The sequence below is a fragment of the Camellia sinensis genome, chromosome 9 (genome assembly GCF_055761805.1).
Source record: "Camellia sinensis isolate YWXY chromosome 9, ASM5576180v1, whole genome shotgun sequence".
Taxonomy (NCBI): domain Eukaryota; kingdom Viridiplantae; phylum Streptophyta; class Magnoliopsida; order Ericales; family Theaceae; genus Camellia; species Camellia sinensis.
The window spans coordinates 173,322,501-173,394,589 of record NC_138969.1 but is presented as its reverse complement, the minus strand read 5'-3'; the positions used below and the strand labels follow the sequence as shown (position 1 = coordinate 173,394,589).

The 72,089-nt window shown below is 36.0% G+C and overlaps 3 long non-coding RNA genes and 1 pseudogene across 3 annotated transcripts; 2 read left to right on the top strand and 2 right to left on the bottom strand.

The window, feature by feature from the left end:
* Positions 1 to 16,933: 16,933 nt before the first annotated feature.
* On the bottom strand, positions 16,934 to 21,260 carry LOC145799789 (uncharacterized). Its single transcript, XR_014341322.1, has 3 exons — positions 20,857 to 21,260; positions 20,457 to 20,614; positions 16,934 to 17,752 (listed from the first exon to the last, which is right to left on the bottom strand). It is a non-coding gene; the product is annotated as an uncharacterized LOC145799789 (long non-coding RNA).
* A 1,110-nt stretch (positions 21,261 to 22,370) lies between these two features.
* LOC145799788 (uncharacterized) lies at positions 22,371 to 25,116 on the bottom strand. Its single transcript, XR_014341321.1, has 3 exons — positions 24,515 to 25,116; positions 22,934 to 23,089; positions 22,371 to 22,785 (listed from the first exon to the last, which is right to left on the bottom strand). It is a non-coding gene; the product is annotated as an uncharacterized LOC145799788 (long non-coding RNA).
* A 5,986-nt stretch (positions 25,117 to 31,102) lies between these two features.
* On the top strand, positions 31,103 to 35,318 carry LOC145799916 (cysteine-rich receptor-like protein kinase 29; annotated as a pseudogene).
* A 9,448-nt stretch (positions 35,319 to 44,766) lies between these two features.
* On the top strand, positions 44,767 to 46,235 carry LOC145799785 (uncharacterized). Its single transcript, XR_014341320.1, has 3 exons — positions 44,767 to 44,833; positions 45,081 to 45,140; positions 45,654 to 46,235. It is a non-coding gene; the product is annotated as an uncharacterized LOC145799785 (long non-coding RNA).
* The last annotated feature ends 25,854 nt before the right edge of the window (positions 46,236 to 72,089 follow it).

Sequence of the window (72,089 nt, the reverse complement as noted above, 5' to 3'; positions counted from 1 at the left end):
GGATGATAATGCAATTCAAAATCATAATCCTCTATGAACTCCATCCACCTCCTCTGCCTCAAGTTCAAGTCTTTCTGTGTAAACAAATATTTCAGACTCTTATGATCCGAGAATACCTCAAATCTCTCACCATAAAGATAATGCCTCCAAATCTTCAAGGAAAATATCACAGCTGCTAACTCTAGATCATGCGTAGGGTAATTCTGCTCGTGAATTTTCAACTGACGTGAACCATAGGCAACTACTTTCCCTTCTTGCATTAATACACAACCCAGACCCTCTCGTGAGGCGTCACAATAGACTGCATAACCCAACCCTCTCTCTGGAATAATCAATACTGGAGCGGTAGTCAGTCTAACTTTCAACTCCTGAAACGACTTTTCACAAGTCTCACTCCATACAAATTTAACTCCCTTCCGAGTCAGTCTAGTCAACGGTGATGCTAACCTGGAGAAGTCTTTCACAAACCGACGGTAATACCCAGCTAACCCCAGGAAACTGCGGATCTCAAACACACTCTTAGGCTGTGCCCAATCTTGCACTGCCTCTACCTTGGATGTATCAACAGACACTCCTTCACCGGATACCACATGGCCTAAGAATTTGACTTCTCTCAGCCAGAACTCGCACTTCCCAAACTTGGCATACAGCCTATGGGCTCTAAGTAACTCAAGCACCACCCTCAAGTGTGCCTCGTGCTCCTCCTCAGAAGGCGAATAGATAAGGATGTCGTCCACAAAAACGACTACAAACTGATCCAAGAATTCCCGGAAGATCCGGTTCATCAAGTCCATAAAGACTGCCGGTGCATTGGTGAGCCCGAATGGCATTACCAAAAACTCATAATGGCCATACCGCGTACGGAATGCCGTCTTCGGAATATCCTCTTCCCTGACCCTCAACTGGTGGTAACCCGATCTCAAGTCTATCTTTGAGAAACAACGGGAACCCTTCAACTGGTCAAACAGGTCATCGATACGAGGCATAGGGTACTTATTCTTAACCGTAGCCCGATTCAATTTCCGATAATCTATGCAAAGTCTCAAAGCACCACCTTTCTTTTTAACAAAGAGGGCCGGTGCTCCCCACGGCGAAACACTAGGGCGTATAAAACCCTTGTCTAGTAACTCCTGGAGTTGGATCTTCAACTCAACCAACTCGGCTGGGGCAAAACGATAAGGTGCCATGGAAATCGGTGCCGTGTCGGGCACTAGGTCAATAGAGAACTCAATCTCCCGATGCGGTGGCAAACCTACAAGATCTTCGGGAAAGACATCCGAGTACTCACAAACCACCATTGGCAACACAATCTGAGTCTCATTATCCTCACTAATCAAAAGGTTAGCAAGTAGCCCACTAAGCTCACTCCTTCCTCGCCGAACATACCCCGGTGGCAACACATCACCAACCCGGTCCCCCAGAAAATGAAAATACTCTCCGCTCACGGTACAACAAGTGACCCTCTGGCGGTAGCAATCAATAACTGCCCGGTATGACGATAACCAGTCCATACCCAAAATAACATCGAAACCTCTCATAGGCATAACTACAAAGGAAAATGGGATTCTATGGTAATCAACCTCTATATCACAACTCCTAACACCGTGTTTCAAAATCAATTCACCCCCAAGAGGCGACACTACACAAATAGGAGATGCCAACTGTGCTAACTCCAACTCCAAAACAGATGCAAATGCAGCAGACACAAAGGAATGAGATGCACCCGTATCAATCAAAACATTAGCAACCGAGTTGCAAAACAAGAAAGTACCTCTCACAACAGATGGAGCCGGTACAAGATCCTGCGCGGTAACAGCATACACGCGCCCAGATGACCTCTGATCAACCTGCTCACCCCTAGGAGCATAAGATTGCTGCACCGACTGAGACGATGAAGCCCCCTGATTAGCCCTCGAGGCCTGGCCCGACTGAGCTGGCTGCTGACCCTGAATCTGCCTCAAACCAGATGCACCAGGTGTGCCACCCAACTGGGGGCAATACCTCTTCATATGCCCTGGCTGACCACACTGATAACACGAGAGTGGCTGACCTCTACCCTGACTCTGGCTCTGAGATCGAGCCGAAGAAGATGCTGCTCTCTGAACTCCTCCCCTCTGAGGACAAACTGGAGACTTGTGGCCCAACTGGCCACACTTGAAATAGGTAATGTCTCCCTGACTGCCTTTCCCCGAACTAGCACTCGGTACAGGAAAAGTCGATCTCGAAAAGCTACCATGAGACTGCTGGGGATTAAAACCCTTCTGTCTCCTACCATCACTCTGACTATCCTGACTCCTCTTGGAGCCCTTCTGCCCTTCCTCCTCCTCTTGCATCATGATCTCCATATGGGCTGCAGCATCAACCATACGCCCATAATCCCGAATCATAGTTTCCCCAACTCTCAGCTTGAGGCCACGCCTCAACTTCTTCTCAAACTCAATACAGCGGCGTTCCTCAGACGCCACTAACTCAGGTGCAAACCTGGACAAGCTAGTAAATGCAGCCTCAAACTCGGCCACAGAAGAACTCGACTGCTTAAGCTGACAAAACTGGTCTCGCAGCTTCTCCCTAACTGCCGGAGATAAAAATTTCTCCTGGAAAGCATTCACAAAAGCCTCCCACGTACCTCCTATACGCCCCTTAGTAAACTTCCACCACTGACCCGCATCCCCCTTCAACTGGAAAGATGCCAAGGTCACTTTCAACCCCTCGTCTTCGATGCCCAGCATCTCAAACGTCTTCGTTGTCTGTTCGAGCCATTCATCTGCCTTAAGCGGCTCTTTAGGATCACCCACAAATTCATCCGGATTAGACCGGAAGAACTCCCTCTTCAGAAAGGAAGGTCCTGCATCCGCAATAACAGCTTGAGCTTGATTCTCAGCTCTGAGAATGCCTACTGACTCCCTGAATGCCCCCGCTATCTCTCGAGCTAAAGCGCCCAAAGCCTGCTGGCCTACTGGCTCGGCCACATTGGCCTGGCCAATTCCCTCCTGAACTATCGGAATCTCCTCTGGCACAGGCACCTCCTGTCTACCCGGCCTACCACGCCTACCGCGTCCTCGTCCTCGTCCTGACATCCTAATAAAGGAAACAAAGACATTAGCACATTAATAAATGTGCCGAAGCTAAACACTCGCGTCCTAATACAATGGACAACAATAATTCATTCCACGTAAGCACATAATCACATAAGCACCTACGAATTTCATTCCCGGATAATGATAGTCCCAATGCGTTACTATAGTTCCGGTTGGAAGCAGCAGTGATCAAGTGCCTTTCCAACAAGACTACTAGAACTCAAGGGTCCAATCAACATCCTAGAAACTACATTCCATACCCACATAATCACATAAACATGTTATCACATAAGCATATAACGTTACACTAAGTCTCTATCAAACGAGACGAACCCATTGTGATACTAATCACTTCCCACGTACCCAAAGTATTCAAACCCGGTACGCTCTGATACCAAGTTGTAACACCCTCAAAATAAACCCATAATAGCCATAACATTAACATGCATTTATAAAAGAAAACGAATCATTTGAGTTAGTCATCAGAGTATTCTTATTGACAGACATTACTTGTAACATCCTGCAACATCAAAATCAATGCCCTAAGGGCTTACATCTTTCCAAGCTAACACTTGGACACAAAAAGGATGAGTACTAACTCATTTACAAGTTAAGCCCTAGGCTTGAATGTTTACATGAAATCCCAAAAATAACAAAATAAAACATATAACTAAAGACAAGTCTTCAAAATCCCAAACATCAAATCCTTCCAGGCTAAGTCCGTGGAGGTAGCTTATCACCTGAACCTGAAAATGATGTTCCCATAAAGGGTGAGCCACAGCCCAGTAGAAAAATACTAAACCAAATATAAGCATTGAATAAAGCTATAGCATTCAATAGATGGTTAATCAAGATAATCAATTTTATTATTAAACAGTCTCATGACACTAATGTCTAAGACACATTTCACTTTCCATTATTATCAACATGGCTCAGAACCTGGCCAAACTTACAACAGTGAATTATATATCATAATCACATTACTTCCAATATCAACAAAACAAATGAGACTCATGCTCATATCAAAACACTTCATACTTCCCATTTGATACACATTTTAGTGCTGTATCAATAATCATGTAAAAACACTTCAATATAATAAGCACACATAAAAATGGTGCTAATGGAGTCCATCCCCTATCTCCTCCCAAACAAAAATCCGGTTTAGAGGTCCATCCCCTATCTTCCCCTAAACCGTGGAGTACATCCCCTATCTCCTCCCACACAATATGCAAATGCAATGCTCAACCAATACACGTATTTTCAGTATTAATTCAATAGTCAAAATTAATGACTTAACCAATGTGATTAGTTTCAGTTATTCCTAATCCACATGCAATGTCTACAACAATCACGACCATCCTCCACCGATAGCCCAAAACAGTTATTTCTAGACTGGAAATAAATATATCAACAATTTAATAGGTGAGTGATTTAAATCATCCAACTACACCATTTAATCTATGAATTCATCAATTTCATGAATTTAACCAAATTCCCCAATTCCCTTAAATTAATTTTACAAATTAATTAATTAATACAACTAGGGTTTTTCCCAAAATTATCTAAGTGACCTCAACATCTTAAAATACCAAAACTTAGAACAAAGCTTATAGAATAGAGTAGGAAATCCCTACCTTGAAGATCACAACTAAAATAGAGAAGATGGAGATGATGACCCAAAATCCAAAGTGCTCCAAATCCTCTCTTTTTCAGATTAAAAGAAAGATCTCGTGAAGCTCTACCTTTCTTCCAAAGGAACTAGGGTAGAAGACCACAAGGAATAGATCAAATCTTAGAGAGAAGGTGAGAGTAGAGAGAGAAACTCTCAAATGGCGGTTTTTAAAGGTTAAGAAAGAAAAGGTAGGTCAAAAAGTGATCCAAAAAGTGAAATCACGGACTGATATAATCGACTCTACGCTCGAGCGTAGAAAGCCCCGCTCGAGCGTAAGACACAGAATCATGCTCGAGCGTGAAGAAAGCCGCTCGAGCGTCGATTGCACCCTTTCAGAAGTTTTGCAGGCGCTGGCACCCGCTCGAGCGTCAAACTCCCCGCTCGAGCGGAGGAGCAAAAACAAGGGATCACGCTCGAGCGTAAAAACTACCGTTCGAGCTGAAGAACTGCAGAGCAAAATACTGGGAGATGAAAAATCACGCTCGAGCGTCAAAATTCCTGCTCGAGCGGAGAAGCAACAACGAAGGGACCGCTCGAGCGTTAAAACTTACGCTCGAGCGTGAAGACCAAAATCTGGGCATCACCTATTGGCATCTAAAATCAACCAACCTGTAACAGACCCGCCCAACACAACCTATAATTCAAATACTAAGAGATTAAAGGACAACAACAACCAATAAGTAATGACAGGATCCACGGAACCTAAGTCCGGATACAATAATTTAAAGAGAAAAGACCGAGGTCGCTATATATCAATCATGTCCTTTACAATAGAAAATAGGGCAGTGAATCATACTTAGGAAATTCCAAAACAAATCCAACCTTTCCCGGAAATTTCGTTCAGAGGAAACTGTACAACGGGACTCATGTAAACGTAGGCTATACAAACACTGCTATTACCATTGCATGAAAATTTTGTCTGCGAGATTGGCACCCATGTACATGTGCGGTTTTCAGGACTGTCAACCTGGACACTCTGGCCAACTTATTTCAATGTACAACATTTAATTCTTGGATTCACCCATTTTTCTCAAAATGATTCACATTTCCAAAATATAAATATGAAACAATGCTCAATGCAAATGAATGAGAAGATAGTTTCAATTTCCCTAATCCTCATGTAATTTCTACAACAATCATAGCTATTATCTACCGATAGCCCAAAATAGATATTTCTAATAAATAGAAAAAAAAATTCAATAACAACATACATTATTATCATTCCCAAGATGTGAGTGATATAATATATCGAACTCCTCCATCATCATCAATATCTTTCATCACCATCATCAAGACGTGAGCGATATTACAAAACCAACATCATTCTTCAATATTTTTCCAACACATGTCAAACCCATGATTTTAGAGAAAAACTTCGTTTTCTTTCAAAATCATTTTTGAGTAGAGAAGGATATCATTTCAATTATATAAAACCCAACATCATTTCCATTATCTTTACAAGATCAACATTTGATATTTCTATGGCAAAATCCCCTTCTTCTTTATAACTCATTTCCAAAGGTAAAAACTCATTACTTCATTATAGGTCAATAATAAACACCTTTCTACAAGCATTTCCAACAAATCATTTGAAAACCCCTCCTTTTGATTTCCAACCAAAATCCTAGATTTGTCCAAAATCTCCGAAAATCACAATATTGTTCTAGAAACAACAAATGACTAATTTAAAAAAAAAAAATTGGGCAAATTACATATACCCCCCTCGAGGTTTGGCTAAATTACAAATGCACCCCTGAGGTTTGAGAAATTACAAATTCCCCCCTGAATACTATATTTGCATAACAAATTAGGGGGTAATTTGTTATGAAATTTAAACCTCAGGGGGTAAATTGTTATGAAAATACAAACCTTAGGAGACGGGATGTAATTTTCAAAACCTCAGGGGGGTATCTGTAATTTAGCCAAACCTCAAGGGAGGTATATGTAATTTGCCCTTTAAAATTCATAAGAGGGTGCGGAGAATCCCTACCTCAAACTTAGAAGAGGATGAAATAAGAAAGCCCAAAAAGTCGACGGGGACGAAATGACGATTTGTTCCGATCAAAATGAAGCCTTCGGCAAGCTCTACACTCAATATCAAAGAAGCAAGGTGAGGAGATGCTTCCAAGTGAGTAGATCTGAAGATCTTTGAGCGAAAAAATGAGTTTAGAGAGAGAAAAGAGGGATTCACGGTTTGGAGGGGGAATAGGGAAGAAAAAGTGAACAAAATGATAAGTGAGTGCCCTAATTATAGTATTTGGTTGAAGTGGAATAAAGTTCCAAAGTCAACCCAAAAGAACAAGTCAAAACCCCCAAGAAGTAAGGCCCAAAACCGAACTAAAATCTGGAAAAGGACTCACAGGGGTCGACCCTTGTGACGGTGGTATCGACCTTTCAAGAAGAATTGACAAAAGATAATGCTGGTAGCAAGCAAGGTGTTGACCCTTGGACCCAAGATGTCAACACTAAATTTCAGCAACCAAACCCAGATTCTGCTGTATACAAGGGTCGATCCTTTCCAGACTGGTATCAGCCCTTGCGGCCAACAACAAAAGATAAGTGTCAACACCACCAAGGCTGGTGTTGACCCTAAATTTCAGTAACTATTCCAAGAACATAGCAGCAAGATGGTGTTGACTCTTCCAACACTGGTGTTGACCCTTGGAGCTTAACAAAACAAAGATAAGAGGGCAATGTCGACCCCAACAAGGGCGATGTCGACCCTTGAAGCCAAAACCAAATATGAAGAGAAAAGAACGGCCATCACAAATATGGTTTCCCGGATTCAAAATCAATAAATGAATCGGGTCTAAGCCCAAATCGCTATAGAATGAAGCAGAGATGAAGAGCTTTCGTTGGCCATCAATGATGAGAGAGCGATGATCGTACATAACATTGTTGGCTGCAGAAGCAAATGTGATGAATGATGCAAACAAGAGAGAGAACAGAAGAGGGGTTTTGATAATGGATATGGAAATAGAACAGGGGTTCGCCATTGTGTAGTGTGAAGCTCTCATAGAGGGAGAGAGAGAGAGAGAGAGAGAGCCCTGCTTCAAAGTGAGAATGGTGAGAAGTAGGGCTAAAGTATGTAGCTGTAGATAGATACATATATATATATATATAGATAAGGATAGGGCGCGTTAAAGTCAGCATAAATGCAGTAGAGACAGAGGCCAGTCCAACAATGTTTCTGGGTTTGGGAGAGAGAGAGAGAGAACAAAGGGCCTAGTTACAACCAAGATAGACAACGACTCATTCTGGTATGTAATCTGCAACTGCAATTTTTTTTTTTTTTTTTTTTTTTTTTTTTTTTTTTTTTAAGTTTGATGTTTATCTAAGGACCATGGCTACTACTCGTCATTTTGTCTGTTAGTCGGACGACAGGGGAGACAACTGGCCGAACATCTGGCCAGTCGTTCGACAAGATCCACCCTCAACGTACAAGCATAGTAAATTGGTGAAATCTACCCTAGCTCCTTAGTTTGGTGAAAAATTTTGGGCGTTCTCAATTTGATATTGTTTTGATAAAACTGTTAGGAAAAAAAAAAAAAAAGGTATACTTTTTCACCAAATTCAAATTTGATGATGATTCTGGTGAATCGTTGGAGATGACTTAAGTTAAATTGTCTAAGTACATGGGTTCACATTTGTAATAGATGTTTGAGATTTTTTTTTTTTTTTTTTTTTTTAATGATTTCTTTGTTGGCTTATTTTTGTGAGTCTTTTTTAAAATTTTTGAATAGATTTTAGAATTCTAAATTCTACTCGACGAGACGAATAAAAAAAAATTTAAACAAATTTTTTAAAAATTCAAAAAAAAAAAAAGAAGCTAAATATAGTGGACTTTTTTGGTTTCTAAATTTTTTTTGAACATATCAATTTTTATAAAATTTGTCTACACAAGACAGGCTGAAATATCACTTTACATGCCTAGTAATATCGGTACAAGTGATTAATTTAAAATAAAATTATTTTATAGTACGAGTGTAAAACCCACTGTGACTATATGACTTGTTAAAAAATGTAATAAATTGATATCGGCCACATTTCGGTATTTAAAGTGATTGAAAATAAATTTTTTTTAAAAAAACTATATATTAAAGGGTTTAGAAAATAGAACCTTTTTTTTTTTTTTTTTTTTGAAGATCTTAGGTACATTATCAAACAAAGGCTCATACTAAAATAGAGTTTGGGAAGTTCAAAATAATCCATCTTTTTATCTTTTTATCTTTTTTCCATCACATCACCTCTCTACTTTTCTGCACATCTTTTCGTTAAAAGACAAAAAGTGCACTTATTTAGGTCATTCCAAACAACCCTTAAGTTTCTAAACCAAGGGAAACAATATGGTGTATACTCTTTAAAATTATGTATATATTTTATAATTAAAAAAAATATAATTTTATACTTTTTGAGTTATAATTAAAAAAATTATAACTAAATATAACATGAATTATAATTAAAAAAATTCGTGATTCGTAGCAATATATATATATATATATATATTATCATTAAAATAACTAAAAAAAATAATATAATTAAGTATAAATGGTACATCTTTTCAAACATGTGTGTATTTCAAACAATCAATGTCATCCATCTTTCTCAGTTTTTAGGTGAGATATATTAATTATTTTTTGTTCCCCGGGGACACACCAAAAAATTAAAAGGAGACTTCTTTCTCAGTTTGAAAGAGGTTATTTTAGTAATTTTTATACTTTTTAGCTAAAATATGAGATAAAAAAAATTAGTATGTTTGGAGTGATTTTTTGATTTTTTACGAAAAGATGTGTAAAAAGTAAAGAAAAAATGAAATTTTTAACTTTTTGGTATATGTTATAAGCTTTTTGATTTTTTAGTAATTTTTTGACTTTTAGGCTAAAATAACAACTTGCCAAACGAGGGCTCAAAGGAAAAATTATTAGTTGATTCTAGAGTATTACGTGGTCATATTTTAGGTTAATCATAAATTTTTATATTTTTTCATAATTTTTAATCATTTAACATAAAATTATGAACTATTCTCTATTTATTAATCATATTGCATATGGAGTATCATGTGATACTGTTTTTGACCAACCAATGGCTTCTCCAATCGGAGAGATAGAATCATTTTGCTAGCGTTTGGTTTGATTTTAGAATTGTGATTTAAGTGTGGAGTTGTATTTTGAGTTTGCGAGTTTTGGAATTATGATTTGAAAAGAGAAAATTTATTTGTTTATGAGTTTTGAAAAAAGATTTAAATTGAATTTTGAATAAAAAATGCTAAAGATCCCAAAAATTCTACCAAATGTCTCACATGGGCGTTGAACCCACATGAGACTCACATTGTATGGGTCTCACACCCATGTGAGATATTTGATAAAAACTTTGGTAGAATTTATGGAAGCTCTGGCATTACTCATTTTGAATTGAGTATTGAATTTTTGAAATGAGTGTTGAGTTTGTGAAAAGTTGTTTGGTCATGAGTTTTGATTAAAAAACCTACAACTCATAACCAAACGCATAACTCAAAATTTTATTAAAAGTTCTATTCAAATCTCAAAACCAAATTCTTTTCAAAATTTAATTCACAAAAAAAAAAATTTATTGAAAAAAAAATTTATTTTAAAAATTTTAAAAAATTCCGAAAAATAAATTTTTAATTTAAAATATTAAAAAAATATATTATTCTTTGTTAAAAAAAAATATTCAACTAGTGCTTTCAAATTACTTTTGATCGTATATTTGGTTGTAAATTTTTTTTAAATTGTTTTGTTTAATTTTTTTTTTAATTTTTTAAAAGTTAATGTGACAAATTAATTTTTATTGTTAATTTTAAATAAATGTCCAAATAATTTGTCATATTGGTCTAAAAAAATAATTTATATATTTAAAAAATATCATTAAAAAAAAGTACTGTTTCGATTAACCGGCCGTACATTTGAGAGGACGATCGAATAAACCCAAAAATTCAAAAACTAACTGAGAGGAGCTCTGCCAAACATGATGTGAAAAGTGTTTTGAAATAAGAGATTGTAATTAGTTTTTGAATACTCCATCCGAACAGAGACTTCGCGTAAGAGGGTGAAAACTTCCTTTTGACTAGCCTGAATAGTTATAGGAGCTCCGCAACGTTTTCCAAATCCAAATTATATTATTATGTATGAAATTCTTTTTTCTATTCAAATTATTATTCAAAAAATAATTTAACTTATTTTTTTAATTATATTAATTTTATACTTAAATTATTTAATTTTTGATCAATTTTTCCTCACCCTTAGCTGTTGTTTAAAATCAGACAGAATTTGCTGATGTGATACCAAATTTCATTTCAAATTTCATTTTGCCTCCTAAAGTATCCCTAAAAAATCAATTTGACCCCAAATATAAAAAAATTAAATTGAAATATTTAAAAACTTTATCTCAAAAATAAGGAAAGTAAATTTTAAATAGGGTTAAATTCATTTTGCCACCTTGTAGTTTGGGGTTGGAGCGCTCTTTACCTCCCTATCGTTCAAATATAATCAGAAATTCCCCATGTGATTTTGGACTAAAGTGCTACCGTTAGTTTTTCCATCTAAACTAACGGAAGATGTATTATACACCATTTTTTAGAGTGGGTTTCATTTTCCAAAAAAAATATAATGAAATTAATAAATAAAAAGGACAACTTTATCCCCATTTTCTTCAAATCTAAAATTAGATTAATATGTTAAATTAAAATAAAATAAAATGTAATATAATTAAGAATTTAATTAAATAAAATATAAAATAGATAATAATTAAGAATTGATCTAAAATTTAATTAAATTAACACGTTAGAGATTATAATAAATAATTAAGAATCTAAATTAGTATAAAAGTTTGTAATTACAATAAATCGTTAAATATTTAGGATTAATTGTGATATAAAATATAATTAAGTTAAAACTACAATAGAAATTTAAAAATTACAATTACTAAGTAAGAATTTATAATTAATTATGATTTAATTAAATCAATGACTAGGCATTATAAATTATATGAATGAGAGATGAGAGAGAAATAAAATAACAAAAAAATATAAAATTTAAGGGTATTGTAGTTATTTTACATCTATAGTTAATGGTATTAACGGTTACATTTTAGTCTAAAATTACATGAGAGACATATGACTATTTTTAAAAGGCAGGGGGGGTAAAGTGCTATCGAGCGATACCAGAGGAAGGTAAATTGGATTTTACCCTTTTAAATAATATACTTTACAAAATAATAATTGAAAAGATATAAAAATAAATAAATAAATAAATCTCATTACGCCTCAAATTACCTCGAGTCAATACTAGAGAAACTAATTGAGCCCAAAACTCGTTGGCTATTGTGTGTGTGCAAATTTGTAATTGTAGCTAGCTTATTCGCCAGATTAATTCTATAGGATTGATCGACTGGTAGTATTTTCAAAATTGGGTGGATAAAAATTTAGACCACACAAGAAACATCTTTTGGCATTTGGGAAACTATATTGAACGATGAAAATGAATATGTCGAGATATTTGCTCACAAAATCAAGATTAGTATCTACTCGGCCATATCATCGTTTGAATGACTCTTTAAAGAAAAAGTTAGCAACTACTCTCTAGAGAATATTCAACATCGCCAACACGAGAATATTTTTTATTTAAAATTTATTTTTCTCACTTTTTTAGATGAAAAATTATTATTAATATTTCAATTTAATTTTTGCTATATTTAGGGATGTAGTTGATTTTTGACGGATAGTTTGGAGGGTAAAATGATATTTGGTGTCACATCAGTAAGTTCCATTTGATTATAGACGACAACTGATGGTAGGGTCAAATTGATTTAAAATTGAATAGTTTATGTATAAAATTAATATAATTGAAAGGATATGATTGAATTGATTTTTAAATGATATAGTTTAAGAGGTAAAATGAAATTCTCTCAAAACAATATGACGAAGTACTTAAAGCGCTGAGAATTTGTTTTTTTATTTTTTATTTTTTTAACATTGATACTAGAAAAAATCAATATGTTTGTCAATAATCTTGTAATGGCAATAGCTAGTGTTCAAATGACATCATGACACAGAAGAGTGTTGAATTAGGTGGGTGCGGGTCAGTTGCGGTCGCGGAACTTTCAATCTGTCATCCGTCCGCCAAATTGGCGGATTGGAGAAATCAATCCGCATTCGTTTGCCAATCCGGTGGATGTAGATTGAGCGGATTGACAGATTGGCGGATGGATGCGAATCGATTTGGCAGTTTAAAATTTTATAAATTTTCAATATAATTCAACTTGTGCACTTTCTAAAAAAAAAATAAAAAATATTACAGTCAATGACTTAAAATGTATTACAATCATTGCATGTCTCATCTAAATAAAGAAAGTTTGAAACTTTAGAATATTACTATCACTGCATGCCTCATCTACATATTACAATCACAACATATCTCATCCACATAAAGTATTATAATCTATGGTTCTAAAAATATAAAAAACAATTCAAACCACCAAAACCATAAACAGAGCAGTAGTAGAGATTGTATGTCACTGTATTGTTACATTTATATTTGTTGTTGAAAACAAAAACTAACCAGCATATATCATCTTTTTTATTTATTATTTTTAGAGTTAGATTTAAAAACCAAAAAATATAGATAAATAATACATTTATTTTTTTCAATTCAAAAAATATATTCAAGTTGAAAACTCTTTTTCATCCAAAATTCTTTTTTAATTGAAAACACAAATAGAATATCTAAACAAATTAAAAATATAATGTTTTACAAATAACTAGGAGTGCTCGCGGTTTGGCAGTTCGGTTGCGGCCAAAAAAATCTCAAATTCACCATCCGTACAAAATTAGGTGGATTGAAAAAAATCATACAAGAGTTTACATGACAGAGAAGATAGGAAGTGGAAAGATAGAAATGAAAAGAAACTATAATGGAACGAAACTATAATGTCGTGTTTAGATCTACATTACTTGAGGGAAGAAAAAATGAAACATAAATAAATTTATTTAAAATAATTTGTATTTTATTGGTAGCTGAATAAAAACATAAATATTTTCTATAAATATCTATTGATTTCATTCTCATTTTCGTACAAAAAAAGGGTAATTGAATTTAACTTCTTTTTACTTTGTTTTCATTTTCTTTCCATCCCAAAATTTGAGACTTGGGTGCATTCTTACTTTTACTAGTTCAAATCGTTTGTTCTCTGCTTTCTTTATCACACGCAATTTCATGGTGACCATTTTTTTTTTTTTAAAAAAAAAAAAAAAAAACTATGTAATTGATAGTCAAAGGAAAATTAATTTTTTTAAAAATTGCACTTTAGTGTAAATTTTCAAGAAAAAGTTATAAATTAATCAATTTTAATAATTATAATTATAATTTTTTTTATAAATTTATAAATATTTTATAAAAAATACTACTGATTTGTAATTTTTACATATTAACTTAAAACTTTATGGTTTGTTATTAGGGTAATGATAGAGAACTCCAAAGGTGTAGAGCTCTACTGATGTGATAGTGGAATCAGGCCCGGCTCTGAGATTTTCGAGGCACAAAACTGATAATCAATTAATAAATTTCTGGGGTCCTTCACATTTTTTTTTCATTGAATGAAAAAAAAAATTTGAAAGTAAATGACAAAAGATTTGTGTCAAAATCATAAAAAATACTTAGCATTACATTACAATAACAAATAAGTATCGTTTGATCCTCACTCTTCTTGTATTTTTAGAAGCAAATAAATCAATCATACTTGAATAATCAAATTTTTTTGTAAAATCATTTTCAATGAATAACAATGCTAATTATTTTAAAAGGGCCTTTCAATTTTTTAATAGATTAATTTATTTTTAGTTAATTTGGGCCTTTCTAAATTTTTTTTGAACTTAAAATATACTTAATATATTAGACTAAACTATAATAAGTGAGACCCCTTTTTTGGACCTGTTTTCAATGGATAACAATGCTATTTTTTTTGAATGGCCTTTCAATTTTTTAATAGATCAATTTATTTTAAGTTAGTTTGGGCATTTTTAAATTTTTTTAGACTTAAAACATACCTAATTTATTACACTAAATTATAATAGAAAGGGACCCCCTTTTTTTAGTCTATTTTGAGGGGCTTTAGGCCATGGCCTATGCCCCAGGGCCGGCCATGAGTGGAAATTTTTTTTTGTTTTAGAGCTTTAAAGGAGTTTTAAGAGATAGTCCCCACCCATTAATGTGATGTTTTGATTTTTTTTTTTGTTACATTATTAGAGCTCAATTAAAATTTAGAGATATATATATATATATATAATTGCTCAAAAAAATATAAAAAAATAAATACACACGTCATAGTAATCCAGAGTAAGACTTAGACATTGGACCTTAAACACATTTTAAATCTATCACGTGATCATTCCTAACTTTAAGTTTAATAAACAAAACTCTTACCACTTATATAACATACTAAATATAATAAAGAATTTATTTTATTTTTATTTATTTTAATTGCACAGAACACCCGCTAGTGATACAAATAAGTTTTCAATACAATACAAAAAAAAAAAAAGAAAAAAAAAAGAAAAAAAAAGGTAGTGAGTTGCCGAGCCCTAAAGTGGCAGGAGGGGTGGGTTTCACACAATTTTTTATTATTATTTTATATCTTACAGTTTTGTAATTTTTTAAAATTATTTAAATTTCTTTTGGCAACGTTATTTAAGACCAAAAATTTGATTTAATTTTTAAACTCAGTAATATGATAATCAATTAAAATATTAAAGACAACACTTTCTCATATATTTTTTAATTATTAACAAATCATATCACTTATACATCATTAAATATAAAAAATAAAATTATATATCATTTTTTGTTTTTTTTAAAACAAAAAAGTCACAAACATGTTTCGGTTAGTCACGAACGTGTTTCGGTTTTATAAATTACAAATTCTTTGAAAACATAAACATAAATAAAAATAATAATGAATTAATTTTTTTCTCTCCTTTCTCCTTTTTTCTTTATCATTTTCTCACATTTTACATATTAATTAATTAAATTTTCTCTCACATCCATCTATTCAACTACAAAAAAAAAAAAAAGAAGAAAGAATTACAAATCGTTCAAAAATTGTTTTAAAAACTCATAACAAACAAATTTTCAATTTTTAAAACTCTTTTCAACAACTTATATTTTAAAATATAATTTAAAACTCAAAATTCTTTTCAAAAATTAAACCAACGGAGTTTTTATTTTTATTTTTATTCTTTTTAATTTAAAAGTTCTTATTTAAACATAATTGTTACCAAACAAGTAAGATTGGCTATTTAAAGTCTTCATGGCATGGATAGATTTGCATCATCTCTCAAACACAATTCTCATACTATTGGAGGAATAGAGAGATATGGTCTCTCTTCTCTATTTCTCAGCAACTATTCCAATCATTCTCTTCTTTCCACAATTTGTTAGTTCAGCTACCTCTGTAACCTTCCTCTTACATTTGTGTGATAACCAATTTAATTACACAAATAACAGTAGTGTGTTTCAAAACAATCTCAACCACCTCCTTACTAATCTCTCCTCTCAAACCCTCCTGACCAACTTCTACAACTCCACCTTTGGTAGAGGCGAAAAAAGCTATTCTTTCTTCTCCACCGAAAGTACGTTAAATCTTCACCATTTAATACTTGTTTTTAGAGCTAATATCATCACCATGTTATTTTGGAAATTATTTTCATGAAGAAAATATCATAGGAGAATTTGAGTAACATATAGTTGGCAGTGTCCTCTTTTTCTTGATATCGTGATGTATTTCCATTACATAGTTCAATTTAGTTATTTATTTCCTATCATTACAATATATAAGAGTTTTAGAGATCAATTTTTTTAATCTCTAAAAGTAAAAATTTGGTTACAAAAAACATTTATGGACCAATTTCTATCGTCATGAAGATACACTACTAAAAAAAAATACTTTTTGCGACCGCCACAAGCCATCGCAAATAATAAAAATACAGTCACAAAAGACTTTTTGCGACGGCCTAGGCGACCGCAAATGGGGGACGCAAATGTGGGGGTGGCAAATACTTTTTGCGACGGCAAAGCAACGGTCGCAAATAATCGCAAATTATTTGCGACCACCTAAACTACTTTTTGCGACAGCTATTTTGCCGTCGCAAAAAAAAAATTAAAAAATAAAAAACACTTTTAGCGACTATTGTTTTACTGTCGCAAATAATTATTTCTTAAAAAAAATCATATACGGGTTTGCTACAACAAAAAAATCAATTACAAGCACCAAACAATTTTTTGTTAATGAAAAATAACAAAATTAACAAATTAATTAAATTTATAATAGACATTATCCATTAACCATCCTTAAATACACTGTACTAAAAAATTCAAGTCTTCAAAAAAAAAAAAAGTGCAACATAATCTTTGGCTCCCAACATCACCCACTCTCGATCATATCAACTATTCCGTCAACAAAATCTGCAAAAACATATATCAAACTCAACCAGGTGCCTTCATACTATAAAATGCTATGTAGTTAAACACAATATAAATTCAGAGAGACAGAGCCATTCTTCAAAGTGTGAAATCCCAACTATTGAAATTCTGAAAATAAAAGAAAGGGTGATCCACAATCTATAAGATGCTAGTCTGCAGGAGTAAATCTAGTAGAAAACCAGAACAGAGACAATATGATACCCAAATCAAAAATTCAAAATTTCCACAACCCATCATCAAAAACCTATAAATTACAGTAGATTCTTCAATCTCAGTTCCAATTGGACATCTAGGATTTTTTTATACAACAACAACAACACAAAAACTCACAGTATCCAAAACAACAGCACAAAAACTATCAAATACCCATTAAAGAGAAGTGAAGAAAGAAGAGAAAAGAGTGCACCTTTGAGATCATGGGAGTTCCAATAAAGAGAGACTCAGATTTGAAATGAATTATTTGAAAATCACTTTGCCCTGCAAATCTGAAAAAGTTCTGTAGACAGCTCCTGCAAAAGGCTTCACTAGTTGGCGATGCTCACAGAATCACTAATATGACTCAAAACAGGTACATGAGAATCTACTAAAAGTGAAACACATAGCTCAAAAACCATGTCAATATATTAGTATTAGATTTTGAAAAATGATTGGTCATAATATAAATAGTATAAGGTAACCCTGTGGAAAGATATGATCAACCAAATTCAAAACTATTCAAACTGAAAGAAAGAAAGAAAGAAAGAATAAAATAAGATTAAGAAGAAGAAGAAAAAAAAATATAGCGATCCCGGGTTTACCCTTGTTGTACAGTGATCCGAACATGTGTCCGTGGATGTTGGTGGTTGTTTATTATTTTGTTTACATCCTTTTTACGTCGTAATTGAGTTATAGGATGTGTTGGGCAGGTTTGTTACAGGTTGGTTGAGTTTAGAAACCAAAACTAGTTGCCCAGGTTTTGGCCTGTACGCTCGAGCGGGGGTGTTGGCGCTCGAGCGGAGATTACACCCATTCAGTATTTTCCTGTGCAGCGTTGTACGCTCGAGCGTGGTATTGGCCGCTCGAGCGGGGTTGTCTGAGTGCCGCTCGAGCGTAGAGTTGGAAGCTCGAGCGGAGGCCTGGTTCTGTATAAATGCTGGGAGAGTGCATCCGGCGCTCGAGCGGAAGTTTGGACGCTCGAGCGGGAGTCTGTGAGTGACGCTCGAGCGGGGTGTTTTACGCTCGAGTGGGCGACTGGGTTTAAGTCCCGAAATTGTGACTTTTCAAATCACTTTTTACTTTCTCTTCTCTCTCTTACTTTTTCAAAATCACCATTGTTGAGCCTCTCACTCTAGACTCTACCTTCTCTCTAGGTTTTGATCTAGTAGGAGTGATTTACTCACCTTTGGCCTTTACAAAAAAGTTGTTGATCGTCGAGGGCTTCATTTTAATCTGAAAATCTCGGGTTTTGGAGCACGTTGGGTTTTGTCGTCTTCTCCTTTGGGACTCCGAATTTGAGGTAGGGATATCCTACTCCTCTCTATGGGTTTTGTCTTTAAATTTTGGTATTTTGAGATGTTGGGCTTGGTTTGGTAATTTTGTGAAAGTTTGGGGCTTTTGTGTAATTTTACAAAAGTTGGGGTTTTATTCATAATAAACCTAGATGCATGTTTGGCATAGAGAAATGGAATGATTGTTGAATCATTGATGAAAATGGGACCTAAGGGTTGAAATGTTAATTATGGGAATTGACCTAATTACATTGTTTAATTAATTGGGATAATTAATTGTGAGGAATGAGGAAATGAAATGTTGATTGAATATCCATTTGTGCATTTATATTCTGTTTAGAAATAACTGCTTTGGGCTATCGGTGGAGGATAGTCGTGATTGTTGTAGACAATGCATGATGATTAGGCAAACTGAAACTAATCAATGAAGTGTGTCATGGAACTTGACGGTTGATAGAATATATTAATTATATGTATTGAGTGATTGTATATAGAACCATTGTGTTTGTATACGTTATGTGTAGAGGAGGAGATAGGGGATGTACTCCGCGGTTTAGGGGAAGATAGGGGATGTACCTCTAAACCGGTTAGTGTTGGGAGAAGATAGGGGATGAACTCCGTAGATACAGCTCATATGCTTGTCTAGAAGTGAAGATAGAGCTTATATGCTTATCTTTGTGATGTGTGGATATAGCTCATATGCTTATCTGTGGATATTGTTGTTATACATATCTGTTGAGAATGTGGATATAGCTTTTATGCTTATCTGAATGTGAGATATAGTTTTTATACATATCTGTGGAAATGATGATAGAGCTAGCATGCTTATCTGTTGAAAAAGGGAAAATGAAAGGTAACTTAGACTCATAAGTTGTATGACATAAATTTGTAATTTATGTGATTGTATCAGTGTTGACCATCTATCAATTGCTAATATTTTAGTCATTGTCCATGGTTGGTTTAGTGTATTTCTACTGGGCTGTGGCTCACCCTATATGGGAATATCATTTTCAGGTGCAGGAAGCATGCCACCTCCAAGGACATAGCTGGGAGGCTAGTGCCGGACATACTTTTGTCGCTTAACTTTTGATGTATTACATGTAACTTCAAGCCCGGGGCTTAATATGTAATTGAGTTAGTACTCTTTTGTTGTAACCAAGTGTTAACTTGGAAAGCTGTAAGCCCGTAGGGCATTTTGTTATGATGTTAACATGTAATACTTATGTAATGGAATTCTAATGAATAAGAGAATGTGGTTAGTTTATATGTAAATACATGTCTTATTTGATGGGTTTAATGTTATTATTTTGAGGGCGTTACAAAAAAGGTCAAAGTCGTGAATTGTATAAATCTTACCTAACGGACCAAATTTCAGGCTCCCAAAACTCACCGGAGTAGATGGCCTTATTGTTAGAAATTTATTACATGGATCAATTTTATTATCCTTTTCTAGGTTATCAGTTTTTTCTTACTTGTCCATGATGGCTTCACAGTCCATATTTAAATCAGGAATAGTTGCCATTTTCAATGCATATTTTGTACTAATTGTTTTGACCTCTGTATCAGAGTAGAGTTTCTGCAGAGTTATGCATATCAATTAACGAATTCATTCATTGTTCTTAGATGTAAGTAATATATACAAAATGTCTTTGATATCAGTTAGACATCAATTGAACAATAAAAATCAAAAGGATGAAAAGACAATTGGTGTTCTTTGTAAACGTACCTCAGCAAAATAAGCTTGGAATATGGGTAGAAAACGTTTCCGGCAATAGTCATTGAATATAAGAGTGAGAACTGGAAGAGAAACACAAAAGCTGGACTATGTACTACTGGCCAAAATGTTCCACCAGTCTCAAACTTGGGTGCATAAACATTCAATAGCTGCACAAGAAATATGCCAAAAAAATTCAAATTGCCAACCACGCAAGCCAGCACATGGAAAATACTTGAAAATTCAGAATGGCTATCCACTAGGTAGAGAAATTGAATATTCTTTTGTTTACTGAAGAATTCCTAATATTCTTTTGATTACAAGCGAGTTTTCTCAATTGAATAGAGAAATTGTAGCAAATACAAAGAGAAACTGATAAAACTTAAAAAATTTGTAACTGTTAGTTACTCACAGTTGGGCATGCTTGAGCTCAATCTTGAGTTTTTGTTGAACTCTCTCCATTAGACCTTCAGATTATGTCGGAATCAGTGGACTGAACCCCATCATCATGTCATGTCCCTCAGCAACTGTTTGATCTAGCGAGAAATCCAAAGTGTGGGATCATGTAAAAGATAGAGACTCGTAACCGGGCAAAGATACAGAAAATAGTCAACACACGTAAGTATGTACATGGATGGGTATAAATAATTGGTACATTTCTCATTACATAACTCCTTTCTACCCTACCAACGATAATAAAAAATATAAATAAAAATAGCAATGCTATATGACAAATCAATGAATACATCTGCCAACTCCAACTCTCAATCTCAAACATCCATAAAAGAATCAAGGGATTCCAAACCACCACCAAGAAGTTCCAACCACCCTAAACCCTAAACCAAATTAGGTTCATGTTTCTGACTTTTTCCCCAATGAATATAATTCATATCAAATCATGAATAAATAATGAGGGGAAATTGTGACTGAAGAATTTTAACAGATGTTACAGTTTGTAAGTTCTGATCGTGGTCATGGTTTTCATGTTTCACAGATAGAAAAGAAATGAAAGGCACACTATCGTAAGCATAACATGAGTTGAGATGAGTTCAATTACTGAAGTGTTTTTATGCATCTTGTCCTGATTGAGATATGCAAGAAAACCTCCAAAACAAAATTTTCATTCAATTATATGTAGTTTAAAACATATGGTTGGATTTTTTCATGAGGTGTAGAAAGTGAACTCTTTGGATTGACAGTGACTAGTGTACTCTCTGATGAGGCATGCACGATGATACGTATTACATACTGCTCATCCCAATAACTAACATAAGAAAATAAACTACCACTTACAACAGTAACTACTCCTGAGTGAGTAAACGTTGCCAGCATTTCTAGAGAATTTTCTTGGATATTTTCAATGGTTTCATCCAGTGTTACAGGTAACCCAGTTTCTTCATAGAATTTAATTATATCTTCTTCATCCTAAACAGGTTCCTGAAACAGAGTTGAACAAAGACAGCTAAATAACTAGAAACCTCCAATAAGTTATTCAGAACTATGTCAATGAACTACTAATAGGGATCAATGCACTAAAAGCAGTTAAATAAACACTCAAATGAAAATGAACCACGAGAATAAATAGTCAATCTAGTAATATGTGATTACCACAATTTAGTATTGTGAAGTACCAAAAATCTCTATGCAATTCCTATCAAAAGAAAATCTGCTTACTAGCAAATAAACCTAACACAATCCATTTTGTTGACCAACAAGGATTAATAGCCAATTGTACTTAAAGTATACCTGAATATACTGTAGGCCACAATTCATCACAGAAGAAGAACCAAATAGAACTGTTTCTTCATAGGTCCTTTTCCGACTTGCATCAGCACGGAGGTTAATCTGGTGGCCAACCTTCTTTCTAACTTCTTCTATAACCATGGCATCTTCAAGGGGATTTGGCCGACGTGCTACCTGTTATTGGAAGAACCATTACTAAGCTAGCTAGTATTTGAGATAATTTGTAATTTAAAAACCTTCAGTGAACTAATAGTTTTCCAGAAATAGGAGCCCAAATTACCAAGTTGCTTTAGGAAATTTCATCTAGAACAAAGTAATCTAGAAACGATATAATTTGGGAAAGATTTCTAGCTTTTAGCTTCATTGCAGTGAAACCTTCTCCAACAAGTGCAGCAGCAATATCAACAACATCCTTAGGAGTCCCATTGGAGTCAATAAGAGCACAAATCTGAACAATAGATGACCTTTCAGATAACTCTTCTTGCGTAGCTGTCTCACGATGGAGTATATTCAATAAACTGGAACCTTCACTTGCTGCTATAGCATTAAGGATTGCCATTTCCAAACCACATCTGACACTTGGAAAGATTGAGCCTGGCTATATAACACGGAAAGAGCTTAAACTTTTATCCATACAAAGTTGAGAAGACAAGTAGCGAAATTCTTTACCCAACGTCTTTCGTTGGTTATTATACTATCTAGAAATATTAATATTGCATTTGTAGAATGAAGGTGCATGGACATACCAAGATTCCTAAACTGTTCCATATCCAAGAAGAAAATGAGCCCTTTAAAAGAGGAAGCAAGTAACTAATCTTTGCTGCTTATACGGCATGAATAAGAAACCGAAGTTGCTCTTCAACGTCAATCAGGTTTTCTTCATGGATCTCCAGAGGTGCAACCTGTTCAAAATAATATTTTATGAGAGATGGTAAGGGAAGAAATTTTATTTTCAAAATAGAAAAGAAAAGAAATTTAGTAGAATGGAAGAGAACACAAAGAAAGGTTGTGATTATCAAATAATATGTTTGACATGTATTGTACCATTAGGGAAATTTTTACAACAACGTACATATGTTCCAGTCTTCCTTCCAGAAAGGGGGGACTCCTAAAGTTTTGCCTTCAATTATCACAATTTTCCAGTGAAACCAGTAATTATTAGATCCATATCTTTCTCATGTAATTGAGGGAATTAGAGTATCTAAAGGGCTACTGCCTACATGCATCTCTCAACTCAAAAACTAAATCATTTTATGAATTATGATGTTGCAAATCCACATCAGTAAGTAAAATTAAGTCACCCTAACTAATTATAGTTGTTTTATTAGAAAAACAGAGCCATTGGTAGGTGTAAACTATACAAAGAACCCATACATATCAACCACCATACTAAAGTCACCTTGCAATAAATCAGAGATTGAACCACAGTAATAAATTACTACCACCACAAATCTATTTTGTTATTATTATTATTTATTTATTTTTAAGGTCTCATGCATCTTGAATCCAGCATCAGTGTTGCAATCTTGCAACTACGTTTATTTTTCAATTCCATCTTCATAATTAGGATTTGCAATTTAACTTGGAACTCAAGATTGAGTATTTCTTTCTCTTTATTCATCAGATTAAAACATCTGACCGTTTCCATTCAATAGGTCTCCAGGTACTCAAACATTTTTGTGCAATTGATACGTCACTTACAAGATGGTGATCCTTTCATTTAATGAATTATTTGAAAATCACTTTGTTGCATCACACAAACACTGCAGTCACCAATAGATTCTTGTCACTATATTTTCTCACACCTTTCTTTGTGTACTTCCTCATTACCAATAATAATTAACTATAGTATTTTAATTTTCTGGTTTCTTGCACATAGCCAAATCATTGAAACTGATGTGCTTGTAGTCCAGAAATCATATGCATAAAATGGTTGCATAATGCAAGCTCACTCGCAAGTTGACCTCTTACAGACATCAAATTTGAGTGTTGCTCTTGAGATATTAAGTCAATCTATGCAGAAAAACCATTAAAGATGCATCAAATTAGTTACATGTTGAGTCAAATTAGTGATAACAACATATTTTTAATGGATACTAATGGCAAGGGAGGTCCTTACCTACTTTCCAAACAATTCCAAAAAAGGGGGTTCCAAGCATCTTATTCCAAAACCTTAGGTGAGGAAGTGTAATTTTATCTACAACTTACATGCCATCGATTACTGGAATCAGGTCTAATAGCATTTATGCATGCCTATTTTAAGGAATTTTTATTTTCAAAGATGTGAACATGCCAAATTCAAGATCATAGTAGCAGATAAAACCAACCTCTTACACTACGGATCTTCTCAATAAATTGCTCACTAGTAATACCCGAACCAGATACACTGAATGGACCCCGTACCCTACTAATGCTTCTGGAGGCTCCGATTATGAGAATTTGATCTTTACCACCTGATAAACCAAGGGTCCATTTCCTAACTCTAGAGCATTTCCTGTAGTTGAAATGAAATAAATTCTTGTAAGCTCATGTCAGCACCTTGCAATGTCAATCAGGTTACATCAGTTCAACAATAGGACAAAGAAATTTAATTGTAGCACAAATGTTTAGATAAGCATATTACAAGGTGATTTAACATCAAAACTATGAAGAATACCTAAGAAAATTCAAAACTTAGCAATTTTTGTATATGTTGAAAAAGGTATTGATGCTCATAAATCACAATAAAAATTATCAAGAATTGAAATATAAATATGGCCTCAATGAACAACAATTGAAATATAAGAAGTAGATAGAAAGAGTAAACACAATGATCGAAGAGAAGAAGAGAGTGCGAACAGAGCGATTCTATGCTAGAAATTGAAACTAAATGACATGAAATCGTGAAAAACAGAAATTGCAAAGAACAGAATTCCAAATGATATTGAAGGCGTCGATCATAATAAGAAATTGCAAAGAACATAAATTGAAGAACAGAAATCACGAAGGGCAGATGAATGCATCAATCCAAACCCTAGCAAATGTATATACAGAAAGTATGCGAGAGAGATCAAGAGATATTGACAGATCGAGAGAGAGAGAGAGAGAGAGAGATTCATACCGTTTCTTCAAACGACGATGGGCGAGTGAGAGACAGAGAACGATGTCAAGAGTTTGAGCGAGCCAGTGCCAGACTAGGGCAAACATAAATAAAAGAAAATAGGGAAAATAAAAACCTTGAAAAATGTTGTCATATTTTTTGCTACGGTTAAATAGACGGTCACAAAAAAATAGACGCAAAAAGTCAATTTTCTAGTAGTGGAGTATACCAAATAAAACCAATGCCCCATGAAAACTTTTAGTAAAATTTATAAAACTGCACATCGTGAATAAATAGATGGTAGGAGCTGCTCTATAAATGTATTTCAAGTGGATTTAAAAAGATGAAATTGAACAATTTAATCCAAAATAAAAAAATAAAAACAAAAACAGTGGCAGACGTGACATTGTATTTAATTACAGCAATTACATCAAACAGAGAGTATTTATAGCATTGGAGATCAAACAGGTGAATCATTCCAGGTCTACAATACCAAAATTGGAGAGAAGAATCTTTACATGATCAACAAAATCGGAGCCTGTTGCATACTCTGTAAGCATCCCAACAGCAAAACCAAACATTGCCCATCTGCTCAAAATATATAATAAATAAATCCCAAACAAATAAACAACAGAGAAGAAAAGACCAGGTCAAGAAATTGCCTTACCTCTACAAATATATAAATTGATTAAGGGAGCAAAATGCAAATTTATAAAGGATCAAAGCAACTGAACTCAAATTTGGGCAAGTCCATTCAAACAAATCAATAAAACTTCAATTTTTATTCGAATAATACCAAGCAATAAAGTATATATAGCACATGATTCGTGACTTCAATTCCTTGAAAGTATTTAAAAAGGAACTTCATGAAAAAGTTGTAGAATCCTTTGTAAAATGATGCCATTGGTAGCTTACTTGAACCCAGAAGTTAGGTCAGTAGCAATACAAGAAAATGCATCGTTGTGGCTTATGATTCTTTCACAGTCAAATTTAAAAAGTTCAACATCCTAAGAAAGAACTTTGGTTCAAATAAATTAGAATCCGCGAGCATCAAAATAACGAGCCAGGACGGAAACAAAGCAAAAATGCATACACACACACACAGAGAGAGAGAGAGAGAGAGAGAGAGAGAGATGTTAAAAAACTAGCTCCACGAATGCAGTAACGTAAAACAACTACAGAAACGTGACACCAGAACCCATGTACCTCACTAGGAGGTCAAGGTTCAAGTCTTGCCACAAGCAAGACTCCCTATCCCATGGGCTATGTATGCCAATGTATCCAAAAAGAAAAAGAAATGTGATACCACTGTCAAATTACTCCACATGCTCTGGTTTCATTTTACTACTATGAAAACATAATTTTTCGGGAGCCCAATAGTTTCATCACATGGGTCACTTCACACTGAATAGCCTAAGAAACGTTAATTTAATTTTTGATTATTGTTCATGATGAATTAAGTCATAGTTTCTTGTTTACTTTTTGAAGTGAATGAATTTTGTTCTTGAAGTTAATGGATTTTCTTTGGTGGCAAAACATAGCTGACTTCCATTATATCATTTCAACCGAAGTAGCCAGTTGGGCGAAAGCAAACTGACTTCTCTTATACTGAAAATGGTTTTATTCATTTCGTTAGAAATAGAGTACAGATAATTTGACTGTGATATATATATATATATATATATATATATATATATATATACATATATTAATAAATAAATAAAATAGACATATACAAAAACAAGAAAGACATTTACAACCACAGAATTGCAAGTACTGAAATGATCCCCACAGAATTGCAACCATATAAAGATGTGAAAGCTAGCTCTAATTCAAATCAATCAAGACTGGCTTTATATACAAGCTGATGCAACAATTGATTGTGATACGGGCACTTGAAATAGTTTGCAAGGTTGAAATCAATTAGAGCATCTCTAATATTGATTAAATTTGAATAAAAATTTGATAAAAAATTTAATCTGATATAATATTTTGTTGTTTTGGAAATAATATTCACGATCACTTAAAAAAAATAAATACATAACCAATGCATGAGCAAAATTGTATTTGTGAATAAAGAACTGAGCAATTGTAGGTTTAGGAAAATGAACTATGCTAATTGTTACAGGACATCAAAATATTCCCTCAATATGTCTATTTGCCTCATATTTATATTTTCTTATATGTGTTTTCCAATAGAAATGTTGAGGCTTATCAACTAGAGGAAGACATCACTCATACAATATATAATGCACATTTTTTCCCTATCCGTGACAGAGCATTATAATCAGTAGCTTGTTTTAATACATAACAAGAGCATGTTGAAGATAATTTCAATGATCTAATTCTGAATATGAGAAAACCGTAAGTTGAAATAATAATTCCAGAATTCGATCCACAAAAATGAAGATAAGTAGATAGTGAAATGTATATATAGGTTGCTACGATCATCTGTAAATGAAAATCAAAAGCTGAACTGTACCAGTAGAAGCGAGTCCTGCTCGGTTATCTCCGATTCCTTCACTTTCTATACACACAACCTGATCGATCGAGAAGATTGCAGTGAGATTAGTGGATAAGCAAGTTGAATCGATCATTACACACAACTTGATTTCTGTACACATAACTTGATTTCTCGGATCATTATAGAGAAAGTTGAATCGATGAAGATGTGTTTAGGCTTACCGATTATGAAATCTTCAACAGTTGTGGACTTGAGAAAGTTGAATCGATTGACAAATTCGAGCGAGAGGCAGATTTTGAGAGGGAGAGGGAGAGAAAGAGAGCTCAGATTTGGGAAAAAAGGGGGCGGATTGAGAGGGAGAGAGAGAGTCAAGTTTTATAAGATTTTGATGGTAAAATAAGATTATGATGTCCAAAAATGATTGGGTCAGGAAAATGAGACGGTAAAATAAGATTTCAATGTCTAAAAATGATTTTTTGCGACTGTTCAATAATCAGTCACAAAAAAATAGACGCAAAAAGTCATATTTCTAGTAGTGATAGTCGGCTAAAGGTCGTCCTGAAAAGTAAAAAATAAGGCTTTTAGCGACAAAATTTTAAAAATGTCACTAATAAATAGACTTTTGGAAACAAAATTGAAATTCCTAAGTGATTTGTGATTAGATAAAGATTAAAATATTCGAAATCCCAAAAATCCAAAACACACAATCTAAACCAACAAGCACTTACGAAAGTGATTTAGATTGTTTGTTTTTCGGAATAAACAATAAATCGACACAAATGATTTTTACGTGGAAAAAACCACAATTGAAAAACCTTCAATTGTAATAAAAAATCACGGGCGAAACGCCACTAATCAATCCACTACTGAAGAAAGAAAGATTACAAAGATAATACACAAATTACCCAACTCAGTCAATTTGCCTTCGAATCTTCTGTAACTCTTTCACCAAGCCTTCGTCTCGGAACTGATCCACCTGAAGTTGAATCCACAACTTCACTTGTCAAATTAACGACTACGTACAGAATCAAACGCCTTTTGAAACTATACGTTTAAATCTTCGGAATCCACCGAAGAGAACTCCCTTGAATTTAAAGTAACAAACTCCTTGATGTATGAATCTCAAATCATAAGTTTAGAACTCTCTCAAAAACATCAAGGAAAACTCACAAAAATCTCTCCACAAGAAAACCTTAGAAAACCTCAAAATAGATCTGGACAAGTAATCCTAAAGTTTGGAGAAAACCAACTACTTATAGAAATCCGGATTCTGAAGCTCGCTCGAGCGAGAAGCTTATCTCGCGTGATTTCCATAAGTGCCTTCGCTCGAGCCATGAAGTCTTCGCTCGAGCGAGGAATAAACTCTTTCAGGTTTGTATGCAGACGCAGTTCTTCGCTCGAGCCACCAATGCTTCGCTCGAGCGCACAATGACCTCTTTCAGGTTTTCAGCCAGACGCAGTCCTTCGCTCGAGCGAGTACTTCTTCGCTCGAGCGAGCAAGACAAAACAACACAGAAAATTACAACTTGATTACACAGGTTTGTTCGCGGGATTGACAAGACTTAGGGACCTAACAATCTCCCCCTTTGTCAATACCCGGACAAAACTTTCTAACACAATTTTCTGTACAACTGCACTAGCTAAAGCAATTACAACTCAAAGATCTAGCTAACACAATTTCCTACACAACTGCACTAGCTAAAACAATTACAACTCAAAGCAAACCAACTATGCAACCAATCTCAAAACAAACTGAAACTAACATCTTGAAAAGGAAACCAAACTTGAGAAAAACCTGTAGTGAAACCTAAGTCCATCAAACCTGAAATGTAACATAACAAAGCCAAACCATCAAGACATTACCGAAAAAACATATAGCCCAATATCCACATCATTAGCAAATATGACAATGTAACTTATAGACATATATAAACCTGTCCAAATGCTCATCTGCAAAAAAAAATCATGAGTAGCATATGACATATGATATACAAAACCTAATCCCCTTTTTTGTCCGGGAGTGATGCAAATACAGTCAAAGAGAGCATAATAAAAAACTATCCAAAGTAAGAACAAAAACTTTCCAAGAGAAGCATATGCCAAAAGCTAAGAATGAGAAGATGGTGGCTGTTGCAACTGAAGAAGAGAAAGGATCTGAGCAAGCATGGCATTCTGCTCATCAAGGCGGCCATCAAAAGCATCAAGACGTGCATCCAAAAGATCAAGGCGACGTGTAACGGATTGCTCAAAGTGCTGTAGCTGGCCACGAAATGAGCGAGGACGTAGCTCAGGAAGATCGAGGGCACTGGTAGTGGCGGCCTCAAACTCCTCCTCCTCGGCAAGGGGATCATCATCACCTGGGCCAGAACTCCCAACCCCCAACACACTCCCCCTCAGATGAGCCTGACTCTGGGAGACTGTCAATTTAGTAATGGGTTTGATAGGGTAAGCAAACTCATCATCATCAGAAAAAGGAACATCGAGGGAAGTGAGAAAACGGGTAAGCAAACACCCATAAGGAAGCCCCAAAGATTTTCTGCCCTCAGAGACCCAAATCATTTTTGAAACAATCATCTCCGGAAGGTCAATAGGTAGTCGGTGATGAATACAATACAAAACATAACCTTGGTCCTGAGTAATATGTGAGGAATGGGTGGTGACATAAAGATTCGCACACACGATGATATTCAAGAGACGGAACCGAGGAAGCAACTCATTTTGCTGAATGAGAGCCCGGTGATCCAAGTCTGGTCAACACTACATAACTCAGAAGCAACACAATCAAAATCAACACCTGACCGGGTAAGAAACGAAAAATGACAATTACTAACTTCAAGAAGACCAAGTAATACCCGAAACACATCCCCAGTGATAACAAGTGACTTTTTCCTAACCCAAGTCTCAAAGGATGCCAGAAGTTCTTTCCGAATGGAATGGATATTGCAATAGAATTCCCGGATGAGACTCAAATTTTGTGGTCCTGGAAAATGCAACACTTGATCTCCGCCTAACGAATCAAGTAAAGACCGAATGGGAAGAACCTCAAAGGCATTTGGGAGGATATTGCGCTCTAAATGGACTTTATGAGATGCAAAAGACTCCCTAAACAACTTAGATTTTTCTTTAGATGGGAACTTTTCAGTGTTGAAGGAAGGACGAGAAACCGTAGTTTTACGGCGCTTGGATGACTCGGCCATGACTAACACAACCCAAACAGAGCAACATAGACAAGAGCCCAGATGGACAAGGAACACCCAATAAACAACATCAGAAAACCCCCAAAACAAAACACAAGTAGCCAGTCAAAACACATTAGTCCAACAGGGGTTAGAAAAGCAGCGAAGCTCATAACATTAGCATAAGAGAAATGAAATGATTAGCAGTGCTAAGGAGACAACAATCAGCCACAGAGAAAACAAGATATTTCAGCCATTACAGAATCGAAACATCAATGTATGGAACGATATAGAGAAAACAGATTACAATCTCACAATGGCAATATATGTATATGTAAATGAAATCCCCAATGTTAAACTCTAACAAAATCCGAATGGTAAACCCTAAGCAAAATGGAGAGTACAATAGACAAAATCATGAACCCTAGAGGCAAGAGTGAGACTCGAAAATTAGAGGAAAGAACCACAACCAACAAATATAAAACCTAGAGCCTAACAGAGCAAACCTAAAACCACATCTCAACCCAAGTACCATACTAACAAAAACAAGAAAAAAAAAATGAAAAAAAAAACTTACCAGAAACGGAGAGAGTAGATGAAGACAAACAGAAAAAGCTCCGAAATCAAGAGAGAAATAGAAGAAGATCGCAGCAATGACAACCACGAAAAACCCTAGGGGAGAGAGAGAGAGAGAGGGAGGAAAGACGAAGAGGGGGGAAAAATGAACTGAATAGACACAAATTCAGAATTTGAACCGTGACAGGTTGCTCGAGCGAAGACTTTCTCGCTCGAGCTAGGTCAAAAAATGCCCAAGCGGTCGCTCGAGCCAAGAATGGGTCGCTCGAGCCAAAAATACATGCTCTCAGGTCTAATGCAGTAGTAGAAGCACGCTCGAGTGAGGAAATCGTCGCTCGAGCCAAGAAGGAAAAAAAAAACCAAGCCTAATTTTTTTTTTTTTTTATATATATATAAAAACAACACTATACTCAAAATCAAGAGGTGAGACCTGAAACAAAAATAGATGATCACATTTAGCCAAAAGTGAATACTAAGATGAAATAATCCGCAATTCATGAATCCTGTAAACTTGCAATTTTTTAAAAAATGACACTGGAAATCATGAGCAAAGCAGATAAAATATAATCAATGATCATAAGCTACATGAGAATGTACAACTCAAAATCCAACATGAGATCTCACAAAATAAAGTGTGTGAGTGCAATCCATGAGAGTCCACTGAGCTAGAGTTAATCCTCGTAGTGATCGGATGGCTGGACCTCCACCAAGAGTAACTCAACAACACAGAGAAAAGTCAAACCACTAGGAATCACGGGGTATTTGTTGAGTAAATGCAGAGGCTCCCCCCCAATCAATGAGTCCCTTTTTATTTTTTATTTTTTTATTTTTATTTTTTGGTTTTTGGTTTTTGTTTTTTGTTTTTACTTTTCCTTTCTTGTGGGCACTCACTGGTGGCATTCACGCTCAAGAGTATGGAAACCAAACTAGAGAAGAATGAAATCATAAAGGATGGCCTGGTTGGTGCCTCTGAGGTAGCCTTTTCCTAATGCCCGGACTTCAAGGAACTGAGGGAGAAACCGTGAAAGTGAAAACAGATGGTAGATGGTTAAGAGACTTAACATCACCCATGATATACTAGTATCGGTCAATTCCACTGTAAAAGTACAAGAAACACTGTTAGTGGTCCATAGAGAACTTTGATCACTTGTGCGGAAACCCCTGCAACAATTTATCTCAAGAATGTGTACAGAATGAGATCATGAGCTTAATGAGCATGGGCATTCAAAATGAGCTATGAACAATGAGATCTTATAAGCAGCATGAGTAGTGTACATAAAAAGTTGGATGCAAGAAAAACAGATATCAATGACAATGAGATTATGGCATCCAAGCACACATAAGGCAAAACACTTACACCTACTCAAGGAACAAGTAACACACTAGTGATCGAGCATGACACCCAAGGTCTTTCTAAGGAACTCAAACCGAAGAAGATCAAGGGGTTTTGTAAAAATATCATCTTTTTGATGTTCAGTGGGAACATGCTCAAGAACAACAAGGCCTTCTTCCACTAACTCTCGAATAAAATGATGACGAATGTCAATGTGTTTGGTGCGAGAGTGTTGAACAGGATTTTTTGAAATGTTTATGGCACTTGTGTTATCACAGAAAAGAGTGAGAGTATTTTTTTCAATCCCATAATCATGAAGCATTTGCTTCATCCACGGCATTTGAGCACAACTACTCCCTGCAGCAATGTACTCAGCCTCAGCGAGATGGCATTTTGTTTTTACTATGCTAGGAAACCAAATTATTCCCAAGGTAAAAACACCCCCCGGATGTACTCTTCCTATCATCAGCACACCCTGCCTAGTCGGCATCAGAAAAACTAGTAATTTCAGCTGTAGTATTAGTGGAAAACCAAACCCCATACCCCAAGGTCCCATTAACATATTTGATGATGCGTTTGACCGCAAGAAGGTGAGACTCTTTAGGACTGGCTTGGTAACGGGCACAAACACCGACACTAAAAGAGATATTAGGACGACTGGCTGTCAGATACAAAAGACTCCCTATCATACTTCTATAAAGGGTAGGATCAACATCAATACCAGAGGAATCTTTGGAGAGGTGAAGACTGGTGCTCATGGGAGTGCGTGCATGTTTGGCAAACTCAAGAGCAAACTTAGACACAAGATTTTTGGCATACTTAGACTGAGCAACAAACATACCTGAAGGAGACTGTTTAATTTGAAGACCCAAAAAATAAGACAACTCTCCCATCATGCTCATCTCAAACTCATGTGTCATGCAATCCGAAAAATATTTCACAAGATGTTTAGCAGTGGATCCAAACACAATATCATCAACATAAATCTGAGCAACAAGAATATGAGACTTAGTATGTTTCACAAATAAGGTCTTAATTTTTTGTAGGATATACTTCCCCTGAAGATGATGATTCAATGCCATCTGTGCGAATCCTTGCAATTTGACTTCGGAATAATTAGAGATGCAACGGATAATTTCTCACATGCTAATAAGCTTGGAGAAGGGGGGTTTGGCCCTGTTTACAAGGTAACTAGATGCATACTCATGCAGTTACAATAAATAAAATGAATTGCCAAAATTGTGGTGTGAAATGAAATGTTGAATATGACCATGTTTCTTAAATTATTTTCAAAAAAACATAGGGTGTGTTTTTAAATGGGCAAGAAATAGCTGTGAAAAAGCTCTCTGGTAATTCCAGACAAGGACAAAAAGAATTCAAGAATGAGGTTTTGTTACCGACTAAGCTTTGTCACAAGAATTTGGTTAGTCTCTTAGGTTTTTGCTTGGAAGAGAAAGAATTACTTCTCATTTATGAGTTTATGCCTAACAAAAGCCTTGATCATTTCATATTTGGTACAGTGCACTACTTCTTTTACTTTTTCATGTATATATAATTTTTTGGCTTGTGATGCTTATATGATAAAAGTATATTTGAACACATACTTTGTATGATTATGAAGATCATGTCAAACGTGCACATTTGGATTGGAAAAAATGTTTCAACATTATACAATGCTTTGCTCAAGGTCTTCTATATCTTCATGAAGATTCACAACATCGGATTATTCATCGCGATCTCAAAGCTAGCAATATTTTGTTAGATGCGAAAATGAATCCTAAAATTTCAGATTTTGGCACAATTCTCGATTAAGTCAGATGTCTTCAGCTTTGGTGTGATTCTATTAGAAATTTTAAGTGGTCAGAAGATCTTTTGTTTCCGTGATATGGAGAATGGCGAGGACCTTCTAAGCTATGTAAGTACGAGTGTTTTCTTTTCTATTCTTTATATTTTTTTAGGGGATGGGTGGGACTAATGACTTATGAATGCAACTAAAAAGGAGAGTTTTCTTCAGAAAGTTTGAGTTTCAATGAGCTTGAGCCAAAAGAGATAGTAGTTATAGATTGCCAATTATTTGAAACACCAAATTTCTTATAGGTAGTCTCAACTGGGTGGGGGTGGGGGGGGGAGAAGTTGTTGAGTCAAGGTTATGAAAGCAACTTCCATTTAAATTATTGCATGGTTGGTGACGTTCTAAATCTAAATTTTATTACCATATATTCACCTCTTTGAACTCTTATAGGCATGGAAGTGTTGGAGAAAAAATACAATTCTAGATATAGTGGATTCAACAATGATGACAGGTCCAAAAAGTGAGATTATGAGATGCATCCATATTGGTTTATTGTGCGTTCAAGAAAATGCAGCAGATAGACCAACCATGGCTATAGTTGTTAGCATGCTCATTAGCTCCTTGTTTAGTCTGTCATTGCCTTTGCATCCTGCATTTTCATTTCCAGAAAGGCAAGGTGTCACGGGTTGCCTTGCAAGGCTAACTCCGTGACGTTTCGCTCGCGGTGGTGTGGCCATTTGAGTGCTCAAGAGTGGCCGTGGGAAGTGCCCCCAACGTGGCCTAACTTTGGCCCCAAGTAGGCATGTGGGCCACTAATAGCCAGCAAATGGAAAAGCCGCAGCCCATGCCAATAGCCAACCAGTGCTGCCAGCAGCAGCAAAATACAGCAACAACAGCCAGCAGTGGCAGCCAACAGTGCAGAATTTTGGCGCGTTGTTTCGGCATTCAAACGAAGGAGTTTCGGGCTGAAATTTTTATTGGAGATAGGTCTTAGGGGAAGTGTTTTCCCGACCATGTTTCGTGATTTTTCTCAATTTGTGGAATTTATGAAAAATCATTATGACTTCTCGGACATGTATGATGTTTCCTCCTGCCAGAGGGCAAATTGCTTAACAAGCATATATAAGGGGGCAAGGTGTGCTACCTACCTACCTACCTCCCCGCCCAAACTGGGTTTCAAGTGAGCAACCTTGGGGCAGCTCAAGGGCAGGCTTTAGGCATCCAGAGGGGTGTCTAGAGTCTCTATGTGGGTTTGGGAGCCTCGTGGACGGTGCAATAATGTTGGCACTGTGCGCACCCTCCCGGGTGAGAGGTCCACTACGTTGTTTCCATTATGCCACGCAATATGGTATTTTGGACCGAATGGGCTATTGAGACACCACTAGAGGCCTCGTGTGCCAACTCAAGTGCTTGGTTTGGGTTCAACCTTGCACGAGGGGATCCCAAGCTAAGCGGTTGGAAGGCGATACCGCATATGTGGGCTATCGAATGAAGGCATGAAGCTACGTATTGACTAAAGTCCATTAAGGGACTACATTATGCTACAAGCAAGCTACGGATTGAGGCGTTGCCTTACTCATGCTACACGTTGGTGCAACGCTAAGGTGCGCAATGGCCTTAGGCGGAATCTAACAGACGTGTTGGCACGAGGAGTACGCCGTGGGCAAGAGATTGACCCTCGGTGGCTTGTGGGCTTCACATGACCAAGTGGCCATCCAATATGCATCTATTGAGGCATGCTTGACCCTACCACACTTCGAGATGCTATCAAAGACCCAACATGCAATGTTGGCTTATCGGCTAAGTTGAGGACCTTTGCTAGCACATTGTTGTGTGGCTAGGTACCTTGATGACATAAACCTAAGTTGGGAGAGCACCTTGCTTGAGGTAAGCTTGACGTTATGAAGCGACTTATGCCGTGCTTGGTGCACTGGAGGCGTCAGGCCTACTTGTGGCATCTGGGTGAAGACGAAGCTTCCTTGTGAAGTTGTTTTGCTTGACAAAGCATTGGGCCCTAATGTTCAAACGGGTGAGACCATCAACACTCGATTTGTCAATGAGCTATGGCGGGCTTAAACTTGGTGGAGTTTGAGCGCCACACGGGCAAAAATTGATCCGTTGCGCCTCTAAAGGAGTCGGCCCGTGACACAAGGCCAAGGCAATTTGTCGCAGGAGTTCAACTCAATGACAGAGTCAGATCAATCTGAAACTAAATCAACACAGGTTTTAACAAATGATGTTACAATTACTGAGCTTGTTGCTCGATGGTAGTGAAGTAAAATGTAACTCTATTTGAATGTTTATTTTCAAACAAATTGATGTCGTTGTTGTCTATTGTACAACTTTTTGATGGTGGGTTAAATGCACAATTCCTTATTTTATTTTTATTTCATAATTTTTAGGAAAAAATTGTAAAAAGCCTACATGCACTTGCATTTCATTAACTCCCATGGCTTTTTTTTTTTTTTTTTTTTTTTTTTTAAGTCTCATTATATAAGTTATTTGGGAGACTAAATCCTTGTTTCAAAATTTTAGTAAAAATTTAGACATTCTTACCCTTATTTATGTACAAGCACAAATCTATGGAAGTGGTCAACACGCTTATATGGTAACTATTTTTTTTTTTTTAAATGTTAAACTTTTATGTATACATCCATTTTAATGAAATTTATACTTTTGAAAATTACTCAATAAGTTCTACAAAACGAAGAGAGTAAAACTACTCAATTGAATATAAAATGAGCAATGCTATTCATAGTTACTATTTTTACTACATTTTCTCACTTTAGACATGAGGTAATAGACCCACAAATGCACATGAGATTTACTCAATTGTATCTAGAAGTGTGAAAATAGCATTTTTCAATTAAATTATTTAAAATGAGAAAAAAAATTATACTTATAGGATTTGAAATTGTAAAATTTTTTTGAGAAATGTTTTTGAATTCACTACAAGAAATTACACTTTTGGCAACTACTTTTGGCGACGACGTCAATTTTTCATCGCCAAAAGTATATTTTTGGTGACACAGTGATCAATTTCGTTGGTAAAAGTATACCTTTACCGACGCAATTTGCTATCGTCGCTAAAAAAGCATAACATTCTTTTAGCGCCAAAATTTTTGGTTGGCGCCAAAATTTCAGAACTTTTAGCTACAAGGCTTATGTTTTAGCAACATAATAAGCATTGCTATTAGTGTGCATACTTTTGGCGACGACAAGTTGGCATGGGCAAAGTTAACCATTTAGCGACGATAACACTATTCGTCGGTAAAAGTTTTGCTAGTGAAATGATGTGTATAGTGATTTGTATTTTTATTACAATTTTTCAAAGAGTTTTAAATATTCTAGTTACTGAATTGTAAAATTAAAATGATCATTGAATTAGATCACAAAATGAACCCATTAAGCCCAAACACACTCTTAAGTTGAGATGACTAATTTGAGATAATTTAAACTTTCTCAAAAAATATAGTTAGATTATCAATTTCAATATGTTTGGTTTTATTTTCAAAAACTAATTTCAATTTTTCCCCCTAAAAACTAAAAAAAATAGGGTGAAATAAAAAATACTTATTATTTTTGTATATTTTTATCTTTTACGTCATAAATACTTTTTAAAATTTAAAAATATAATTTTGATTTTTATTGCTCTCAAATTATTTTTAATTTTTTCAAAAAAACAAATCTAAAAATTGTTTTGAAATTATTATTATTATTATTATTATTATTATTATTTTGGTTGTGATCTGATTATCAGGCAATGGCAAATTCCCTCTTAAAATTCCCTTCTTTTTTTTTTTCCCTCATCAAATCTCCCCTTATCCATTTCCATGATTTCACTCTTCATTATTACAAAAATAGTTAAAGATCACACTTTGACAATTGAAAATATCTCACTTTTAGTGGAAATGTGATAAAAAAAAAAATTAGATCAATATTTTAATCATACTTAATTTGAGTAAGTATGATAACATTTATTTTTAATCTCATTTTTTAAATAAGTATGATTATATTTATTTTTTTAACCACATTTTATAAATACGTGTGATTGTATGTTTTTTTTTTAATTTTAATTTTATATAAAACAATTTCCTCTTTTCTGATTCAAAAAAATTCAAACTGCCCTTTACCTTTTTTTAACTGCCCTTTTCCTTTTTTTGCAACATGCTTCCCATCATTGGTAGCAGCCCTAGATTTGTTTGAGAAAGTTCAAAATCAAAAAAATGGCGAGCAACAAGAAGAAAGAAGAACCCAACACGGCTCCTCAGCCCGATCGTTGGTTTAACCTAACCCTAGGTTCCTCTTTCAAGGACCACTATCCCTCCTCCAAGTTCTGCACTTTGCGTTGTAAGTTTCTCTCTCTCTCTCTCTCTATATATATATATATATATGTATATGTCTGGATTGCATTCATTCATTGCCTAGAAAGCTCGAAGAAAGAAAATAACGGACCTGGTATTTTTGATTCCCGAAGAACCTACTTGTTGCGATGAGCTCAATTGAACAGACCTTACCCTCAATTTTTGTAATTTTTGTAATTTTTTTTGTAAATTTTCGAAACCGCAAAAGGGGTTTGTAATTTTAGACGAATTACAATGTTTTTCTAATTTTCTCTTCTTGGTTGCTGAGAAAAATCTAGGGAACTGAAACAATTCCCCCCCTATTTTTCCGAAGTATTTTGATGTTGTTTAAGTCTCCAGCACATGAAATTCTGACCTCAACTAGACCTACTTGTGAGCTTACTGTTGCAGATAAGAAACTTAAGACTGAAATTTTGTATTTTTTAAAACAAATAATTTTCTCTTATTGGAAATGAAAAAATAATTCCTCCAATTTTTCTGGATCCAAATCATTAATGGAAAATGTGAGGTTTGAGTTTTCTCACCAATTGAATGGCAATATATGGCTACATTTTCAGAAGGATTATGTGGTTTTTTTAAAAAAAAATATCTTTCAGATGAATTTAAACCAGCATCAATTGATAAGAACTAGGCAGGATTACTGCACAAGAACAAGGAAAACAGGGTTACTGTAGAATTTCACAACAACCAACCTGGAAAACCAAAAGTGACGTTCGAGGGCAGTAGCGAAGATTACAAGGAAAATGATGTAGTTTTGTTCTTTGATGGTGAGAGCTTTCGGTTAGAACGGTTGCACCGAGCAGTAAAGCGGTTAAGACATATGTGGCTACCTGGTGAGTCTGCTGCTGCGGCTGCAGGTACTTCACTTGGACTAGCCGTGGAGGCTACTTCACCACCCACCAGTAAAGTGGCTAAGGTCCAGACTTTGAATAAGAGAATACGTCATTCAATGCCTGTGAGTTTTCATTATGGAGAATTTGTTTTCACCTTTTTTCTATAATTTCGTAACCATGACGAAAAAATTAACTTAAGAAGATCTAAAAATCTCACTGTGTCCAAAAAAAGAAAAAAAAAACCTATCTCTCACTCACTCCTCTCTCCAAACCCTAATCCTACATCCTTTGATCGGCGGCGACTACGAGCAGCAGCGGCCTGCAGCGGCGGTGAGCAACTGAGGTCTCCAAGATACAAAACACAATATGTTCAAATAAATTGTGCCTTTTATGTTTCTAAACGTAATCTGAAGAATATGAGCAATTCGATAGGCCATAACTTGATTCACCATAATTTGCTTGCTCTTGTGGTGCTAGAGCATCAAAGTAAGATTAATTCCTCTTGCATTTCTGGTTACAATTTGTTTCAAGTTCAGGAAAATTCACAGATTCGAAAGTCGCATATCACTTCCAAATTCTGGGGAAAATGTCTGAATTTACGGAAAACAAAGTTGCCGATGGGAACAAATCGAGTGCTTTCTATTTTTCCTCAGTCTGTGTTAGCCACCGATCCAACTTCTAAGGTACACTATCAATTTCTAAGCTTTTTTTTCCCCCTTTGCTCCGTTTACGTCATTGTGTTCAATTGAATGAATTTATTAGTCCAATTGATTATCTCATTAGTATTTTTAACTCAAGTTTATAATTTTTCCCACATGCCACTTATTTGTTTATTTTTCATATAAAAAAAATTTAAAAAAAAAAAAAAACTCAATTGAACCAAATTGAGACAGAGTGATAAATTCATGGTTAAAATCGAGTCAATTGAAATTATAGGGAGTAAAATGACACAGGAAGTAAGAGAATACATAGACTACCATTTTAATTTGCCCATTGAATAACTTTTGGAATCAGCTTTTGGGCTTTTTCCATTTTGGTTGAAAATTTTTCAATGTGAAGAGCAATGACAGATATTACAAACGATGATTTGAGTTACTAGTTTGGATGTCAGTTGATTTTGACTATTTCTTTCATTGTAGCAATTTACAGAAAGTTCAACCTTGATGGAAATACGAAATTACAGGTATTAACACCGTAGGCTTTTGCATTTGTAATTGACCCCAGAAATTTTGTTGGGTTTAGATGAATTCAAATACCTAAATCTTTCAGATAGATAATGTATTCAACATGAGATTCTTGTATCCTATCCAATTGAACAGGTGGTTGTTAGTGCTCCTACTTCAGGTTCTGTATCAGAAATAGATATGCAGGTCGCTAATACTAGTGGCACCTTAGTTCTTCACTTGGGTGGGATACAAAATGGAAAAGAGTAAGTACACTTGTAAATATAATGATTTGCTTTGATTCAAGTTTTGAGCTATAGCATTAAAATGTTTTATGTTACTTTTGTCATTTTTTTCACGCAGTTAGAATTATGTATTTTTCAAATTGCAAAACTGCTGGAATGGGAAAAGCTTTGGGGTGTTCTGGCTTGTCACTAGTCTGTCCAATAATGCACCTAAAAATCCTTATTTTTGTCTATTCATATTTGACCACGAAAAGCAAGATCACTGACTTATTGATCTTGCAGCCTGTGGATTATGAGCCTCCATTCTTCAGAAACTGCACAGAACAAGAAGCTCATAGCCCATGGACTAAAAATCCTTTGAAAATTGAGAGGTTGGGAATGTCAACAACAAACATTTTGTATTAGCTCTCAGGTAAAGATATAAGATTGCAGGAATAGTGAGACACTTGGATCCCTTGTTCAAATTTTGAGTTTTGTAATTGGAAATTATGCAGGTTAAGAGTATGCTTGATCCTTGTGAAGATGAAAATGTTGACATTCAAGACGATGATGTGAGCTTGGGAGCTGATTTTGTACAAAGGAATGAGCATTCTGAATCTGTCAGTGAGGTACTGTGTTAACATTTCTTTACTGTTTGTTCTCCATGAGCTTCACTAACTGCTGAAAGCTTGATTTACCATATAGAACAAGTGTTTAGTTAACTACTTGTCAATTTGTAACCCACTTTGGGTTAGCCATTCGCAAGATAACCAATACATAGTTGCGCCAATAGGTAATTACATGTCTTTGTGGTCGGCTGTTTCAGCTTGTTTACATATTAGGTGTTTCCAGTATTCTCTGAAGTTTGAAATGTGAATGACATTAGTTCTTTTGACAGATAAGCAGCAGAATACTGGAAACACCTAATATGTAAACAAGCTGAAACAAGCCGACCACAATGACATGGTTGATGAAGGTGATAACGACCCATGATGGGTTTCTTGATGCCAAAAGCAACCAGAGGCTAGGTATGTTCAGTCAAATTTTAAGTTCTATTTTTTTAAAAAAATTTTAAATGCTTTTTAAAGCATACCAATTGTCAATGACTTTTCAGCCTAGGCCCACTATGTATCAAGTTGTAAAGGAGATGGTTGACAAGATGGGCTATGCAGTAAGTTTGGCATGATTAGCAATGCCTCTATCTTTTCATACCTTGATTTCTCTTTTGTAAGACCTCCATTTGATATAACCGCTTGTTTCTTATGCAGGTGAAGGTTGTTCGAGTCACCAAGAGGGTACATGAAGCATATTTGGCTCAGTTATACCTCACAAAGGCATATTCCTGTTACAAGCTTGTATTTTGTTTGACTAATATTTTCCATAAAACTTGCTTTAATAGTAATATTTAACTGATAAAGTTTTTTTTTTTTTTTTTTGAATCTCAGTTGGGTGATGAAATGGAGAGTGTTAGCTTTGATCTTCGACCTTCCGATGCCATTAACATTGCAGTAATATGCAAGGTACTTTTGCTCATTTTGAAGATTGTTACTGCTTTGGTGGATTTTTGTGGTTGTTTATCGTCATGTAGTCCTCTTATCTAACATAGTTTTAATCACTGCTCTCTCACTAGATAGCATTATATAATGGTGTTGGATAAACATAATGTTATTTGCATGCAAAACTGATAGCTGAGTAATACTGTGAGATGCAACATAGTGTACAATGAAATAGAAAAGAAAATGACTTTTGGGAAGGGTATGTGTATTGGGGGTGATGATGACTCAAAAATGAGTGACGAAACAAAAGAAGAAATGGCAAAGAAAATTGGGAAATAAGGAAGGAAAAGAGAGGATAGTGTCCCCCAAGTTTAGGTGGGTTTGTGGACCCCATTTTGAAATTAATGTTTGGGGGATTGGTGAACTGCCACAGTTCTTTCAAAGGAGAAGTTATTTGTTCTCGGGACATCGTTATGTGGTATTTTAATAATATTGTGATTGGTAAAAATAATAGAATTTATGAATTTATATTAAATAATTAAAAAATATAAATAAATATGATAAATTATGATTGAAACTAAGTAATAATTTTTCCTTTCAAAGAGTCCCACAACATGGAAGCTTGTCCCTTGGTAGAGCGCATTCAATTCTATACTTTTCCCATTCACAAGCTTTTAATCCAGGATGTTGTCATACTCTCTCTCTCTCTCCACCTGTATCTCTAACACAATAAAGACCACATACGCAGTGAAAAAAATGCATATAACATAACTTTGTTATTTTAATATAGTGAGAGGTAAAATTTTCTTTTAATTATTAATTTACGTGATTGAATTAGCAATTCGAGTCTCTCAAATTAGAATGCCAATTCCATGATGGAGGAGGAATTAATAGTCTTACAACTGATTTTTTTTATTTATTATAAACAAACATGATTTTAGTAAGACTTACGGATTGCTAAATTAATTTCCTTCTTAAATCTCCAATCAAACATGACCTTTAAGGTCTAAATTTAATTTCATGGGATTGGTTGTTTCTACATGGATTGGAAGAATCGACTTTGGATAGGTCACGAAAAGGTCAGAAGTTCGCTTTTGTGTAGGTAATATATTGCACTGAATTTTTGAAACAAATCACAAATGGTAAAAACAAAGGAGCCTAGTGGTAACCCTACCCATACCAAGTTTTTAAAAAGGTCCCCGACCACATGCCCCAGATTTTAGGGGAAGCCGAGGTGCCTTGCCGAGGAGGTAAAATCATTTATGATCCCATTTGGGATAGGTGGAAATTAATTTTAGGCCAAATTTCACTTTATTTATTTAGGCCAAATTTTAGGCCTCGGAGCATTTTTTTTTACCCCCCCCCCCCCTAAAAAAAAAAAACTATGTTTTGAGTCCTAAAAAATATGCCAAAAGTATATATGGTTGTTTATGTATAAGAATATTTTAGTGGTTTTACTCCAGCAATTAATTGTTCAAACAGTTCACCTTGATACATACATAAACTATATTTTTAAATGTTAGAATAATAAAGCGCACATAAAAAGAATCAATACAACCCATGTCTGAATTTTTTCTCGGCCGTTGGAGGCATTGTCGAAAAAGCTAAAGGCAAAAACACTAAGAAGTTATCTCTCTGTTATACACACACATCAATTTTATGCATTATGAAAATACATACAGATGTGTACACTTATTATGCATATGTGGACATTTAAACATACACAAACACTGACACTCAAGTTCATGCACAAGTTTCTCAAGATGACTGTGAAGCAATGATAATTTATCAGTTTGCTGGATGATGAGAAAATACAAGAAAGAATATGAGAAGTTGGAACTTGAAAGTTTGTAACAAATTGGGTTTGCAATGATTGTTTTGAGATTCCATGGTTTATTTAATAATTGTAGAGGATATCTCATCCTCTTTTCCAATTTGGGTTTGCAATGACCTCTTTTTGGGTTTTCCTCAGGAATCAACTATTTGAGAATGTTTGATTGATGATTGTCAATAGTTTGATATTCTTCCATACTTCCGAAGTTTTTTTCTATTTTTTGTTTTTTTCTAATTTATATGCAAGCTATTAGCCCGTGAAGGAATCAATGCAGAGCAGTTTGCTCGGGATCTTAAATCTTTTGAATTAAAGGTTATTCTTTCATATCTTCAACTTGATGCATAATTTGTTCTTCTCATTGACTGCCACTTATGATATTTATCTTAGAGTAATTCAATAGTTTTGTTAAGTTGAAATTCTGTATCAAGTGAATCTATTCGTACCATGGATTTTCAGAATTTTGTCCTCTTTTTTTTACTTCTTTTTTTTTTTTTCACTTAGTATTGTTTATTTATTTATTTTTTATCCATCCTCTCATATTTTAACTTTCTTCTTCAAGATGACTTTTGAAGATGTTTTCCCTGCTGAGGCAACAATCGTGGAAGAGTATCTGCAACAGGTAACTTTCATTCATTTTGCTGCTTATTGACAACATAATGTCAAAATATTGATACTCTAGCGCTTGCTTTCTTGCATTGTTGTGTGTAAATTTTTGCTCACATTGATCGACGGAAAGAAGATTGTAAATTTTGGTTTATATTGAAATATAGAGAAAATAGTACTTCCTTCCCATTCACTTTGTTGTGTGCTATGCCCTGGAATACCAATATATCAGTTATTGTGCATTACAAAGACAAATAACGTAGTTTTAACTTTGGTTGTCATTTATATGTTTATTTGTTATTCTGCAAGCCATCATTTGGAGCTTAGTATTTTTTATTTTTTTTTTGAAAGACTGAATAAGTATAAAATATGTATGTATGCATATAAAATTTGTACATCAAAGTAGTTAGGTAGGCCAAGACCCAGGATGAACTTTGTGATTGGTGTTTTCCATGATAAATTGTTTTATTTAAGCATTCTATATTCTTTATGAACACTATTGTTTTTATTTAGTCATAGAATGTTACAGGTGAACTATGAAGCAGATGGTTGGGTTGCACATCAGGTGTCAGATATATGGGCAAAAACATCTCCTGACTGAGGTCAGGCAGTTTGGGCTTTTATGACAAGTGGGTGGAGCATGGCTTTGTACTCATCTATGGGAGGATTATACTTGTACTATGGACAAAGTAAGATTTGCTTATACTTATAATGGGAGCATTATACTTATACTTGCTGGGCCGTTGCTGCTGTAGTGTTGCTGTGAGGCAGCTGCTACTAGATGTTGGTCCACTGGATAAGTTTGTGGGTGATTTTCATGCCGTTTTGCCTGTCTTTGTTAGTTTCATGTTTTCATTTTGTTATCTGTTGTTTATAATGTGGGTTCACAATTTGGATGTATTTGGGTATTTTAATGATTTTACCGTTTTAGGTTTTATACATTGCTTTTAAAAGCAGTATTAGTAGTGTTTTTTTTTGCTTGCACATTAACTTTAGGTGATTTCATATCAATGTTATTAGTTTGTAATAGTGGTGCCTGAGGGATGCCTCTTGTAAATCTGTAAATCTTATAAAAATATATAAATTATTTTCAATTATTTTTGTTAGTAAATGTGTCGCCAAAAGTTTATTTTTGCCCACTCATATTGTATTGCTAGAAGTGTATTTTTTGTCAATGCCAATTTGTCGTTGTCAAAAGTAAACATTTATCGACAAACAAATCGTTGGCAAATGGAAATATTTAACAACGTAAATATGTTGCTAAATGTATATTTTTTGCCAATGTTAAATTGTCGTTGCCAAAAGGGAAGTTTTATCGACAAACAAATCGTAGGCAAATGACAACATTTACCAACGTAAATGTGTCGCCAAACGTTTATTTTTTCCCACGCATATTTTGTTGCTAAAATTATATTTTTTGCCCACGCAAATTTGTGTCACGAAAAGTGCTACACAATCATCATCTTTGAATGACTTTTACCGACGCAAGGTAAACTGCCGACGATGGATGAAGGCTTTTATCGACGACTATAATCGTCGCTAAAGGCATTACTTTTACCAACGCAATGATAATTTTGTCGGCAAAAACTTTTGCCGACTCACTTTTGTCTACGGGTTGCCAACGTAGCTTGGTGTGTCGGTAAAACTCTTTGCCGACGAATTTTCCCTTTTAGCAACATATTTTGTTGCGTTGCGAAAAATGCAATTTCTTGTAGTGATTTCATATAGTTTTTGAATTAAAAAAATTAAAAATTTTAATTTCTAATAGTGAAATTTTACATATTTGAAATGTTAAAAAAAATAAAATAAAAAATAATAATAAGAAGAAGAAGTAGTTAACTTTCACAGTAACATATTAAGTCCTAATGATAGTTTGTAAATTCAAAAAGTCCTTCAACTATGCAAAAGACCACAAATCTCATTTCTAAAACAAGATGATGGACATTATGAGAAAATGGAGTTTTATTTTTGTACTACCTCACTACGTTAACATCTTCACAAGAAAAGAAAAAGCAATTTTAAAATTATGACAACGTGACTCCCGAACTCTCACAGCTATATCGTTCTCAACTGTAAATTACTTTGTGTTCATATTATATTTTATGAAATTATTTTGTGCTCAATATTTTGTTTATTATTTTGCTAGACTTAAATGATATTGTTGCAAACATTGTGATGTAGACGAAGGGCTATAAATCACACCAAAAATATGGAAGATCCTAAAAAATTTCCTATAATTTTCTTTCAAATCTATACAAATTACTACATAACTTCAGCAAACATGGTATTCTTACAAGCATTGTGACATAGAGGAAGGGCTATAAATCACTCCAAAAATATGGAAGATCCTAAAAAGTTTATTATAAATTTCTTGCAAATCTGTAAAAATTTGAATATAATTTCAGCAAACACCAGTCAATTTGAAAACATCTCTTTCCCTTTCTCTAACAATTTGCCCACAAATTTATCTTTTCATGCATACAAAAAATATGGAAGATCCTAAACCAGAAACACAATGAGAAAATCATTCATTGCTAATGTCATTGGAGAAATGAGTTCAAAGCATGGTATTTAAAAATAGTAATTAAAAAAAATGTTGGTTGGGCAAAATTATATCATTTTCGCATTGGTGCAAAAATGTCAAATTGTAGCATTTTGAACATTGTGCATGCTAAATTTTGGCATTTGAATGGCCAAAAAGACTTCTTTGCATTAGAGATGCTCTTAACGGGTTACATGTAATATGTGTTGACATAATTTTTTTATTTTTTCTTTTCCTTCTTATCCAGATAAAAAGAAAATTATAATATTTTCAAGCAAATGCAAGAAAATTTAAGAACTACATGCAAATTAAAAGAGCAAAACTTTTGATTTCTTAACAAGACAAAAGCTCTAGCAAACATACCAAAACCTTTCTCAACAATATTTTCCCCCACCCCGACTGTAGTGATTCTCTTCACTGGAAAGTTGAAAAATCTGGGATCTACATTGTTAAATCCTTTTGCAATCATTTTGAATGTGATTTAGGGGGAGATGATGACAACTGTAAACTTCTCTGGATAAATTTCGCCCCATCAAAAGTGAAAATCATTATGTAGTTATCTTTGCAAGGAATCGCTATAAGAGAGATGTTAATCAATCGAAGAATTCTTCCAGATACTGCTAACTTCCATTGTGTTTTTTGCAGACATGAAGTAAAATCGGTGGATCACCTTCTTCTTCACTGCCATTTTTGTTGGTGTACGGAAAGAAAATATTCTTCATTTCCGTACTCCTTTCGTCCAAGCTCTACGTTGCTCCGAATGGTGCCGTGCAACCTGAAAGCACAACAACGGTAAACTACCCGGTGAGTGTGTTGCTAGAAAACCCCTCCGACGGTCAAGTTAGCACCCTTAAAGAGAGAAGAAAGACAAAAGCAAGGATAGCTCTGGATAAGGAGAAATTGGAGACCTCTTGCTTGGTAGAGTCACGCGTCTTTTATACACTGTTGCCTTGCCTTCCAAAATTGTGTGTGCACTACCTCACTCATCCTTTGCCAGGAGCATGGATGTACTACCCTCTCCTTTCTTTGCACGTGTGTGCGTCAATACTGCTAAACAGCATCTACAAAACAACCAAATGGTATTGACACGTACTATTGGCAGGTTCCTCCTCGTACTCCAATTAGGCCAAGAGTATATGGCCGCCGAGCTACTTTCAACCGTTCTAAGTTCAACTATTTAAGCTACAGGATGCTTCATGCCTGAGCTAGCTCTGGCTAGTTGGCTCTCGAAGAATTCTACTAGAACGGTCTGTTGTGTTCTGCTCTGTTAAGCATCGTTTGCTTATTGCTCAGAAGAACTCTACACTGCCTTTTTCCTTGACTAAGATTATTAGCTCAGTCAAAAGTCGCCCTTGTTATCTTAGCCTAGTCATTCTTCACCATGCATACTTAGTTCGGTCGAGATCCTTCGCCCGATTTATGTCCGACACGTGGACTTATCTTGGCTCATAGTCCAAGCTCATTTAGTTTGGCCCAACGCCCATTTCATGTTAACTCGGTTGCACGGTCAAAGGCCTACATAGAATTTAGGTTGGCCCATTTGTTCGGCACAAGTTCCCCTCTCAATTGCCCTTTAATTCCGTCTACTTTAGCATAATCAGATTACCTTATTCCGCCGAGCTAAATTCATAGCTCGGTCAAGAGAAACATTCTCATTCCAACTTCGCCCAACCCATCTCCGAGGCGTAGGTTTAGTTCGGCTGCGATTCTTTGCCCTGTCCAACTTGTTAGGCCTAGCAATGTCCTTTTGCAAGGTCTATTTGCAAGCCTAAACATGTGCGTCATCATAGGCCTTATAATTACTTTGCTCATTGCTCTTTCTTGTTTGGTTTACAATCGTGGCGAATCTTCAAGTTCGGTCGGTTGTCGTTGCTTGACTTGAAAATATATACATACATGTACTCTTTTTTTTTTTTTTTTTTGATAATGTCCACCAATTGGGCCGAGCTACTTAGAGACATTTAAAAGCAGACGAAGTGTGCCTTACTCAGCTTTGTTCTAATTTTATTTGATGTTGTTGCTTAGTTTAGAGTGCTTCAGTTGGGTTTACTTGCTGGTTTGGCCAAGCCACTTCGTCGTGCTTCGGTTTAGTCTCTTGCTCTGCCTTAAAGTGTTCATGGATCAACAGTCCTCATTGTTTAGCCATCTTGGAAGAGCAACTTTGTTGGGCCGAAGTAAGATTGATGCCCTTGATAGCTAGGGTGAGGTTTGAAATACCTCGACCTAATCGATTGGCCAAGCTTTTTGGGCCAGGTTCGTGTGAAGTTGAACTCAAATTTGGTTTGGTCATCCCATGGTTGATTGTTTCGCCCATTAGTGCGACTTGCGTTCTTTTCGGCTTAGTAGGGCTACTTTAGGCATCCAAATTATTGACCTGATTGATACATGATCTCTTGCTTGGCCCAATTAACGTTCGGCAACATAGGAGTTCACCTTACGAGTTGCCCATATTCACTAATTCACTAGCTTGGTCGATTACGTTTTGATTAGAAGTTCACAAATCGGCTCACTAACATGCATAGGGCTCGGTCGAAAGAACGAAGAGTTTTTATTGCTCAAGGTTGTTACTTGGTTTCATCTTTTCAGCACCATCCTCAGTTTGTCCTTGGTTTAATCTTAACATCATGAGCCATTTTTTGATTTGTTTGTTCAGTTGGTCATGAGAATGGGCAGAACACTAGCTTGGTGATGTTCACACCACCTTGGTCCAACTCATGAACCATTGCATGTCAACCATGAGCTCCGTTGGCCATCGTCAACAATCCTTAGCTCGGTCAAGCTAGATATTAAGCTTCAATTTTTTGAGAGAATATTTGAAGTATTTGTTTGGGCCCATGACTTGGAAGATAAATTACTATTCATCTTAAAGGTTGGTCGGTTGATGTTGCTCTGTCATGCTTGTTTAGTTGTGGAACCGGACAACTTTTGTTTTCTTAGGGCCCCGTTAATTTATGCATATGACAGACCCACTACCTTGCCTCTTTACACTTTCTCTCTAAAATTTCAAAGTTCTTTTTAGAGTGTGAGTGTTTCAGTTGAATGTTGGAACTTGAATTGCGACTACTTATTCCATTCAGTCTGACCCAAACACCATGTCATCTATCAAATGGGCAAATGACCTTCTTTGGTTGGCCGTCATATGCTTTTCGGCCAGCTGTTCAGAAACTGGTCAGCCATGCCTTGATTGTCATGCACGGTCGTAGCAAGGAAATTTCTTTTCTCAGCTTGCTTCGCATAGTGGGATGAATGCCCATTTTGATATCTTAGTCATCATGTGTTCAATGCCATCTCAATTCGAGATGAAATCATTCACTTCGTTCGATATCTTGTCTTCTCATGGTTACACCCATCATTGCTTGGTTTAACCTATGACCATCTCGTTTGGTTGGCCTATTCGGTAGGCCGTTTAGCATGGACAAATATGAAGCTATTGAGATCGACCCTACAACTTCTCCCCAGCCTGGGATCCTACCTTATCTTACAAACTCAAAGCAGTGACCCAGGCTAAATAGGTTGCCCCTAGATTGTGTCCACTACTTGATTAGAATTCTCTTCGACTGAACAAATCATCAATTTTTCACCAAAAGTTGGTGAGCAAAATCAACTCGAGAACTTCTTGGCGAGAAAAGTTAGCTTTGGTAAGAAATTCTAGAGTTGGACAAACTACCAACTTATCTTTTGGCGATAAAAATCAACTCGAGAACTTCTTGGCGAGCAAAATTAGTTTCGGCAAGAAATTCTAAAGTTAGACAAACCACCAACTTACCTTTTGGTGAGTAAAATCAACTCAACAAGAAATTTCAAAGTTGAGCAAAGTTAGCTTGATAAGACTTCTTGGTGAGAAAAATTTGCTTGGCAAGGAATTCTGAAGTTGGCGAACAAAATCAGCTCTGCCACTTACTTCTTGGTGAGCAAAACTAGCTCCACAAAACTTATTAGATACCAAAATTAGTTCAGGCAAGAAATTTTAAAGTTGGCAAGAAAAGTCAGCTCAGTAAGTAATTTTAAACTTAGGGAGCAAAGTTAACTCGAAAACTTTGTTCTTGGTGAGCAAAATCAGCTCTACAAGAAATTCTAAAGTTGAACAAAACATTAACTTTCATCTTGTCGAGCAAAATCTGCCCAGCAAGGAATTCCAAAATTGATCAAAACCATCAATAAATCTCTTCTTGAGAAAAATCCGCTCGGCAAGGAATTTTAAACTTGAACAAAACACCAACTTTCATCTTGTCAACAAAATCATCCTGGCAAGGAATTCCAAAGTTGATCAAAGCCATCAACAAATCTCTTGTCGAGCAAAATCCACTCACTAAGGAATTCCAAAGTTGAACAAAACACCAACTTTCATCTTGTCGAGCAAAAATTATGATCCTTCCGTCAAAATGACCGTCAATTACCCATTGGACAGCGCTGAATCTGCTAAATGGGACAAAAATATAGTAATTTTCTAGAAAATGGTTTACTTGTTTCATTACATCAATGGTGGAAAGGGTTACAAAAATATAACTAAAAATAAAACTTTGGATTGGCGGTATTCGACGTTTTGGAAATAGATCGGCCATTTATATCTTACGAGTTTTATGTCCCTTTTCCTCAGCATTCTTACTGACGTCTTCCAAAATGATCTCCCCAGATCTCTTCAATCGATCACTCCTTGAGGGGGAACATCTTTCGATTTCTAGGCTATTTGGCAAGCTCTGCTCTTAAGGAGTCGCCTTGACCCCTTCATCAACATAGCGATCCAACTGCCCTGCAGCCATTAACTTTTTCAAGTGTAGTTTGAGCGGCATGCAATCTTCTGATTGGGGGCTCTTTCTCTCTCTCTCTCTCTCTCTCTCTCTCTCTCTCATTATAAAAGGTGCAACGGTATCTTGGACTGAACCCTCTTTGGGCATCCCCCAACTTGGCCGACCACTGGACGTATTTCTCATCACGGATTTCACTCAATATGTGATAAATTGGTATCTTATAGTAATGCTAGTCCGAGCTTTCAACTTTCTCTTGGCATCATCCTCCACATCACGCGGGTTGTTAGCCCAGTCATTGTTATGACCCTTATCCCGATTGTTCCGATTAGTGTTGCAGTTCAGCTCTCTCCCACGGTTGCTTGCACGACCATCCTTTTATCCAACAACATTTACTTTCCCCGCGACTCTTTTGTCCTCCACTATTGAATTTGTCTTCACAGTAGCTATAGCCACGTCATTTTCAACTTTGATGTGTTCATTGATCATTTGCATCAACAGCTCCATTGTTCCAAGTTGATTCATCGTGAGCTCATCCCTTAGCCTATGTTTGACTGGAAGACCACGTTTGTATTGGGTGATCGCCAAGTTTGTGGGGCATTCATGTATCTCATTGAATGTCTCCCAATATTTGGCATTGTATCCTTTCAAAGTGTCGTTCGACTCCATCTTCACTCCAAAAGATGGTCGATTTCTTTAGGAGTCTTTGTGTTGGTTTTGAATCTGGTAACAAATGCCTCCATCAATTGCTGTCACCTCTCAATATTCTCTTCCGGTAGCCTCTTGAACCACGAAGAGTAAATATTTTTTGCTTTTGTACTGCTTTCGTCCAAGCTCTACGTCGTTCCGAATGGTGCCATGCGACCTGAAAGCACAACGACGGTGAGCTACTTGGCAGGTGTGTTGCTGGAAAACCCCTCCAACGGTCAAGTTAGTACCTTTAAAGAGAGAAAAAAGACAAAAGAAAGGATAGCTATAGGTACGGAGAAATTGCAGACCTCTTACTTGGTGCAGTCGCGTGTCTTTTATATATGATTCCCTTGCCTTCCAAGATTGTGAACGCACTACCTTGCTCGTCCTTTTCTAGATGTATGGATGGCCCTCTCATTTCCTTTCACGTGTACGCGTCAATGCTGTCAAACAATATCAACAAAATAGCCAAACGGTATGGACGCGTACTATTGGCTAGTTTTTCTCCTCGCACTCCAATTAGGCCACGTAGTATACAATCACCGAGCTAGGTTCAATTGGGCTAAGTTCAACTGGTTAAGCCCTAGGCTACTTCATGCTTGAGCTAGCTCTGGCCGGTTAGCTCCCGAAGAATTCTACTAGCTTGATCCGCTATGTTATGCTTGGTTAAGCGTCGTTTACCCATTGCTCAAAAGAACTCCAAGCGACACTTTGCCTTGACTAAGATTTTTAGCTCTGTCAAGAGTCACCCTCGTCATCTTAGCTCGGTTACTCTCCACCACGCATACTTAGTTTCGATCGAGATCTTTCACTCGGTGTATATCTGACACGTGGACTTAACTTAGCCCATAGTCCAAGCTCATTTAGCTTAGCCCAACGCCCATTTCATGTTAACTCGGTTGCGCGGTCAAAGGCCCACATGGAATTAGGTTGGCCCATTTGTTTAGCACAAATTCCCCTCTCGGTTGATATGATTTGTCTTTCATTCTTAGTTAGTGGGGTTTGAATTTGGTGTGAATAATTTCAGTGGGTTCTCTTTCTTTTTGGTGGTTCAAGTCTAGCTACAAAAGTTTCAAAAAGAATATTTGGAAAGCCCTTCTTAGTGATTGTTGGAACCCTTGGTTAGCTAGAAACAACCTTCTCTTTAACAACCGACAAATTTGCTAGATTAAACTTGTAGATGGAGTTGTATGGGTGAAGATAATCTCTGGATTCTCTGGATTATATGCCACTGACTTCATGTTTAACATGTAGGAGGTTCGAAAAATCAAATCTAAAAGAAGAAAGTATTAGCTCCTTCCCCTCCTTTTTTTTTGCTTTTGTTCCCAGGGGAGAAAGTGGTGTACTTAGTGTCTTAGTTAGCTTGTTGCTGCCTACCTTTTTGCTGCGATGGGATCATTTTGTCTATTTGGATTTTTGGTGCCAATTTAGTTGGGATACGATTCCTCTAAACAAGTTTCTTCCTCATTAGCATCTTTATGTTGATCATTGTACTCTCATTGTACTCTTGCCCGTTTTCATCAATATATTTCTCTTCTTTGTGCTGATGAAAAAAAAAAATCCCTTAATTATTTACTCCCTTAATTGTGTGGATCATAAATCTTTTGACATGTTGAAAATTCAGTATTCTGAGTTTCAATTGATGAAATCAAACAAGACTGAGTAACTTGTCTATGGAAAAATCATAGGTAGAAAAATATTTTCGCATGGTTGCAGATTAGATTTTTATTTTATCTTTTCATTTTTAGTAAACATTTTGTTACAAATTTTTTGAATTTTTTTTTGAAAGCTTCATACTTTTAGATTCTATTCGACCAAACGAACCAGACAAGAAGGAAAAAAAATCACAAAGTTATTTTTGGGGATTTTTGTTTGTTTTTTGTGAACTTTTTTGAATTTTTAAAAATTATTTGACCTTATAGATCCTTTTACACTAAACTGGCAGGAAAAAAAGAACAAAGATAAAAGGTTTAGAAAAAAAAAAAAAAAACTTTTTACTGGATTCCAAACCACTTGTTGTCAGGACAAAAGTGATGACGTGAAAAAAGTTTCAAAACAAAAGAGTAATTAATTATTAGTGGCGTATTTAAATAAATAAATAAAAAATGTTAAACTTGACATCATAATATATGTATTACTCAAGCAACAAGGATTTTCTTTCTTAGACCAAAGGTCTTGGCTTGAACACTAAATCCATTCACTTTAGGGGGTGTTTGGCATTTGAATAATATAGTCAAAAAGTCAATAAAATCACTATAAATTGTCACATCACTCTTTCTATTTTTTATACATCTTTTCATAACTCAAAATGCCAATTATAATGGTCACTTTCCAAATGAGCTATTATATAATATTATAGATTAATGTCCAAAATGAATGGCTATTATATGTCAATGTTAGCTCAGGCAAAGTTTCAGACTAGGGAAAATTACACTTTCCACTTTTGTATTTTACATTAAATTTCATTTTGTCCCTAAATCTTTTAACTCTCTCAATCATTTTTCTACATTTCGAGTGAAGTTACGATTTGGAACAATCAAATAACGTCGTTTGAAAACTGACGGAGAAACGAAAGTGTAAAGGCTAAAGTGAGAATTTCTTAAAAGTACATGAGTGTTGAAAATTAAAATGAAGAAACTAGAGTGACATTTTGATAAAAGTGAAGGGTGCTAAATGTAATTAATACTATCGCGTGATTCTTCTGTTAGTTTTCAAAACGACGTTATACAAATAGACCAAAATACTACTTGACTCAAAATCTAAGGAGTGTATTGAGATAATTAAAATATCATAAATAAAGTAAAATTTGATGTTAAGTATAGAAAGGTAAATTATACTTTGTACTCCAGCACTTCTGGTTAAGTATCAATATCATTCTTTTGTTACTTCACCATATAGTTTTTTAATAGAAGTCAATAATGTGATAAGCATATGACTACAAAATAAAGAGAAAAGAAAAAAAATCACCCTCATTTCCCGTTTATGCACATTTTCATTTCAAACTTTTTTAGAAGGACATTTCTACTGGACTAGTGGGCCTTGCAGAGCCTATCAAAGCCTGACTCTGAACGGACCTTGCGAACGAACTTTGCTAGGCTTGACTCTAGCAACCTTGCAAACGGATCTTATAAATGGACATTATTAGGCTTGACTCTAGCGACCTTGCAAATAAACCTTGCTAGGCTTGACTCTAGTGACCTTACAAATGGACTTTTCTAGGCTTAACTTTGGCAACCTTACAATTGGATCTTACAAACGGATTTTGCTAGGCTTAACAAGTTGGACCGGACAAATAGTGCATGGATGTCGACCAGGCAAATGGAGCTTGGATGTCAACCTTGCAAATGACATGCAAGTGTCAACCGGACAAATGATGTATCATGTTGACGTGCAGAAAGTCATGCTAAGTCTTGGACCGGTATATTTAGCTTGACAAAGGTTTTCCAAGCAAGGTTAGCACGGTGTAATGTTTTACGTAGCATTCTTACTTGGAGTTAGTTTCAACCTATGCGGTTTTGCAATTGACGTGCAATTGGGCTTATGGTTTGTTTAGCTCAGTTGTTGACCTGGGAGTTAGGCCGTTTCACTGGGACTTTGGTGATAAAGGTGTTAAAGGATGGGCCTTATCCCTTTGGACTCCTGGTAGGACTCTACAAAGAGGAATTAGAGTCTTACTAGGATTCTACCATGCGAAACATATAAAAGCTCAGTGATAACCTAGAACAAGGTAACACAACTTTACTCACAAAATACTTGAGAGTTTTTCCCATATTGATCCTAAGAGTTCTGACTTATGCATCGGAAGGGTTTTCTTAGCACACACCCGCCGGTACACTCATCGGAGTTGTGTTTTCAGGTCACATTACGCCATTCAAAGAAAAGCAAGTTTGATCGCAAGAAATCCACATGCAAGGTATATTTCTTGCTCATACACTTTTCATCAAATTATGGCTGTATTAGACTAAAACAAAACGCAAATTAAAATGATTAAAGAGATGAACTAGGGTTTTTGTGATACCCCTGTTCCATAGTATGCTAATTAGTCCTTAATTTGAGTATGATTATGTGTTTAGCATGATTTTATGTGCCATTATATGAATATATGTGATTTTGAAGTTTTATCTGTTCACCGTAGGAATATCTGTTTGAATAATCTGCTTTGGAAATTAAATTGAGGGCTTATCGGCCACAGAACCCGAAATCGATTACGCCATTGTGATTAGCGTAATTTTTAGAGCCTACGGTGAAATTTAATTGAAAATTGATTCGGGTCAGATTAAACTGATTAAATTGATGAATTGAGTGCCCAATTATTTTATATTAAAATAATATGTTAATGGGGCTTGTTGTATGTTAGCACTACACTCTTCTTTAACTCTATTGAACTCAAAATCTGAGTTATACAATTGAGATTGAGAGAGAGCCGGCTGTTAGAGAGAGAGAGAAAGGAGAGAATTGTGCATTGGTGGCTCAAGACGTGGACCTTTTGGAGATTAAGCTCAAGTATTGCTAAATTGGAGAGATTGAAGCTCCTTGGTGAGTAATTCATGCATTTCTAGTCATCATCTTGTGAATTCAAGTTTAATAGATGATCAAGAACATGAATTAGTTTGAATGTAATGGAATTGAGTTGTATATGTTGGATTTCAAGTTAATAGAAGCATGCATGTAAAGAATTGCTATAGATTTCCATGTTTGAGCTTAATTTGCGTAATCTATGTTGAAGTTGAATGAAATCCTTGTGTATGACCGTTTCTTCACCAAATAAGTTGTGAATAATGTGTATTTCTTACATGCAAGAGTAGATCATGGAAGAGTAAGCTTTGCATGTTGGAATTTGATATGTTGGTGATGAATTTGGATTAATTTGAGACATGCATGTAAATGATATAAGAAATTGAGCTTTCTAATGTTGTAATCTTGTATTGGTATCATGTTAATGTTTATATTTGAGAATTGAGTCATAACATGCATGATTTATAAGCTGGAAAGTCGAATTGGAGCTCAAGAACTTAATCTGGAAAACCCAGATTTTTGATGTCCGCTCGAGCGTGGGAAGTGCCGCTCGAGCGGGAAAATCGTGCTCCCAGCACTTTTTGCAGAGTTTGATGTTCGCTTGAGCGGGGAGATTTTGTAGATAGGCCTTCCGCTCGAGCTTCCTAATTCACCCTCGAGCGTAATTTTGAGGTAACTAGTACTTTTGCAGGCCTCTTGGGTCCGCTCCAGCAGTGGAGTCCACGCTTGAGCGGGTACCCTGTTTTCTGAAATTTTGTATGCTCGTCCTGTGTTTCATTTTCCGTTCTCTTCCACTTGCAAGCACTCTCCGGCATGTGTTAAACATCGTAAATGAGTTAATGAGATAAGAATAAAGCCTAAAGATGAATATGTGAATCAAAGAACGGATTGAACTGTTAGTGACCCCTTTTCTGTTCATGAAATGTGTAGGGTCAAGCTCCAGGGCAAATCCGCAAGCCGATCACTGTGAGTAATATCGATATTTGAAAGCTTATCAATGTCCAATTGTTTATTCCCTTATAAGCTCTACGAGTTGCTAATTGGGATTGTGGACAAAAGTCTGATATGAAAATGAATGGACCGAAGGTCGTTTCGATGTGAATAAATGGACCTAAGGTCGTTTTGATAAAAATGAATGGACCTAAGGTCGTTTTGACATGAATGAGTGGGCCGAAGGCCGTTTGATGCGAATGTATGGGCCGAGGGCCGTTTTGACAAAAATGAATGGGCCGAAGGTCGTTTTGATAGAAATGAGTGGACCGAAGGTCGTTTTGACATATGTAAATGGACCTAAGGTCGTTTTGACATGAATGAGTAGGCCGAAGGCTGTTTTGACACGAATGTATGGGCCGAAGGCCGTTTTGACATAAATGAATGGGCCGAAGGCCGTTTTGACATGAATGGAAATCTGAATGGGCCAAAGGCCAGAATGTTTGGAACTACAGTCACTTGATTTGAATTTTGTGTATTTATATATCTGTTAAATAGAAATATGAATTGGGCCCAAGGCCGTTTGGAACATGTTGTTCTACATTGTTATGTAATTTCTGTATTTGATTTGGTATCATTCACTGGGTTATCGCTTACGCTCATTCATGTGTTTGTAGGTGAGCCAAGAGAAGTCCAAACCCAGCCCTAGTGAAGTCTGCCAAGAACAACATGAGTTTTGAAGAGTCGGCCTTGTGTCTCACGCACGAGACCCATCCTTGCCATTTTGTTATGTATTTATATTTTTGTCTTGTTGGCAAGGACTTTGTGTATATCTGTATATAGTTTTGTTGTGGGTTGACTCAGTTTGGATGATCCTGTCTGTAAAGGATTTTATGGCACTGTCTTTTGTTTGTGGGTTATTAACGTATATGTGTATGGTTTGTTTTAAAGTGCATATAAGCACGGCTCTATGGACAAAGTTTTTAATTATTGCTTCTGTTTGGCCCCTTTACTCTGTTGAGTTACGTCTGTTTTGGTTTGAGGGCGTAGGTAATCTCAGGATTACTGGCCAGTTATGTCCTTAACCCATAGGGGCGGATTCGGGTCATGATAGTTTTTGTATAAATTGGAAACACGAAACTCTATTTTGCACAGTAATATGGTCTTTTATTTATTCCTCTTTCGTTCACTTCAATTTCTCTGTTGTTATTTTTTATTTTAAAAACTCTATTTTCTTACCTCTTCATTCCGTTTTTCAACATATGAACATATATATTGTATTATATTATGGTTTCGATTGGGATATGAGTTGACTTTTTAGCTTTTTGACTTTTTGGCTTTTTGGCCTTTTGGCCTGGGGCTAAAAAGCTTCGTTTGAGATAGACTTTTTGATTTTTTTTTGACTTTTGTGAGAGAAAAAATAAAATAATTATGGTTTGGATGTGACATTTTGTTTCATTGACGTTTTAATCTATTTTGCCTTTTTGTGGCTAAAATAGCCAAACAGCCTCACATGCTTATCATGTAGAACAAAGTGTGTATTGGTGGAAAATGAGAATGATTTTCCTTTTTTTACCCTTATTTCGTGATTACAATTTTGTCATATAAATAGATTTTGTTAAAGATTTAAAAAAATGGAGTAACGGGAGGGGGACATTAATACTTGTGTGGGTACTAAAGTGAGATTTGACTAGAAGTGCGAACCAAAATAGATTTTGACAATAAATGCATGAGATTGACTATCACGATTCATGTGTATGGACAAAAATGAAATTTAATGCAAAATGTAGGAGTACAAAGTAGAAGTGGATATCGGTCCATTGGCCCGCTTAACCTTGCCCTATTTTTTTAGGATTTGGAAAGGTTGTTTTAGCCCATAGATCCGAGTTGGGCCAACATTTTTAACCCGGAATATTAATGGGCTAGGTTTGAGATTTACACTTTCAACCCAGCTCCACCCGCTATTAAATTATTTATTTATTTATTTATAATACGTTAATATATATATTTTTTTGTTGGGATCTAGATTTTATTTTTGTTAATTTTATTGAAATTCACATTTGTGATGATGAGTGATTGAATTTATTTAAAAAAATCTTTCAATTTATAATGATGTCAATATATTTATTTAAGAAACATAATGTGTAATTGAATTTAATTATGAAATATTTTAATTTTTTTTAACATATAGTCTAATGGGTAGTCTTAGGATTTATAATTATTTTTTGGACTAGACTTGGACAAAAATACAGGTTTAATATTAGGGCCCAACTAGGTTTAGACATACACAAAATCTCTTCTTATTTAGTGCCAAACCGATCTAAACGTAGTCCAGTCTGATATTTATCCACCTTACAACGTGCAATTTACCCAATTTAGAAATATAATGTATAATTTTACCCTTCAAACTAACAATGTCATCATCCTAGTCCAGTCCCTTCAATAAGTGTCTTCTTTATCATTTTCTACGAGAGAGACTAATTTCCACACTTCAATAAATCAAGCCGGCTTCCTTGACCAGCCTCAAAACGCTGGAGCTACGGTAACGGTTCCTTAACCCCACCAAAAAAATTATTAATAAATAAATAAATAAATAAAATAATATTAATAATAGTATGGGTAAAATTACAGTGATGCCTGTTGAAATTTTAGAAAAGTATAGTATCATAATTCTTTTCAAAATTACGATAACTCCTCTTTTAGTAGGATTAAGAAATCGAAATTAATGCAAATGATATGAAAATATAAGATTAAACAAATATATATATATATATATATATATATATATATATATATATATAAATTTTAATGTAAAAAGAGACGATAATATTATTTTTCCATCCAAGTGACTAGCAAAGTATTAATGAAAATAGGATTAAGCGTTATGTGAATTAAAATATTGAGAGAACTCAATATAATTATGTCAAAAATGTGAGACTTATTGTTTTTTCTCTAAATCTTAAGAGACCTCAGTATAATTTACTCTTATTAAATAATAAATTAATTAATTTTCATTTTTTAATTAATTAAAAAATATTTTATTATTTATTTATTTCAGAAAATTTAATTTAATTATGTAAAAATCTGTTTGATCAATAATATCGTGATGACAATGGCTAGTGTTGACATGACGCAGAAGAGTAGACAATGGGGATGGAGGCAAGGGTTTACATGAAAGAAAAAGGCGAAGATGAAACTATCACTACAATGCATGATGGTTTAAGGATCAAATTTTTGTCCCTAAAAATAAAATTTTGCTATAACAAATAATAGGAGATCAATTATGGTCGCCGCCAAAAGGTGGTCCTAAAAAAATCTTTACCAACAAAACTTTGAAATTAAATCTTGAAGATCCAAACAATTTTGTACTAAAAAATTAATTTTTGAGATGAATTTTTTTCTCAAAAGAATAGTAATTCATTATTAAATGTTTAATTTTGTTGTTAAAAATATATCAATTATAATTTTGATTAATAAGATTTACGTTTTAAAAAGTAAATTTGCTCCCAAACTTTTTCTTTAAAATCATAATTTGGTGTTTTTGGATTTACCAGCTTTGTTAAGGAAAGGAAAATAAATGAGGAATATTTTTCAGAAAATTCTACTTTCTTGTTTTCGTTTTTTTTTTTAACTGAATTTTTTAATATTTTACGTAATTTTTTTTTTAAATTTTTAGACACAACTAACATAATACACATAAAAAGTATAATTTCTGTGAAAAAATATTTTAAAAATTCACTAAATATAAAAAATATAAAAAAATATGAGAATTCAGTATATTTTTCATATTTTTATCTATTTATTAATTTTTTAAAATATCTTTCGACAAATTTTTTACTTTTTAGATATATCTAAGTAAGGTGCATCTAAAAATGTAAAAAAAAATGTTTAAAATTTTAAAAATATTCACTAAAAACAAAAAAAAAACATGAAAAATAAAAAATTCAATTAAAAAAAAACTTAATGCAAAAAATTCAAACCAAACACACACATTAATATCTGTTCATTTCATTTATATTTTCCAGAATAATGATATATGAACCAATTAGTGTACTAACTAGTATACCAATTGATGATGTGACATAATTTAAGAAGTTTTGGGTATTTATAATGTGATTAATGAGTGAGGCCAATAATATTATCATAACTAATATTGATACACTAATTAATATATTAATTGATACATATAACACTATCATATTTTCTTACGTCAAATAAATAAATAAATTTTATTTCTTTCACTTTATTTACTCTCTCTTTCCCTCACAAAATTTAGGACACAAAGGTAGGTCCCAATAGTCTTCTCCATGCGGCAAAGACTTGGGTGCACTCTTACTTTTAGTCTTTATAGTTTTTTTTTTTTTTTTTTTTTTGATGAAGCCACTATCCATTTCCAAAAAGAATGATAAGTTAGGGCATTCACAATGGGATAGTTAAAATTGTTTGTTAAAGTATATTATATGACAAAAAGTGATAAAAGTGGGGCCCAAAAATGTTTGTTAAGATGTGTTAAGAGTTTGTTAATTTTAGAGAGTGAGTGGTTGTGCAATGGATGTGTTAAGGGGTGTGTTAAGGTGTGTGTTAAATATATATATATATATATATATATATATATGTGTGTGTGTATATAATAAATAAAATAAATAAATAATTTAGTTTAATAAAAAATTTCAAGCCCAAAATTAAATTTTAAGTCCAAAAAAAAAAAAATCTGTTGATCGGATCAACCGGTCGGACGTCTGGTCGGTCAACCCGGAAGACAAAAAAAAACACTTCCCTGCGCTAGCTAAAGCACTAGCCGCAGTTAACAAACGTTTTAACACACATGACTAACACACACCACTAACGCACGCCTTAACCGGTCCATTGCAACACCAAACAACAATCCTTGTTTGTATTTTTTTTTTTAAATTTTTTAAAACAAAAATAGTGAGTTGTTGAGCCCCAAAGCTGGAGGTGGAGGACTGGTGCTGAAGGTGGTGGCAAGAGGTGAAAAATTTTAAAACTATTTTCATTGTTTTAACCCCCCCCCCCCAAAAAAAAAATTGTTATTTCTTTGTGGGGATTTTTATTAATAAATTTCATTTAGAAGTGTTCTAATCCAAGAAGTCCATAAAAGAATTTTTTGACCCACTTAGTCTCATGTATTTATGCTTTTATTTCATAAAGTCATTTTTCTTGATTTACACTATTTTCTTAAACTTTTATACCTTTATATTTGATATTGATATTTAATGTTGGGAGAGGAGAGAGAAGGGAAAGGACAAAGACATAAGAAATTTCATGCACAAATTAAATAACATTGATGTTATTATTTTATATTATTATATAATATGAATATATTTTCAATTGATAACACATTAAAAATAATGTGAATATTATCTCTCATCTGATGTGAATATATTTTTAATTGACAACACAATTATAATAATGTGAACATTCTTTCTCATCTGATGTGAACGTTCACAACACCTTTCCGAAAAATTCTCTTTCATTTAATGTAGTGATGTGAACATTCACAACATGTGAACCTTCTTATTTTTAATTGACAACACATTCAAAATAATATTCATTATATTTTTAATTGACAACACATTATTATTCACAACATATAGTGATGTGAATGTTCACAACATGTGAACATTTTCTCTTATCTAATGTAGCGATGTGAACGTTCACATTCCTATGTTTTAGTATAAATATTCACATCATGTAATTGACGACACAATGGAAAAAATTTATTTCAAATTATTGTGAATATAATGATATGAATATTCATTTCAATTACATGATGTGAATATTCACATCATGTAATTAACAACACAATGACAAAAATTCATTTCAAATTAATATGAATATAATAACAGTCAACATCCTGATGCATGGGAACTACCAAAACATAATGACAATCAACATTAAATATCAACGTTAATAGGGGGCATAAGAGATTGAGGGTGTTTTGGTCTTCTTACCTCAAATAGGACCTGTGGGAGTCGAATTATATTATATGTAGGAAAGCCAAATGAATTTGAAGAAAGTCAGGATATATACTGCTCGGCTCCGTCCAGGGGGATCCTGAAGCCGAATAACTAAATCGGCCATAAAATCAGCCGTACAAGAGGCCGAGTGAGAATATGGACACGATTGAATGGCCGAGTGAGCAGTTATGCGCTGGATTAAAAGTGGGCCCGACCCCCGAGATCATGGATGAGTATAAATGAGAGGAGCATCAACCAAAGTAAGATGTGTGTGAACAGATTAAAGAAACTTAAGCCTCAAGTAAACGAGAGTATACTAACTTGTTCGTCGGAGTGCTAATTCCGGCACCCCCGACCAGAGTGTTAATCCTTGTTTTAGGTGGCAATCAGAGGATCAGGGACGTTCTTCAGACTCTTAGAGTATTTCCAAACCACCTCTCCACAATTGGCGCCATCTGTGGGAATACTCAGGTGCATCCATGGCGAGCGTAACAGAAGATCCTCCGATAGTCGCTGACGAAACTACGCCATGAGACGACCTCACTCCAAGAAACATGCTTGGATTGGAGAATATCGCCGCACGACGGGCCTTGAACTTCGATTCAGTAGCTCAGACCTCACCCTCAACTTCAGTGCATGAGACGATTATGGATCAAGCAAAACAAAATGAACAGTGGCTGGAGAACATGTTGGTTGAGAATGAATGCCTGCGCCAAGATTTGGCCTTGGAGGTGGCGAAATCCCAACAGGCCGCATGCCAAGACCGGGGTCAACCTTCAGGAAAGAAGGATGGTCGACAACGACGACTTCGGAAACGCGATAATGACAGTGATTCTGACTCACCATCCCCAAAACTCAGAAAGAAATGATGAGTTGACGTATCCAGCTCATCTGAAGGAAGTCCGTACATATGGCATAGACGAAGGAGAAGTGATGATTCGGATGAAGAAGATAAGCACAACCCTTTCATGCGACGAATTACAAGGGCTGTGCTATCCAAAAAGTTTAAAGCGTCGTCGTTCACCCTTTACGACGGAAAATCGGACCCCAGTGATCACATTCGTTATTATAAGCAAGCAATGACGCTTTACGCTGACGATGAAGCCCTTATGCGTCGAATATTCCAAGCAGTCTGGGATCACTGGCCGTTAGGTGGTATTATAAACTGGAGCTGACATTGGTTAAGAGCTTCCATCAACTCCAAAAGTCATTCAGGGCAAGATTCATCACTAATGAGATCCAGCTGAAGCAAGACGATTCTCTCTGGGCCATGTAAATCAAATTAGAAGAAACCTTTCATGAATATTCGGCCCACTATTGGGAATGCTTTAATGTGGTAGATGATGCTTGCAACGACTCCATGGCCATCACCGCCTTTAAGATGGGACTGCATCTTGATAGTCCCCTCCGCAGTTCATTGACCAGACGATACCTCAAAATAGTCTGGGCGTTAATGAAGAAAGTCAAAGAGTACTGCAAAGTGGAAGATGATGCCCTGCGGGTCAAAGTCGGGCAGAAAGCCGTCGAGACGGCTCTGCCGGGAATCATTCAACCAATTAGCATTGTGCCATCAAGAAGCCCCGAGATGCGGAATTAGACTAAACGAGACAAAAGGCGTGACTCGCGTCGATCAAATGATCAGTGTTCACATCGGGCCAATGAGCAATATCAAGTGGATAACAGGCGCACAAGGCACTCAGACAAGAAGTACACGGAGTTAACAAAGCCGATCAGTAGGATTCTGTCGAAAGTCCAACACTTTCTGTTCTTCAAGTGGCCGCCCAAGATGATGGGACCTCCCGATACAAGGAGACGGGATAAACGGTGTGAGTATCATAAAGACCACGTTCATGACACTCACAATTGTTATGCACTGAAGGGTCACTTGGAGGAGCTAGTGCAGGGCGGTCGGCTGGCGTAACATGTCCGGAGGAATAGTTCATCGAACGCAGTAGCCTTACGGCCGAATTTGCCTCCACTTGGTGTAATTCATATGATATACAGCTTGCTAGCATCATCCGAGGTGCATACGATTCAGGTGCAATCTAGGCTGATCACACCAGCGAAATGGTCCCATGAAACTAAGAGGATTAGTTTGGATGACACCGACTTGGTTGGAGTAACTCTCACACTGATCCTCTCGTAATCGAGCGGCGCGTGAATAGATTCACCATTGAACGTGTTCTCATTGATCAAAGAAGTACTTCCGAAATAATGTATTACAAAACATTTGTCAAGCTCGGCTTTGCTGACTCAGATCTATCACCGGCTGAGTAACCATTATTCGACTTCAACGCTAACTCGGAGTATCCTTTTGGCAAAATCACGCTACCAGTTCGGGTGGGCACCAAATCAGTAGATGTAGAATTCCTGGTTGTTAAACTTCCTTCGCCATACAATCTCATCATGGGAAGAACCTGGTTACATACCATGCAAGCCGTGCCGAGCACCTACCACCAGTTACTTCGCTTCCCAACTGAGTACGACATTGAACAGATTCGGGGTTCTCAGAAATTGGCAAGGGCATGCTATCTAGTGGTCGCAAAAAGACCGAAAGAGCTGGAAGTGAACTCGATTGAAGTACCGGATCGGGAAAGCCTTGAAGATGTTGGGAAGATACCTAGTGAAAAGGCAACAGAAGCCCTAGATCAGGTCAAAATCAATGGGAATCCTGACAAGTTCTTCATGATCGGCGTTTCCTTGAACGATGCCGATAGGAATAAGCTCGTCTCCTTCTTATTCGTCAACCTCGACGTGGTTGCATGGTCACCATACGAGATGCCAGGGGCAGATCCATCTGTGGCTCAACACCGCTTAAATGTCGATCCAAAATGCAGGCTAGTCATCCAGAGAAGTCGGCGGTTTGCCGTGGAGCATACCTCGGCCGTTGTTGAAGAGGTTGACCGATTAATTGATGCTGGGGTAATCCGAGAAGTTACCTATTCTACATGGCTGTCCAATACTGTGGTGGTAAAGAAAAAGTATGGATCTTGGCGTGTTTGTATGGATTTCACGGACTTGAACAAAGCTTGTCCCAAGGTCTATTTACGGCCCATCATTAACGCATGAGCTTTTTGGACGCCTACAGAGGTTACCATCAAATTGCCATGCTCCTGGAGGACTAAGAAAAAACCACATTCGTCACCCCAAGGCAAACATATTGCTACAAGGTCATGCCCTTCGGGCTAAAGAATGCGGGGGCAACTTACCAAAGACTAGTGATTGCCATGTTCAAGGAACAACTCAGCCGTACCGTGGAAGTATACATCGATGATATAGTGGTCAAGTCCATTGAGAAGTGAACTCATCTAACTGATTTGGAAGAAACATTCGGCATTCTTCGAAAGTACAAAATGAAGCTGAATGCCTCCAAATGTGCATTCGACATCGGATCCAGCAAATTCCTTGGCAACATCGTTAACCACCACGGAATCGAAGGTAACCCGAGGCAAATCACAGCAACTCTAGAGCTTGGCTCTCTTTAGTCAGTCAAAGAGGTTCAGAAGCTGATGGGAATGGCTGCCGCGCTCAACAGGTTCATTAGCCGTTCCATAGATCGCTGTCGACAATTCTTTCACACACTTCGGTAGGGAAAGGCTTTTGAATGGACCCTCGAGTGCCAGGCCGCCTTGGACGGCTTGAAGACTTATCTCCGGTCAGTACCACTCTTGGCAACACCTTCAGCAGGCGACCCGCTCATTTTGTATCTGGCAGTATCCGACCGGGCGGTCAGCGCCGTACTGTTGAAGGAAGAACTTGGGGAGCAGCGGCTAGTTTATTATGTGAGCAAAGCAATGGCCGATGCTGAAACACATTATCTTCCGTTGGAAAAGCTCATCCTTGCTCTCGTGATGGCTGCAAGGAAACCGATGCATTACTTTTAGGGGCATACCATTGGGGTACTAACGGACTATCCCCTCCGTTCAATGCTCCGCAGTGTGGAAGCATCGGGGCGCATTTCGAAATGGGCTCTGGAACTCAGTCAGTATGATATCTAATTTTTGCCCAAAACTTCTATCAAGGGGCAAGTGCTCGCCGACTTTGTAGCCGAATTCATGGGATCCCTCCCTGACTTTATGTCTGAACAAGTACAACCTAAGCCAGCCTGGAGAGTATATGTTGGAGACATTTGGCAGATGTATTGTGACGGGGCATCCAACCAACGAGGTAGTAGGGCAGGCATAGTAATCATGACCCCCGAAGTGGCAATAATAGAGTAGGCTATCAAATTGGGCTTCGATGCGTCAAACAACGAGGCCGAGTACAAAGTACTGCTAACTGACCTACGGAATGCACTTCAGCTTAGTGCACGGCGTCTGCTTGTTTTTTGTGATTCAAAACTAGTCATCAACCAGTTGAAGGGAGAATATGCAGCCAAAAATGACCGCATGTCAACCTACATGAAAACGGCGAATTCTTTGGTCGCAAAATTCGATTATCATGAATTGAATCAAATAACCTGGGATCAGAACACACATGCGGGCGCCCTGACTTGGTTGGCCTCTGCCATCAACTCAGAGATTAAACAGACAATTGAAGTAGGATTCATTCCTGAGCGAAGCATTGCCTCTTCTGAATCAATTTAGATCAACATTATTGAACCAGGTCCAAGTTGGATGGACCCTAGCACTGCATTCCTGTCCTTCGAATAGCTCTTGACAGATTAGAAAGAAGCACACAAACTGCGAAACAAAGCCCTATGATACTACTTGGATCCATAGGGAAAGCTCTACAAAAAATTCCTTTATGGTTCGTACCTAGAATGTGTTCACCTGGATAAAGCCGAGGAACTCTTGGGTGAAATACGTGAAGGCAGTTGTAGTGCCCATTCGGGTGGGTGTTCTTTGGCCCATCGAGCCGTAACACAGGGGTACTATTGGCTGACCATGAGAACAGATGCTGAGTGTTATGTCAAGAAATACGAACAATGCCAGAAGTTTTCCTCTTTAACTTATTCGCCTGCCGAGGAGTTAAGCTCTATCACTAGTATTTGGCCGTTCACTTAATGGGGACTTGATATCGTCGGGCCATTGCCACGGGCCCCAGGGAACAAGCTATTCTTGATTGTCGCGACAGATTACTTCACAAAATGGGTCAAAGCGGAGGCACTGACACATATTCGAGATATTGACGTTGATTGTTTCATATGGAAAAACATCATAACGCGATTCGGTATACCAAGAGCACTTGTTTCAGATAACGGCACTCAGTTTGATTGTGGTGTCTACCAAGAATTATGCAACACGTACGGAATTCGACCCTATTTTCCTCGCTGGCTTATCCACAAAGAAATGGTCAAGTGGAGGCTTCCAACAAAGTCTATTGGCTACATATTTTGTAGAAAGCCAATCACAGTTCGACACGTGGCAAGATAAGGGCAATACGGGAAGACAATTCAAATCTTCAATCATAATCACACACATGGTAGTTAGTATTGGTTTTTGTAGATCTGCGTAGCACTAGATCAGCAAAGATATGCAAGATAATGTGGCTTCAACAGTTACTCATATTTAAATTCAAAATCATAAGGGAAACCTAATTGCAGATTTGGCATAGTGGAGCTAACTATAAGGCAACATGATCGGCGACCATGGAGGGATGGTTCGATGGTTAGAAATGCAGTTCGACGGTTGTCATTGAGAAGTATAAATAACAGAGAAGGTCCCAGAAAGTGCTCCTAGACTCAGGTCCAAAAAACCGGTTTTATCTACTTTATTTTCCTTCCAGTTTTTATATTTCTTGTTCTTTACATTTCTGTACTTCAAATTCCTGCACTGCACTTCGTTCAATAGGAGTAGTTTCAAGTGATTTGTTGCTGTAAACCTTTACAAGGCAGATTTGGATCTTTATAAGTCTTTCATTTTACATAATGAAATATTATAATTGTTCTTCATTTAATCATTGTTTGCTTAATTCTCTTAAACAAAGCCACCGGTGAAAGTCCTTTTCATTGAGGTTGAAAGAACTAAAACACAATCGTCTGATAATTGGTTGGCAATTAATATTCTGTAAGGACTGATTGATCCTTACTGGCACGCTCACAATTACAATAATAACCTTCGAAAGCCAAAAAAGCCAACATAAATTTTTGGCACGCCCAGTGGGACTAATTAAAATGGCTAGACGTAGGAGACAAGGAGAAAATGAACGCTTGGAAGAAGGCGTGGAAGGAGAAGTAGAAATACCTAATCTAGAGGATAATGTGATAACACATCCTGTGGAGATACCTGTTTTATCAGAACCTATGGTCGAACAGACCAGCACTTCGGAGCAAGTACCACATGTTCAGAGTATTGGACGAGGCCAAGGAATTGGACCATCCACTGTTCAATCTACTCAGCCAATGAATCCATGGGGAGGCCTAGTAGATGCCATGGGACAACAGTTAATGAACACAATGGAAAGATGGGCAATATCCTTTTTGGATCGAATGAATACTTGTCAACCAACTAACGCAAGGCACATATAGGAAGTTTCAAATGTCCCTCAGCAAATATTGGCTAGAGATAAACAACCTATGCAGAGTAATGGACATACTAATGGTCAAACTAGTAGCCAAAACTATGAAAGGCCATCACCTCAGTCCTGGTATGAGCCTCTTTCGAGGCTTGTGACAAATCAAAATGCCTCATTACTTAACAGTGAAGCCATGCAAATTGGTGGATCTGGCCCAACACAAGAAAATGGCATAAGGGTGTTTCCAAATCCCATGTTCGAAGACATACCTGGCACAAGGGGGTTCACTAATCCCTTGTTCGAATTTATACCCCGGGGGGTTGGAAGGGTTTCCTGCAGCTGGAAGAGACACAACACCTATTCCAGCACCTTTCGCAGGTCTTTTTGCAGGACAGGCTCTGAGGGGTCACCCATATCCTCAACAGCAGCCAGCACCACAGGGACAACCAGCCCCAAACATACTGTCTTATGGACCAATAGGACCCTAGGCACAGGTTATCTACCAAATCCTGTGTTTGTTCCTCCCGTGCTGGTTCAACAAGCACAAAATATGGTTCCTAGGAACCAAATTGCTGATATTGTTAGAGAAATGTGTGGACCAATGGCTCGGGGGGTTCAAACTCCTGTGTACAAGAAGCCATATCCATAATCGGTAGATAGGGTGCATGAATACCCAAGAGGATTTAGGATACCAGACTTTGCTCTTTTTTTATGGGAATGGAAACCAGTCAACGGTTGAACATATTGCTAGGTTCGTTGCTTAATGTGCTGAATTTACCAATAATGACTACATGAGGTTAAGACTATTCCCAAATTCTCTTACTGGGGCAGCCTTCGTATGGTATATTAACCTTACACCTGGCTCTATTCAGACTTGGCAACAAATGGAGGAGACATTTCATGCCCAATTCTTCCAAACGGAGCCAGAAGTTTTCATGGCAGACTTGGCAAGGTTGAGTCAAAGGCCTAATGAAAAGATTGCTCAATTTATTACCAGATTCAAAAGTGCATGAAACAAATGTAGGATCATCTTACCAGAGCCAGAATTCGTGAGATTTGCTCAAAATGGTTTAGAGTTTAGGCTTCGAAAGAAGTTTGACTCAACTGAG